Below are 60,948 nucleotides of genomic sequence, written 5' to 3' on the forward strand. Positions count from 1 at the left end.
TGCTCCACCCTTGCTTCTGTCCTTTTTTTATTTTTATTTTTCTTGAACATCTGCTAAAGAAAAACTCATTCGTGTGGTGGCGCCCGACTCCTTTTAATTTTCTTTAAGATTTAGTATTATTTATGCATATGTGGGTGAATTTGTATATGGATTCTTGCAGGGGCCTGCAGAGAGCATCAGGCCCCCTGGAGCTGGAGTCACAGGTGTTTGTGAGCCGCCTGACATGGGTGCTCTGGGAGAGCAGCAGGAGATGCGAACTTCTGAGTCATCTCTCCAGCTCCCACCTTTCTTTCTTTTCTTTTCTTTCTTTTCTTTTTCTTTTTCTTTCTTTCTTTCTTTCTTTTTCTTTTTTTTTTTTTTGAGACAAGATTTCTCTGTAGTTTCGGAACTGGTCCTCGAACTCACAGGCATTCTACTGTCTCTGCCCTCCAAGTGCTGGGATTAAAGGCCTGCGCCACAACTGCCCAGCTCCAGCCCCCACCTTTTACTTTTTTAAAAAAGTATTTTGCAGCCAGGCATGATTATGCATGCTTTTAATCCCAGTACTCAGGAGGCAGAGGCAGGTGGATCTCTGAGTCTGAGGCCAGCCTGGTCTACAAGAGTGCCAGGACAGCCAGGGCTACACAGATAAACCCTGTCTCAAAAACAAAAACAAAAACAAACAAAACAAAAGCCCTAAAGCATTTTGTTATATAGTTCAGGCTGGACTCAAGCTCCTGAGTACCAGGACCACAAGTGTCTCACCTTTGTTTGAGTCAGGGCTTCTCTGTGTAACAGTCCTGGCTGTCCTGGAACTTGTTCTGGAGGCCAGGCTACCCTCGAATTCACAGAGATCCACTTGCCTCTAGCTAGGATCAGAGTCGTGCACTACCGCTGCCCAACTGTGTCTCACCTTTTGAATGAAGGTCTCTCTACCGCTTGGGGTGCCTGCACTGCCTTATAGGAGGTTAGTTTATGCTTGCCCTTTACCTTAGTCTTCCTCTGCACACTTCAGGCTTTTCTCTTGGATACCCCAAGCAAAAGGATTCAGTCCTGCAATGTTTTCAGGATGTAGAAGTGAGGTGGAGGAAGAAGGGAAAGGAGAAGGAAGAGGAGAAGGAAGAGGAGGTGACAGAGGCAGCAGTCTGCTTTGCGGCCACTTAGGCTGAAACCTGTAATTCTCACAACTCCAGCCCCTCCCAGCCAACCCTGGAGTGACTACACCAGTCCTCTGAGCAGCGCAGCTGGGTTTGCTCAATTCCCGCACAGCTTGCGGAAGTCCATAGAGCAAAACTGAAATCCAGCCCCAGAGAGGGTCCAGCACTCAATTACTAGTCAGGGCTCCTTAGGTCCCTTCAAAGGGCTGGGAATGACACTGTAATCCTTGTGTGTGTGTGTGTGTGTGTGTGTGTGTGTGTGTACATATACACAAAACCATACTGGTTTTGTTTGTTTTGCCTGTTTGGTTTTTTAGTAATTTATTTTTGTTTCATGTGCATTAGTGTTTGTTTTTATTTATTAATTTGTTTGTTTGTTTTTTGAGACAGAGTTTTTCAGTGGCTATGGAGCCAGTCCTGGTACTCACTCTCTTGCCTTGAACTCACAGAGATCCGCCTGCCTCTGCCTGCCCCCCCCCCCCCAGTGCTGGGATTAAAGGAGTGCACCACCATTCACCATTGCACAGCAGAGCTTTTTTTTTTTTTTTTAAGATTTATTTATTTATCATGCATACAGTGTTCTGCCTGCTGGCCAAAAGAGGGCACCAGATTTCCTTACAGATGTTTGTGAGCCACCACGTGGTTGCTGGGAATTGAACTCAGGATCTCTGGAACAGCCATCTCTCCAGTCCCTGTGCATTGGTGTTTTGCTTGCATGTATGTCTGTGTGAGGGGGGTCAGATCTTAGAGTTACAGACAGTTGTGAGCTGCCATGTGGGTGGTAGAAATTGAACCTGGGTCCTCTGGAAGAGCAGTCAATGCTCTTGATGCCTAGGCTGCTATTAAAATAGCACTTTCTCACTTTCCGGCCTGAAAGAGGCTCTGGCCAGTCTTCTTGCCTCAGTCTCCAACCAATCATTTCTCCAAAGAACCCAGTTACCCCCCACTCCACCTCACCCAAACACCAACAGTTAAATTTAGGGCCTTGTAAAGGTTAGGCAAATACTCTACCACTGACCTGTGGCTCTAGCCCATAGTTTTCTTATGGAGAATGGGTTCTAATATCTGGGTTCTTGGCGTAGCTGTCATTATTTTTATGCTCTTTTAGCATAGAAGACAGCACAGAAAAGTCATGTATGTTAACCTATTAATTGGTAACACACACACGTATTCGGTGTCTGTAGTAACTGATCACGGTTCTAGCTTTAATCATTGCAAACCCTTTAGTTCTAAGTTCTCACGTCAGCAATGGGGAGCCTAGGCTGGGTGGAGGTGGCACACACCTTTAATCCCAGCACTCGGGAGGCAGAGACAGGCGGATCTCTGTGAGTTCAAGACCAGCCTGGTCTACAAGAGCTAGTTCCAGGACAGGCTCCAAAAGCTACAGAGAAACCCTGTCTCAAAACACCAGCAAAACAAAACAAAACCAAACCAAAGGGGAGCCACGTGTCCACTGTGTGGCAGTGCACCAGAACTGGTGACAAGGCCTGTGACCTCACATTTAGGAGACAGAGGCAGACAACACAGTAAGCCTCTGCTTCTGTCTCAAACAAGCACAACAATCCAGGCTGGAGCTGCAGGCCTTTAACCCTTGGAAAGTGGAAGCTGGTGGATCTCTGTAAGTCTGATGTCAGCCAGAGTTACACAGTAAGATACTGTCTCAACACAAAAATGGAAGAAAGGAGGCTGGTGAGTTGGCTCGGTAGTTAAGAGCATTTGCTGCACCTGCAGAGAACTCAGGGTAGATTCTCAGAATCCACACGTTGGGTCAAAACCATCTATATCTACGGTTCTGGGGCAAATCTGACACCTTCTTCTGGCCTCCAGTGTCTACATGATGAACAGACACAGGCAAAATACTCACACACATACAATAATAAAAAAATTAAAAATTATTATTAAGAAAAACAAAACAACAAATGCCAGGTACAGGGTCTGGAGAGACAGCTTAGCGGTAAAGAACATTGGCTGCTCTTCCAGAGAAGAGGGCTCGGCTCTCATCACTCACACAATGGTTTATAACCACATTAGCTTCAGACCTAGGAGATCCAACACCCTTTTCTGGCGTCAGTGGATACTGAACACCTGAACACAGGTAGCATCCACACATAAATGAGATGGGCAAAAAAAAAAAAAAAAAAGGCCAAAAAAGGCCATCCAGGGGCCATCCAGGTGTGGTCCAGTGGTGCAGATCTGTGCTCTCAGCTCTCAGTAGATGCAGAGGAGTGGCCTGCCTGGAGGATCAAGAGTTCAAGATCATTCTCAGCTGCTATCTACACAATGACTTTAAGGCCACCCTGGACTACACGAGACCTTGTTTTATGAAACAAAACAAAACCAAAAACAAAATCTACAGTACATCCACAGGAACCAATTATTTTTAAAAATTTATTATCACTCTCGTGTGTGTCAGTGCAGATGCACATGCGACCTCACCACATGTGTGTGTGGAGGTCAGTGGACAGTCTGGGATTCAATTCTCTCCTTCCACTGTGGGATGGGGCTGTCTCCGGTAGTCAGGCTTAAGGCAGGCAGCTCTGAACGCTGAGGCTTCTGCCCACACAGAGCAACCTTTCTTTTAACCACAGCACAGCGTGTATAGGGAGTATAGCGGACTCCCTATCCTTTAAACGCACGCCCTGGTCATTCTTTACAACAGTGTCCTGTGCCTGTAGCCTAAGAAGCTGTTCCTTGTCACTGCTTTGTCAGTTTTTCAGCTTTTGGTAACTGTATAGCTATGGGCCCATTGTCAACTTGCTGTTTTGTGACAAGGTTTCTCTGTGTATGCCTGGCTGATCTGGAACTTACGTGTGGGTCAGGGTGGCTATGAGCTTTGGATCTGCCAGCCTCTGCCTCCTGAGTGCTGGGATTGACGGTGTGTGCTATTGTGTTGGCATTTCCTTTATTTTAATATGCAAAACAGTTTGCCTCGCCTAAAACAAAGATCCACCTGACTCTGCCTTCTGAGTGTTGGCATTAAAGGTGTACGCCACCACCACCCAGCTTTTATTTATTTCAAGATGTTTGTTTTACCTGCATGTGTGTCTGTGTACCATGTACACACCCACTGCCTGCATAGGCCTGAATAAGCTGGAGTCAGATGCCCTGGAACTGGAGCTACAGAAGGTTGTGGGCACTGTATGGATGCTGGAAATCAAATCTGGATTCTCTGGAAGAGCAGCCAGTGCTAACTGCCGAGTCACCTCTCCAGCCCCTTTGCTTTATTTTCTACCTCTCAATCACTGTAAGTCTTACTCTCACAGTTCTGACCTGGGTCTGTGCACGTTGGTAAAACAGGGCCTCACCCCTAGCCTTGTCCCAGCTTCCCTACGCTTGGGTCACAGGCACATACCACCATGTTCAGCCAGCCTGCTAACACTTCCAAGGTCTAGGAGGCAGGTGGCTTTGTTTACTTTTACCAAGCAGATGCCAACAATCTGATCTCTCAATCGAAGCTTAGGCTAAGGGTCCAGAGACCCCTGGGTTGACCAGTTGCAGAACGTGGCCGGGGAGCTCCCAGTTCACCTAGTGTAAGTGCTGCGTGTATCAAGGTTCCTATTCCCTAAGTGCCAACTTTTTCTCCTTTTCGCTTCCAGTTCCAGAGTCCACAGGCACACAGCTTAGCCTCTCAGCAAGATGGCTCAGTGGGTAAAGATGTTTTCCCACCAAGCCTGATGACTAAAGTTGCAATCTCCAGGATACACATGATGAAAGGAGAGTCAGCTCCCAGGCTCAGTGGGCTCTATGGCACACTTGTGTACACACACACACACACAGACACATACACAGAGAGACAGACACACACACAGACACACACACAGACACACACACACACACAGACAGACACACAGACAGACACACACAAACACAGACACACAAAATAAAAACCATTGTTTAAAAAAAAAAGGCAGGGCTGGAGAGATGGCTCTGGGGTTAAGAGCACTGGCTACTTTTCCAGAGCAGTCCTGAGTTCAATTCCCAGCACCCACATGGTGGTTCACAACCATCTGTAATGAAAAAGAAAAAAATGTGGAGCCCCCTTCTGGTGTGCAGGTATGTGTTCCGGCAGAACACTGTATATGTAATAAATAATTTTTTTTTTAAAAAAAGGCAGCCTTTAGGTGCTGAGTTTCAAGTCAGTCTCCCTGCTCCTCGATGCTTTAAGCCTTTTCCACCTTCACCCAGCATTGGAACTTGCACTGAGACCTGGCCTGAAGCACAGTCTCCCATGCGTGGTTCATTCTTACACCACCAGACTCTACTCACAGCTTCACTGCACAAAGATAAGAAGTGTGGTGGCTCAGCCCACAGTCCCATCACCTGAACACTAGGCAGAGGGCTGTTGCACGTCCCAGGCCACCTTGGGCTACAATGGTACCTTCTCAGAACACCAAAACTCAAGACAGTGACCTTGTTTTTAGCCCGATCCCTCCCTCAAAAAACAAACACCAAGAGCACCAATATACGCTCACAACAAAAATCATTTATTTACAAAGGTCAGGGTAGGTGTTGGGAGTAAGAGAGCAAAAGGGCAGGCATGTCTGAACTGCTTGGGACCCTTCCCCAACTGGAGCAGGATTCCTTTCCTTCTTTACCTCTCAGCCAGACCACAAGGCGGAGAGAATGTGCCGAGAGCCTTCTCAGCACTCGAGCTGAGCTAACCCCAATTCCATACTAAAGGCATCACCATGCCCATCCCTTTCTCAGACAGAACTTTCTGACCTGGAGGAAAACAGCAAGGAATTGGAAAGCACGAGCTCTGGAAGAGAAACCTCACCATTTTTTTTTTTTTTTCCGCAAAAGAGTCATAGTGGCAAGGGTCTCAGTCAGAGCCATCATCTTTAGGAGAAACACCCAGAAACTCAGGAGACTCAGCTCTCCCAATGCTGTATCTCTCCAGTAGGCTGGCTCTTGTACCCACTCATCTCTGTTGACAAAGTTGTGAACCAGAAACCAACAAAGAACACACACCTTCCCCAACTTGGGTGAATGCACATGTATGCACAGATACAAATTCTTCATACTGCTAAGAAAGATAAGATCCAATCCCCACATCTTCTAGGAGTGCGGCTAAACGCACTGGAGCCTGAAGATGTAGGTAGGTCCTGGGCACACGGAAACACGTGTGTGCAGAAACACATATGTCGGAGACAACAGAACCAACCTGGCTCCTTGTGGGCCACACTGCTCAGCTTTGAGCTCTTCAATTCAAATTCCTTCAGTCTCTCTCTTTCTCCTGTCAGGTCTGGGTCTGGGTTCTCCAACCTGAAATCTATAGGTGTTTCTAGACCCCAACTCTCAATTCAAACTTCCCAGCCTTCAGCGCAGGCTGTCTCCCCAAGTCCCTGTCTCCAGGAACTCTCAGCTGGTCTTGTCTGTTACTGGCAGTCCTGCCCAGAGTGGTGGCTCATGGCTCCCTTTGGGCAAGAGGACAGGAATCTTTCTCCCTGCCTGAGAGTCCCAAAGGAGCCCATGAGAAAATGCTGGGTGAATATGCAAGAGGGGTAGAGAAAGAAAACTACAGCGTTTCGTCAGCTCCTCTCCAGAGAGTAAAATCCACACACTGGCTGGGCTGAGGTGCGGAGGAAAGGAGGAGAGCAAGAGCAAATGTAAGGCAAGCTAAAGCCTAGTGGTGCCGACGGAAGACTCTGGGGAGCCAGAGGGGGTCCTCCTCTCAGACCCTGGGAGAAGACTGCACATTGCCAAAGTACTGTGGGCAAGGAGATAGGGCCAAATGTCCAACTGTGCAAACTAAATAGTTCTGCTCGGAGGCCCGGGAGAAAGGATTTCATAAGAAAGCAACAAAATCAAAACCCTTGAACAGAGCTATGGGGCTGGGCCCAGGCCTCCAGAATCACCCTGTTGTTTGTAGAGGTCAAAGAAGGCTACAGAAGGTAGGGTTTGACAGAGGAGCCAGAAGGCTGGCACTGAGACCTGGGGAAGGCAGGAGGCACGGGCCAAGGGATCAGGAGAGCTGGGACCCCAGGAGTCTCTCAATAGCCGCATTGATGTCCCCGCCTGTGGCGATCAGGGCCTGTAGGTTAGCTTCACGGTTGACAAAGCCCATGGAATTGAGCTGCTCCAGCTGCTGCTGAAATCTCACTTCTGGCATCGGCACCTGGAGAAGGCAGGCCTTGGCAAGTGGGCATGAACCCATTCTAGGGCTAGCCCCTTTCTTCCTTCCTTTCTTTTTGAGAATGTCTTGCTATGTAGCCCAGGCTGGCCTAGAACTTGCAATTCTCCTGCCTCAGCCTCCCGAGTGCTGGGATTGCAGCACTGTCTCCTAGAGGGACAGTTTGAATTTGAGTGTTTGCACAACACCGGTAGGTCCCTAGTACCCCATGGGTCAAGGGTGCCCTTGTGTCCACTTGTCTGGTCCCACCCTCAGCAAAACCGTGTGCCTAGCGTGAGGAAAGTGAACTACAAATGAAGGCCAGGGAACCCAGTTCCCAGTTAGTAAACAATTGTAGGCCTGGGTCAGCTTGCTCCTAAATGCTTTTCAGAAGATGTCACTACATGCCTCAAAAGACTAATGCTGCAGCAGAGAAGTGGCTCAGTGTTAAGAGCACTGGCTGCTCTTTCCGAGGACCTGGGTTTGACTTGTAGCACCTCCATGGTGGCTCACAATGGTCTGCAACTCCAGCTTCCGGGATCTGACAGCCCACCTGGGCTCTGTGGGTACTAGGCACGCACTTGGTGCCCAGACAAACATGCAGACAAACATTTATACATATCATATAAAATAAAAACACATAATCTGGGACTGAAGAGACGGCTCAGCGGTTAAGAGCACTGCCTGCTCTTCCAGAGGTCCTGAGTTCAGTTCCCAGCAACCACATGGTGGCTCACAACCATCTGTAATGAGATCTGGTGCCCTCTTCTGGCCTGCAAGCACACATGGAGGCAGAATGTTGTACACATAATAAATACATCTGAAAAAAAAAAAAAGAGCTAGCTGGAACAAGCCTAAGCTAAAGGTCAACCTTTCATAATTAATAAGTCTCCATGTCATTATTTTTGAGCTGGCAGCCCCAAAAATGTCTGACTACAATGTTTTCCCATGGGATGTTTGGGAAGCATGAGTTTTGATCATGACCAAGATGACCAAGACTCAGCAAGAGGAAGGCTGCTGCGGGATGCTTGTTTACAGTGTAAAGCGTGGCTCTGATTGGTTTAATAAAGAACTAAATGGCCAATAGCCAGGTAGGAGAGAACAGGCGAAAAAGCCTAGGCTAAGGTCAGGCTTTGAGTCATCATTTGTGGGAGGTGATCCAGAGACAGCCTGACAAGAAAGCCAGCTACAGAAGGCTGGCGTCACTGCCGACCACTAGAGACACTTGTCTAGGACCACACAACCAGCCCGACAGTCAGAGGCCCTCCCAGGGCCATGCTGATGCTTCTCAGTCACAGAGTTACACTGGATACGCCTTGCAGATCAGCCTGGCCCAGCCCTGTTAGAGTTTACACAAATGTTTGTAGACTGTTTTTTTCCAGCAGAGTCACAGAGGTCATACCCCCAGGTCATCTCTGCGCCTGTGCCTACCTAAGACCCTGCCCTTCACCTTCATAATCAACCAGCTATGTTAGTGAGCAGCCAGCTGATCTCTTTGCCCTCAGTTTCCCCATCTGTATAAACACCGACACTGAACCTCCTGAGGTCGTTGGGAAATGGTGTAGATGACTCCCCAGACAGAGCATTCGGCATGTTCCCAAGCATGGGTTGAGTGTTCAATCACTGCTCTTACCCTATTTTAAAGCTGTAGACACTGAACTTGGGGACATATGGTAACACGCCCAAAGCCGCTGAGTGGCAGATCAGAGAGCCTGGAGCCAAGTCTAGCCTCCTGCAAACCCTGTGCAGCCGCCTCTGCTCCACTGGCACCCTCGAGGCTCCTGCCTTGTATACCTGTGAATTTCCACTTCCGGCCAGAAGCTGGATCATCTGCTGCATGAGCTGCTGCTGGGAACCCGCCGTGGGAGGAGGCGTGGCTGCTAGGCCTGGGGAGGGGGTGGGGGCCTCGGCTGCAGACCCAGAGTTGCCTGCCAGGGGCACAGGGGTCCGGGATGTCCCAAAGGAGCCAAGGCTGGAGGCAGGAAAAGAATAAGAGTCAGGAGAAAGCAGTCCTGAACAGGATGGGAAATGAACGTGAAGAAACATGCTTGCAACCTTAGCACTTGGGGGGGGCGGGGCTGCTGAGATAAGAGGACCATAGTTTAAGGCTAGCCTGGGCTACAAAAGGGAGATTTAATCTGGAGAAGAAAAAAAAGAAGAAAAAAAGGAAAAGAAAAATGAGATCCAGAAGGAAACAGGAAAGTGGACCCAGCCCAAGGAAAAATGATGCAGTGGTGTGTGTGTGTGTATAAGACAGACAGACAGACAGAACCTGAATGCCCACCAACCCTCCTTACCTTGGTACCAGCCCAGGGGCTTCAGTTTGCAGGGTCTGCAGTCCCTGCTGGATCTGCAGCAAGGCCTGCATGGCCCGGGGATTGGTGAGGATGGAGAGAGACTCTGGGTTCTGCATCTGTTGGGAAACAAGCAGAGAAGGGCAATGGGAGACAGCAGGAAGAGCAAGTAAACTACAGCCACAGCCTGTCACCTGATTCCCGTCACTGGGCTTCCCCTCTGCAACCCTCACTCACCTGTTGCAGAAACACAGGGAGCTGCAGGCGGAGCTGCTCCTGAAGCTGTGGATTCCCCGCAAACAGTGGGACATTCACCATCATCTGCCAGAGGGGAGGGAGTGGGGGAGGCCTGGGTCCTCCTTCCCTAAGGAGCCCCCACAGCTTCAGACCCTCCTCAGTGCTCCCGCCACTGCAAACAATCTGACCACCATTTCAGGAAATCTCAACGTACTCCAAAAGCGCATGCGGAGCAGTGAGAAGGAACGAGCATGTGGGCGGCAGTCAGGCGGCCCAGGCCTGTCACGTGAGCAGCACAAGTACACAGTGCCTCCCGCGAGCCATGCCGCCCACTTCAGCGCAGAGGAGATCAGGAGGTGGAAAACTACACAGCTGCAGAACAGCAGAACCTGGAGTATGAACCTAGGCAGCCTGGCCCGGAGAGTGGCAACTGTGAGGTTGCGGGGAACCCTTCCCCAACAGCACCTCCTTTGGCCAGACTCGTACCTGAGCAGCAAAGTCAGGGTTCTGGGCGAGTGTCTGCATCATGCTGCGCATGTAAGGGGCTGAGATCACATTCTGCATCAGCTGGGGGTTTTCAGAAATCTGCTGGAGGAGTGCCTGCATTTCTGGGCTGTTGAACATCCCTAAAACAAAGAGGGAGAAACAAAACAGGAAGAAAGGGGTCCAAATGGAAACTAGATACCTCATTTCATCTACCTTAGTTCACTGAGTGGTCAGGAAACAGAGAAGCTACAGTAAATAGGCATCCAAGCACATGACACGGGTCCAAGCACTCCTGCCTCTCTGGGACCTGTACCACCAACTTGGTTAAAGGCTAGCTGGCCAGGACTGAGTTACGTCCCTCTGGACTGTGCCTGTCCCAGGCTCAGAGCAGTGAGAACCGGTAAGAACTGAATGGCAAGGACTTCTAAACCTGCCTTAGCAGCAGAGGCCTGCTTCTCAAGCCAGTCTCACTCAGGTACCGTAATGGTGTGGCTGAAGCCAGTGCAGAGACATGGAGCTGGCTCCTACTTGGTCCTTCCCTCTCCTGGAAATGGTCCAGATCCCTCAACGCTTAGGAATAGCGTTCAAATCACAGATAATAAATCAGGAAACAGAAGCACATTAAGGGGAAGGAACGCAAAGAAATCGGGGAATCTACCAAAAGCTCTCCCAGAGCCACGTGTCCTGTCCCAGTGTAGAGAACTCCCTAGGGCTTGGCAGTGTGTGTCCTGTATCTGTGCACATGGTAACCCTGCATATCTTTCTCTTCCAACATCACATCTGCCTGTCCCTGAATGTGATCTGATTCCTCTGCAACCCTTCCCCTAATTCTCATCTCCCATGCTGACCCATTTACACTGGATGGTATCAGAGGTATTCATGGAGTTGGGAGGTTGGCTTGGTTTACTCATGAGCTGTTACTTAGGTCACTACCAGGGACATGGGACATGGTCAGAACAAACCTTCCTCCTATGTAGGACAGGGCCATTATCCCAGGCTGCTGAGCCCTTCTGTAGCTTTAATTCAGTCTCACCTGTTTTCAATACACTGAAGCAGTGTGAACCCCATTCAGTCCTGGGGCAGAGGGGCTGCCCTGGTGTGACCCCACTAAGCTCCTTCACCCTAAGACATACCTGACCCCAGGCTAGCCGCATTGATCCCAAAGGGGTTCGAGACTGTCGGGTGCACCTGGCTGGTCCCCGATCCTCCGGTGCCCTCCCCACCGGACCCGGGGGCCTGGGAGGTGGGGGGCGAGGGGCTCCAGGGGTTAGGGAGGGGCTCTCGATTCTCAGTCCGAAGAGGCTGGGAAGATGTGCTGTCGGAGTTCCCGGCCAGGGAAGAGAAGGGATTGTTGCCAAACTGGGAGGAGGGAAAGGTTTTGGGTTAAGGACTGAAACAAATGAGGGACGAAGGAGAGGCTCCCTCTCTGCTCACACGTAGCAGCCTCCCCTCCCCAGGCAAAGGAGAGACAAACCAGACAGTTTTCTCTGCTGTCCCATAGGACGAGCTCCACTCTCATCCCAGCCTGCAGAGGGCAACTGGCTGGCGCTAGTGACTGGCAGCCAACGCCTGCAGGAAAAGATGTCGTTTCCCTTGTGTGTGCTCAGTGTGGGCCTCTGCTTTCAGCTCTAGGACCCAGAGCTTCACATATGGCTTTCCTGTGCTCTGATAGGTATTTTTACTCTTGGAGTAGTTAAGGGGCAGAGGTAATGTCAGATTCACCTTTTCACCCTTAGCCTTGACACTAGTATCTCAGTAAGGAATGGTTAGCTTCATGGCTGCAGGCTGTCAGATCTAGCTAATGTGACCCCGAGATATCCCCAGAACTCTCTTCCTCACTTCTTAGTCCCCTGAGAGGCATTTGAGCTATCTAATTAAGTCACGACAAAGCCCTAGGGAAGTGGAGCTCTGGCTAAGGATTCCCTTGGGTGAGTCCCCAGTCTGTCTCCCATGCTGCCGAAGACTACTCAGGATGTACTTCATCAGATGGATCCCTCCAGCAACAGCACAGAGAGGTCTCTCTAGGGACCTGTATGCCCAGAGGGTCACTTGCTCTGCTTCACAGAGGCTCACTTAAGACCTTGAAGCCAGGGCAGCAGTCGAGCAGTTTAGCACCTCTCACCTCCTGTCATTCAGAGTGAGTCACGGGGTCTCGGCTGACAAATCATCTGCTGAGCCGAGGACAGATGCTGGTGGCTTCCATAGACTAGCCAGCCGGCCTCACAAACCAGGTTACTGCCATTTCAGACTTCCACTGCGGCAATCGGCCCGTCTCCACAACTTTTACTCCTTAACTTGTTCTGTGCTTCCTAGCACACCTATAGACTAAATCTCTTTCCCTGAACCACCAGGGTAACTACCCACTATTTATTGAGCACCTACTGTATGCCTGGGCAATTTATTCTATATAATATACCTCTATACGCCAGCTCTCAAAAATGTGGCCCTATAGCCACGTAAGGTTAGGAAGTTTTTGTAACTCTACGAAGTGTTAATTTGCTCTTTTCCCTCACTGTTATGAAAGCTGTACAGCAGGGGTGGGCGATGGAATGAATACAGACCTGACAAGCCAACTGTCTTACAGGACCAGACACTAAAGATATCTGGGGTAAGGCCACACGCTCTTCTAAGTTGTTCTCACTCTCTCGCCACGCCCAGACTTCAGTTCTAGTTTCTGGCAGTGAATACTGATAGGGTCCAACTCACGAAAATAAAGTTCTTCAGGGCCCTCTGTAACTGTCGTATGCTTGTTTTTTATAGTCTCTTGTAGCTCAGGCTAGCCTTGAACTAGCGATTTCCTCCCTCGGCCTTTTGGAAGCTGGGGTTACAGGCGTACGGTCCATGCTCATCTCATTCTCTAGACCAGCGTGTGAGAGCGGCTGCTGTGAGAGGGAGGGAGGGAGACTCAGGGAGAGAGCACAGACAGTCACACTGCTAGAAAATGGAACCCAGGTCTGTGGATGCCAAATGCTTTGTTCTTTTAGCAGAACCAGTGTTTTTCCTGCTTTACTGTGTGTGCTCAGAATTAGCTGGACTGCTTGTTGCCACTCTCGACTATTTGGTTTAGTTTTGTTTTGGAGACAGAATATCATTTTTCTCAAGTTGGCCTTGAACCTGGTCTGTAGTTGAGAATGGCCATGGCCTCTGGGTCCTCCTGAGTGCTGGGATTACAGAGGCATTACTAATATGCCTAGGATTTGTGTTGCTGGGGCTCAAACTCGGGGCCCTATGTATGTTAGCAAACTACCAACTGAGCTACTTTAGTCACTGATTTGAGACAGGATTTCGTGTAGTTAGGTTGGCTCTGAACTCCCGATCTCCTAACTGCCGGGACTATAGATATGGACACCACACCTCATATTCATAGAGCTGTTTTCCCCTTTGGTGGTGCTAGGAACTGACCCTGGGCCTCAGACACTCTAGGCAAGTGCTCTATCAGTGAGCAATATTCTCCACACAGAATTTTTGTTTGTTTTTTTGTATTTTGTTTTTTGAGACAGGGTTTCTCAGTATAGTCTTAGCTGTCCTGGAACTTGTTCAACAGATCAAGCTGGCCTTGAATTCACAGAGATCCACCTACCTCTGCCTCCCAAGTGCTGGGATTAAAGGCATGCACCACCATCACCCAGCCCTAAAACATTTTTAAAAGTGCCCAATCCTGGAGATGCATAGAGCTGGAGAGATGGCTCAGACAGTTAAGAGCAATGGCTGCTCTTTCAGAGGATCTGAGTGTGTCTCTTAGCACCGACATGGTGGTAAGAACCACCTGGCACTCTAGTTTCAGAGGATCTGACCCCTGTCTGACCCCGTCTTCCAGCCTCCACAGGCACTGCACACAAGCGGTGCACAAATATGCAGGTAGGCAAAACATCCAAACATATCAAGTAAATACATTTTTTAAAGTACATAATCCCACTGACCAATATGATAAACCCCAACACTTGGAACACTGACTTGGGAGGATTTCAAGTTCTAGGACGCCCTAGGCTCTATAGTGAAACCTTGTCTTGAAAACATAAAAACAAAAACAAGGTTTCAGTGAACATTTAATTGCAGCAGAGGCAGGTGGATTTCTATGAGTCAGAGGCCAACCTGTTTTACATATAGTTTCAGGACTACCAGGGTTACATAAGGAGATCTGTCTCCAAAACAAAACAGGCAAAACAAAACAAAAGCCTGGAGAGACTGACCCGATAAGCAGTCCTAAGTAGGGTCTGGAACCTCGTTATTGACAAGTTTCCCCAAGTGATTCTGATGGATGAAACATGGGTAATAGCTGAGATACACTGTACTCGTGTTGGTTAACTTCTGAGCCAAGTCAGCCCCCCAAACTTTGAGCCTCTGGCATGAGAATTTATCAGAACGATGTCGTGTCCCTTCAACACCATCTTACCTACTTTCCTAGGGACCTCTAGCACATTCTGCCCTCATCAAGTTGGCCGGCACTGGATCTGCACTTGAAAGGAAATGCCTTCAAGCCCACAGGAGACTGGGCAAGTAACCTCAGAAAGCACTGGGTCGCGCTTAGGTTGGGAGTAGGGAATCCTGATCCCAGCCAGCCCTCCTGTTGCTTGCCTTCTGGCCCCACCTGTTCCCGAGCAGCTGTGAGCATGGGCTCCTGGATGTCTGTGTACATGCGGCGGAGGGCATTATACCCTCCAGGGACGCTTTCCAAGTTGCTGAGGGCCCGGTCCTGGTTCCTCATCATTTCTTGCATCATGGCTGGGTTCCGAGCAAGCTCCATTGTCTGGTGAAGGGAAAAATATGAGATGGACCCTGGAACCAGAGGAACACCAAGCTAGGAAAAGGGACCTGAGGCGCAGGTCTACATGAGGGATGCGGGAACCACACATCAGCGGCAGGGAGTACAGCAAACCCGATCCCCTCCCTCCTGTAATCTCGACTTCACCCATGCTTTTTCAAACTGAGGGATGGTGTTTCTAGAAACGGTTAGGCAGCATTTTCTTCTCTCAGGCTCAAAGGGTCCACAGAGTTGCCAGAGAGTGTAAGAAAATGAGGATGTGAAGGAGCCCCAGGTTTTTTTTCCCTGCCTAGAACTGTACCTATTCCATGTGGTGACTCAAAAAAACGCTTATTGGATGACAGATTCTAGGATAAGAGATTCGATCCCCCAGTCCAGGAAGGTTCTGCAGAGGACTGGAGAGGATTTGGTGAGATCAAATCCCGGCTCACTCCTGCTTGATCCAGAAAGCCCACTTCTCTCTCTCCAAACCCCACCACTCAGACAATCTCCAATAAAGAAAAGGCACCAAAAAGCAGTTCTGTATCCTTGGCAGCGGCTGAAGCAGTTCCTCCCCTGAAGTCGCCAGGAGCCCAAGACCCTGCCTTAAGTATGGTCAGCTTTTGACCATACTGGGCACACACCCAGCCTGTGGAGGCCACATCATCACCCTTCGCCTACAGGGTATACAAGCTCCCTGCTTTAGTTCAGCTGTGTGGCTTCTCAGGCTCTAATCTCTGGAGCTGAAGGCCTCACCCGGGAGCTGCTTTGCTCAAATATACCTGTTCTTTTTGTTGTTGTTAAAATATTTATTTATTTATTTATTTATTTATTTATTTATTTATTTATTTATTTATTGTGCATATAATATTCTATCTGTGTGCCTGCCTGCAGGCCAGAAGAGGGCATCAGATTGTAAGCCCCCATGTGGTTGCTGGGAATTGAACTCAGGACCTTTGGAAGAGCAGGCAATGCTCTTAACCACTGAGTCATCTCTCCAGCCCCTATACCTGTTCTTTTGCTTTTTCAATTTGGCTTGATCTGGTTTACTGTGTGTTGGTAGAGAAACCTATTTGTCTTGGAGCTGAAACCCTGGAGGAGTTGAGCCTTCCTGACAGGAAGACTGGGTCCTATAGCCATGGGGTGGGGGTGGAGCACTCATCTCCCTATATCTTCCTCTCCACTAGACCTGATAGACTTTCAACTTGGGGGTCACCCATTTCCCATCCACCGTCTACAAGATACCAGGTCAAGACCACTTCTGGGTTAAAGACCCCTGGATTTCCTGCCAACCCGTAACTTTGCCAGGGCAATCACAATCTGTTTCTGGAGCAAAGGCACTCTCCCCCACCCCCCCACCCCACCCCACCCCAGGCTATTGTGGGGGATGCCTCACCACAGTCTTTGGTCTCTGGCATAGGCTTGGGAACCTGATCCTCAGTAACCCCTGGGGTGTCAGCTACAAAATTTATCCAAATTTGGGCTATCTCACACTAAATGACAAATGGTCTGAGCTCCCTTATCCAGGGTTTGGAACTCTGCACTCCCACTCCTCCCTTTATAGCCAGTGCTCAGTGGCCCAGGTTTTGTTAGTTGGGGTTGTGGCAGCTCTGGGGGCTGACAGCACCCAGACTCAGAGACTCCCATCACCTTGGCCAAGCCCAGAGTAATACTCCAGGTAGTGGTAAATCCATCGCCTTCCTGTGGGTAACCTTGTCTTTATTGACATCTCACTCAAGTCCCAGTTCCCTTGACAGTGGCAGTTTCTGTCACGGGGTGGGGAGTGGAGGGGACCTCCTCCTTTCTGACTAAGACCTTGCCACTTCCCTGCATTCTTGCAGGGTTCTTCTCACACCCTTTTCTAATCATACCCATTTGTCTGGTGCTATCCACAGTCGCTTTGGGACCAACACTGACTCTAAATATGCTTTTTAATAGCCTATGCCCATTGTGTACTTTGGAAGGAAAGGGCTTCCTCACTACCAAGGGCACTCCCATTGTCAATGGACTCCCTATAGCCAAGCTCTTGGAACCCTCCAGTTCCCTGCAGAGGTAGCCATAATCCACTGCTTGGGGACACCAATCCTCCAAGGACCCAGCAGCCTTAGGCAATGCCAGGGCTGACTTAGTAGCCTGGAGACTGGATCTACAGGACTTGTTTTGACACCTTCCTATCAGTCCCGCTATCAGTCAGAGATGGACAACTCCTGAATAAAGGGGCCACATAGACAGAGGACAATGGTTCTCCCTTCCCCAGGACCAGGCGCTCTCCACCTCAGACACTCAGCAAACCTTACACACAGGATCCCAGGCTTTTTCCACTTCTTAGAGCCCCTCTTTGATCCCACCCATTTTTGAGCTCGCATTTTACAGGTCCACTCCTCCTGTCAAAGTGTGCCGAGGCCAACCCACAGGGACCCCTTCCTCCAGATACACCAGTCCTTGCACCAGTTCCAAGGATACCAACCAGGCAAGGATTGACTTCATCCACAAGGTCACTCATAAAAAGCTCCACTATCTCCTAATTCTTGTTGATACATTTACAGGATGGATAGAGGCATTCTCCACCTCCATTGAAACAGCAAATTTGGTGGCTGAGGTACCCGCGAACACATCCTCCCTCAGTTGGGTGTACCACAGACCATCCAAACAGGGTCAGTCATCAAGCTAGTGCCTGAAACTCTCAACATCTCCTGGAAACTCCACATCCCCTACCACCCACAATCCTCGGGAAAGGCTGAGAGGGCCGAGGGACTCAGCGAACAACTCACCAAGCTCTCGGTTGAACTCAGGTTGTCTTGGCTCACCTCCGGGTCACTCCATGCTCTCTTACAGGCCTAGGCCATTTTGAGCTCCTTTATGGAAGGCGTTCTTCCTCAACCAGCACCTCCCAGCCTACCTCTCCCTCCAAAGGTCCCTCCTCAGCTCACGTGCTGACAGCTATCTCCCTGCCCCCACGCCCATGGAGCCAACTGCCCTGAGCCCACCCGTGCCACTCTCCCTGGGGACCTGGTACTGCTCAGTTACCCCCTAAGTCTCTAGAGCTCGGGTGGGCAGGACCCTATACCGTTGTCCTCACCTCCTTCAGTGCTCCTGGAACATCAGCGCTGGTACCACCTCTCCAGGATCAACAGCCTGTCCAGGAACTGGGACCCTACACCCTCCGTTTTCCAGAATGTCTCAGTGAGGGGCCATGATGGTCAAGCCTATCTGCTCTTGTGTCTTGCTCATTCATCTTTATCTCTTTTGTCTCTGGGTTATATTTTTTACCTCAAAATGTCCATGCCTTTTAACCTAAAGTTATAGCCTTTGCTATGACACCAAGGTGTAAATTGGTTCCAGCTGTTTTGCAGATACCTGCATTTTCCTGGGGAAAGAATGCTGCTACTGGATCCACAAATCTGGCCTGGCGGAAACTGGTATTAAGTCACTCCACCAACACAACCAGGGCACATCTCTATTCCACCCTTTCTGACGATCTCCATCTTCCCATGGCTAGTCCCATTCAGAGGGCTGGTGGTAATAATCTGTCTATTTCTTTTTTTTTTAAATATTTATTCATTTATTATGCATACAATATCTGCCTACACGTGTGCCTGCAGGCCAGAGAGGGCACCAGATCTCACTACAGATGGTTGTGAGCCACCATGTGGGTGCTGGGAATTGAACTCAGGACGAGCAGGCAATGCTCTTAACCACTGAGCCATCTCTCCAGCCCCCAATCTGTCTATTTCTTTTCTCCTAGCAACCTGCCTTCTCTGCTTCCTCCGGTAATGGATTCACGGGGCATCCAGAGTGGAGGTTAACTGAACGCGTCTTCACCCATAACTCCCACTGAGCATAAGCCCACTGACTCTGCCTCCCCACATCACTCTATATTAGCAGAAAACAGGCAGACAGAACTGGTGCCCCACTCCTCTCTCTCCAAATCCCACCACTCAGGCAATCTCTAATAAAGAAAAGGCACCAAAAAGCAGTTCTGTATCCTTAGCGGCTGCAGCAGCTTCTCCCCTGAAGTCGCCAGGAGCCCAAGACCCTGCCTTAAGTATGGTCAGCTTTTGACCATACTGGGCACACATCCAGCTTGTGGAGGCCACATCATCACCCTTCGCCTACAGGGTATACAAGCTCCCTGCTTTAGTTCAGCTGTGTGGCTTCTCAGGCTCTAATCTCTGGAGCTGAAGGCCTCACCCGGGAGCTCCTTTGCTTCAATAAACCTGTTCTTTTGCTTTTTCAATTCAGCTTGATCTGGTTTATTGCATTGGCGGAGAAACCTATTATGCTATAGAGTAAACCTATTAATATGGTGCTACCCGCATATCTGTCCCACTTCATTTGGAGTCAAGGAGTTCCTGGTCTGTATCTGTTTATCACTGTGTCAAGTATTCAAAAATATAGAGTGAATTGAATAAAGAAAAGAATGAAGAAACAGTGACCCAGGAACAGACAACCCCAGATTTCTCCCTCCTGCCTTGTCTCACACCCACCTGTCTCATGAGCTCAGGGTTGTTGAGCATGTGGCTGATCTCAGGATTCCTCTCCATCAGCTGTTGCATCTGGGGGTTAGCCATGATCATGTGACGCATCAGGTCAGGGTTTGACATCATATCCTGGACCAAGGGGTTCTCCATGATCTGTGACAGCATCTCAGGGTTGGACATGAGCTGTCTCTGCATCTGCTGCTGTAGCTCCATGAAGTTGGCAGAACCCAGGCCCAGACTGCCTAGGCCAAGGATGCCCCCAAAGCCAGCTGTGGGAAGAAGTAGGGTCAGTGTCCACTTCTCAGGCCCTTCTCAGATCTAGCATTGCCTGGGAATCTGGGATAGGCCCTAATTGCTTCTCACGGGTCCCTCTTGCAGCCATACCCACAGCTCCAGCAAAGAAACCTCTCTAAAGGCAGAGGCCAAGCCAAGCATAACAATCCACAGAGAGAAATGAACCAGTCACCTGCCTTATTATTCTTATTATTCCTGCTCTTCACCAGGACTCTCACCCCATCTCTCCTTTTGCTGCTGAAATCCTGGAAACCATCGTACACTGGTCCCCCACCCCAAGCTTGGCGTAACCACCCCGTGGGACTAGGAGCAGGGCTGTTGCTCTTTATCTTTGTGCAACCCCACTTCCCTCCCAGTAAACACAAGCTTGTGCTCTCCTCCCTAAAGGCTTACAGAGAATCGATGCAGTAGCGCTTGGGGGCCCCTCTGCAGCCACTGTTGAGGGTCCTCCTCCATTGCCAGAATCTGAAGTGGCATTGCCAGAACCGCAGGGCTGGGCAGGGGCAGCAGGGGAGGCAGGTGTCGTAGAGGGTGCAGAGGCAGAGTCAGGAGGGGATGGTGGAGAAGCAGGCGTGGCCACTGGATCTTGAGCCCTGAGGACAAACAACGGAAAACCACGGTTGGAGAGAGGACAAGTGGGAAGCTGGCTGTGTAGCTGCTGCCAGTTCAAGCCACCACCTGAGCAGCCCTCCCCTCCCCTTACCCCAGGCTGGTAAGATGCAGGGGGGCAATCAGTAGAGAGGAACAGTGTCAGTATCACTAGTCTGTAAGGCAATCTGGGGGTGTTCAGTCAGGCTCCCCTAGAGGAAAGACCTTTCCCCCTGCACCAGGCCTGGCCAACAGCTGTCCACACAGCTGAGCAGGTAAGAAGGATCAGAAGAGAAGTCCCAGTTTAGGAGCAAGGTCAGTTCCCTTACTGAACTTACTTCTGAGGGGTCTTGATGACTAAATGGACTGTGAGCCCATCCTTGATCCCATGCTGGTTCAGTGTGTCTCCATCCTTGAGGATCTTGCCTGCGAAGATCAGGACCAGCTGATCCTGCTGAGCCTTAAACCTCCGAGAGATTTCCTCCTTGAACTGTGGTCAAGAGGCAGAGGTCACTGGGCACGCCACGGCCGGCACACCAAGACCGGGCCTCTACTCTCAGCTCTGCCCCTCTAGCTGCAATAAGCAACAATTTTTTTTTTTGATTTTCGAGATAAGTTTCTCTGTAGCGTTGGAGCCAGTCCTGGAACTCCCTCTGTAGACCAGGCAGGACTCGAACTCACAGAGCTCCGCCTGCCTCTGCCTCCGGAGTGCTGGGATGAAAGGCCTGCTCCACCACCGCCCAGTGGATCTGCTTTTCGATTAGTCCCATGACAGTCTCCCCACCCTGGCAAGTCCCTGCCGCTATCTACCACGACAGCTTCTGTCAATCCTAACTCCCTCAGCTAGCCTTGGGCTTGGGCTGTCTCTCCAGCTTTCCCTTGACTTGCAGTTTCTCTCCACACTTTAGCCCCAGCTTTCTCAGAACTATAATAGATCCGGCTGTTGAGTAATTCAGTGTGTTACTATCTCCATCCCACTTATTTATTTAGAGGTTGGGTCTCTTTATGCAACTATTACTATCCTGGAACTCTCTATATAGACCAGGTTGACCTCAAACTTACAGAGATCCCCTCTGCTGGGATTTTCTTAAGAAAAGGATCAGAGAGGGGTTAGGAACTCAGGTCTGTACATCAATGTCTCCATCAGACATACTCTCAATAAGAATTGTGTTCCAATTCAGTCTTTGCGGGAGAACTGTAAATTCTTTTTTTTTTTTTTTTTGGTTTTCTTCCCCCCCCCTTTTTTTTATTTTTCTCTCTTTTTGTCTTTTCTCCCTTTTTTTTTTTTGGTTTTTCGAGACAGAGTTTCTCTGAAACTTTAGAGCCTGTCCTGGAATTAGCTCTTGTAGACCAAACTGGCCTCGAACTCACAGAGATCCGCCTGTCTCTGCCTCCCAAGTGCAGGGATTAAAGGCGTGCGCCTCCACAGCCTAGCTTACAGTAAATTCTTGCATGGGAGAGCAGTAGTGATACCAAAGGCTACTCTGGGTGAGTTAGACTCTCTAGAGTCTACCAGTTCCTCCAAATCACAACACAACATGTACTCTAATTATAAACAGTGCACTTGCTAAGCAAAAGATTCCTCTCTTCCAACCAGATGGCCTATCCTAAGCCCCGCCCAATATGCAATTCTGGAGCAGCTTCAAGCAGTAGGGAAACACGAGCATTAGTCCCTCACTCATTCAACATCATTTTGCTGATCCCCTACCGCGCTCAATAGATCCTATAGAGCAGAAAACTGAACAACACATCCATTTCGATTTGCAAGCAGGAGGGATCTGTGCGGAGAGAGCACCCCCTCCACGCGACTCTCCCGGGGAAGCTTAGCCGCAAACTCTCTCGGGCCGCACTGTGCCTCGGCGCCTGGAACCTCCACCAGTAACCATGGCGCACTCTCCCCTCAAGCCTAGATCTTTTCGGGTGCCCGCCTGCAAGGTGTCCCTTCCCTACACTCCCCCACCACGCCCCCAGCCCTGGCAGCACGGCCAAGACCGGTCCCAAGCCGCTCCACGCTCGCCGGACTAGCCCAGGCAGGGCGCCCCCTACCCGCCTCGTCTGCCCTCGCGCTGCCGGGATCCCCGTGGGCTCCGCCCCGGCCAGGGGCCCGTACCGTAGCCAGGCCGGCCCCGAGGTCTCCATCTCAGCGCTGACCCCTCCGCGCACTGCTCCCGCTCTCCTCCCTCCAGCGCCAGCCGTCCTACCTCCTTGACCGAGGCTCGATCGCAGATCACGATCTCCTCCTTGTCCTTGGGGGTCTTGACGGTGACCCGAATCTGGGGCCTCGTCTCGGCCCCGCTCGGCTCCGCCATGCCGCCGCCCGGCCGCCCGCCAGCCCGCCCGGCTCCTCCTCCCGGCCCGCCCGGCCCGGCTCGACTCCGACGCCTCCGCCTCCCCCTCCCGCCCCTCCTCGAGGCTCCACCGCCCCCTCCGGACAGCCGCAGCCACAGCGCCCCGGGCGGCCTGGGGGGGCACTGCAGCTGGGGCGGCCCCGGGCCGAGCGGTGCGGCGGCGGGTCCCGCCAATCTTCGCCCGCCGCTCCCTCCCGCCGCCGCCTCGTCTCCGTTCCCTGGAGTAACTTGGTTCTCTTTGGAGGCGCAATCTCTGCCTGGCCTGGGCTCGATCCTGAATCTGGATGGTAACACCTCTGCAGGAATAACCATTAAGGACAGTTTCAGAGACCGGGAGTTTGCCTGCGTGACTTCTCTGAGCCTTGGGTGTCAAGACAGCCGTACCTCACAGAATTGTAACTGCTTTGAAACACGGCTAAGGATGTGCTTAACAAATACAGATCTTTATTATTGAATCGCTGATTGACCAGTAGGCACGAAAGTGCCCTTTTCATGGAACGGGTTAAAAGTTCTTCCAATGTTGCTATTAGCCTTGCACTCCCGCTCTTTTTACCCCCAACAGTCTCAAGGTCTGAAATGGAAGCTGAACTATAGTTCCCAGAATTCCTTGATAGGTCACACGAAACTACCATTCCCAGCGACCCTCGCGCGGGGCGGGGACTGGGCCAGACCCTCAGTGGATAGGCTCGGAGACTACAACTCCCGGGACGCCGCGTAGCTGGGCTGCTGGGCCAGCGGAAGCGGCTGGCGGAGAGCGGCAGGCTGTGACTGGGGTTGTCTGGGGTGCTGGTCAGGGTTAGGAGACGCAGGCATGCTGCGTCCCAAGGCTTTGACGCAGGTGCTAAGCCAAGCCAACACCGGAGGAGTCCAGAGCACCCTGTGAGTGCACAGCAAGGACCCGAGTGGCGAGCGCTGGAATGGGGCGGCGCGCGACTCCCTGCAGTAGGGGTAGGGAAGGAGCCCTCCGCTTGGCGGCTAGTGCTGCGAGCGGTCGTTTCGGGATCCCTACGTGAGGGCCTCTCTCGGAAAGGGAAGTCGATGAGTGCTTAGAGCATGCTCCAGGATATATTCAGCGCAGATCCTTGCTTCTAAAAACGCCAGTAGAGGGAATTGAGATAGGAACCCAGGTTTTTTATTCTTCCTTCCTTCCTTTTTTTTTTTTTTTTTTTTTTTTTTTTTTTTTTTTTAAAATCGATATCCTGCCCCATCTTCGCCAGGCTACTGAATAACGAGGGATCGTTGCTGGCCTACTCCGGTTATGGGGACACAGATGCCCGGGTCACCGCGGCCATCGCCAGTAACATCTGGGCCGCGTATGACCGGAACGGGAACCAAGCGTTTAATGAAGACAATCTCAAATTTATCCTCATGGACTGCATGGTATGAAGTAAAGTAGGCTGACCTCGAACTTGCCTCTGCAAGGTGTGCACCGCCCGCCGCACCTTGCCAAATAAGTAAAACACATAGATATTTAAAAAGAAAAAAAGTGAAGGTAGGGCACAGACAAATGTGATGGTCAGTCTCACTGAAAAGGTGACATTTGCTAAAAGATCTGCAGGAAGATTGGAGAGGGGAAGCAGATATGCCATGTATCTATCTGCTGGGAAAAGATTTCTAACAGTTCAGGACATGGTGGTTTATGCCTCTAGTTCCAGTACTTGAGAGACAGATGAAGGCAGGTAGATCTCTGCAAGTATTTCTGACAGAACAGCAATTGCAAAGGGCCTAGAACCAAGTAATGCTTGGTCAAAGGTCAGTAAGGATGGAGTGTCACAGAATGGGGAAAGTCGCAGGATTTAGGAATAAAGAGACCTGCCTGGTTCCCAGCACCCTGGACTGTAATGGTGTGCAGGACAAATCAGTTGGTCCTTGGGGTGCCTGAGAAAGCTCTTCATTGGGATTCAGGCACCCCTCCCAAACATTGCTGACTCCTACTGGATGCTGAATCTACCACTGGTGCCACAGGGCAGAAGCCCAGAGACAATCACAACAGCCCAGCCATAATAAATTAATTTTAAGGAACAGAGGGTGAAGTCAGTGGTAAAGCACTTTGGGGTCCGAGGATCCGTTCCCAGAAACACAAGTTTTGTTTTTGAGTCAGAGCCTAGTATCCACACTAAAATAAGTTTCATGAAACATCACTTCTCGAAACATCACTTCTCTTACTTCAGTGTGACGTCTGTTGTTTTTATTTTATTTTAAATGTTGATCAACCTTCTTAGTTGATCTTTGTTTAAAGCTATACCATGGGAAAAGAGGAAACATGTAAGTTGGGTTGTGGTTGTTTTGGTTGTTTTTTGCTGTTAGGTTTTTTTAGATTTATTTATTTTATTTTGTATGTATGAGAGTTTTGCCCAAATGTTATATATGTGCACCATATGTACATGCATGGTGCCCTCAAGGAGGCTCAAAGAAGGCATTGGGTCCCCTGAACTGGATGGTTATGAGCACAGTGTGGGTGTTGGGAATTGAATCCAAGTCTTCTGCAAGAGTGACAAACAAATTGGGTTATTGTTCCTGGTCCCTTACCTGTTGAGACAAGTCTTAGCATTAGAGAAGAAAACCCCAGTTTCTGGGAGACTTGGTTTCTCAGAATAACTTGAATTACCTGTCCGAGGCCAGAATCCAGTGTCAGACCCCCATGTCTGAAGAGCGGGGCAAAGCTTCCTAGATGAACTTCCTGCTCTGCCATGCTTGAGAAACAATATCTCTAGGATCAGAGGCGCCTGGGGAAGGCAGGAACTAAGGGTGCCAAGCAGAATGTCTCAATCTATCATCCCCACTAGGAGGGCCGTGTAGCCATTACTCGGGTGGCCAATCTTCTGCTATGTATGTATGCCAAGGAGACTGTGGGCTTCGGAATGCTCAAGGCCAAAGTGAGTACACACTCCTCCGTCACACCTTCCTGGGCCCCAACACAGCATCTGTTCACAATGTCCACGCCCTTCTATGCCCCTTCCTGGAGTTCTCAGATCTCCCCAGTCCCTGAGATGGTCTGAAGGGCAGTGGGAGTAGGCTTGGGTTGGTTGGTTACTCAGAATGGGGTAGGGAGCCAATCTGAGATCCCTCTAAGCATGAGCCATGTATGACCTGACTTGTGCTCTCTCCGTGCAGGCCCAGGCCCTGGTGCAGTACCTGGAGGATCCCCTCACCCAAGTAGCAGCATCATAGTAGTGTGATGGACGCTGGGGTCAAAGAAGGGGGGGGTGGTGGTTGGGGGAGCAGGACCACTTACAGGAAGGTGGTACTTTGGCTTTTTCCAAATAAATTTCAATTCTTGTCTTGTGTCTCAGCTGCTTTCTTGGCTGGAAGAACTTGGGCCGTGGGAATGAGTGGGGTGGTTTACTTAAGAGGATTCCCTCCCCCATCACCAAATCTCCCAGCAGTTGTTGGCAAGACTTCTCCAGTGCAGGGCCTCATCTAACTCCTGCCAACAGAGGTTCCCTGTGTAGCCTTGGCTGTCCTAGAACTCGCTTTGTAGACCAGGCTGCCTTGAACTCAGAGATCTGCCTTCTAAGTGCTGGGACTAAAGTTGTGTGCCACCATTCCCAGTATCAGAAAAGCAATGACTTTTCCTTAAACAATTTTAGCTCTGTAGACCAGGCTAGCCTCATCCTCAAAGATCTGCCTGCCTTTGCCTCTCAAGTTCTTGGTTAAAGGTATGGAAGCTGTGTGAGTAAGGAAGGGGGGAACCGTGGGTAAGTAGGAAGGGGCGAAGCTGTGCAGGTAAGTAGGAAGGGGGAACTATGGGTAAATAGGAAGGGGCGAGGCTGTGCAGGTAAGTAGGAAGGGGGGGAAACCATGGGTAAGTAGGAAGGGAACTGTCGGTAAATAGGAAGGGGCGAGGCTGTGCGGGTAAGTAGGAAGGGGCGAGGCTGTGCGGGTAAGTAGGAAGGGGGGAACTGTGGGTAAATAGGAAGGGGCGAGGCTGTGCGGGTAAGTAGGAAGGGACCCATCTGGGCAGGTAGCATCCCAGCTCCACCTGAGTGAGAAACGCTGCCCATCCCTGGCCTGAGGCTGTTAAGGAAGGGCTGGAAGCTGCACGCTGGGGCAGCTCCTACAGCTCTGCACTGCAGAGATGCTGTGCCCAGCTTGCCTTTCTTGCCCTAATAGCCCTTTGCCTGGTGCCTCCAGTATGTGTCTTTACCAGAACCTGCGGTGGGAAAGCTGAGGCCCGGCAGCTTGTGCCCTACCACAAGTCTGTCTCTCTCAGCCTAGAGGCAGCTCCCCTTCTGCAAACCAACCTCACCCCCTGTTAACTCTAGAAGGTTCTCCTATTTGAGGGAGTGTGGGCTGAAAGCAGACACCTAACCTGTTTAACCTGTCTGACGTCATCTCGCTCCACCCACCTGTGCCCCAGGTCCCCAGTCGAGCTGGCTAGCTCTTCCTGTTCTCAACTTCCGTCCTCCCAGCTCCCACAGAGTAGCCCAACCTGCCAAAGCTGAGCTTCTGGGGCTCTTCCTGGCCTCAACTCAGCCCTCTGTCCCTCACCCCAGTGAGAGGGGAGCTAGGTGCAAGTTTCTTAAGAGCTGAGAGTTGAGGCCATTTAACCAATAAACAAACAGTGACCTCTGCACCTGCAAACACCTTCACTCCATGCTGAATCGAGATGACTGGAAAAGACGATGATTATAATTTTGTCTTCAAGGGTAAGTTGGGGATCTTGCAAAGGGAAGGCTCCAGAGAGGGTGGGAGAGAGGCTGTTTCCAGAGGAGACGGTGTCTTCTTGTGTTTTATCTCTTACTTGGACCCCCCCTCCCAGCTCAGCATTCCTTCCAGGAGAGAAAGCAGGGCTCAGGAGTACAGGCAGGAGTGGTTACAGGTGCAGATGTTCGGAAGCTATATAGTCTCTAATAAATGCTCAAGTTCCTGGGAATATCAGCCGGTGAAGCCCAAGAGATGGAAATCTGACTTCAGAAAGGACTCGCATTCGGGGCAGAGGGAGAAGAAAGCCAATTTAAGAGGAAGAAAGTCTGTTCGGGCCATGTGGTGATACATGTCTTTAATCCTAGCCTGGGGAGGCAGAGGCAGGCAGATCTCTGAGTTTGAGGCCAGCCTGGTCTACAGAGTGAGTTCCAGGACAGCCAGGGCTACACGGAGAAACCCCATCTTGAACAAAACTGAAAAAGAAAAAAAAAAAAGGAAGACAGTCACCATCTTTCTGAGCAGGTGCATAGAAGGGGAAAGGGAGACCATTGTTGAGCTAGGTAGTTGATAGAGGGGAAGGTGCTGGGACAATGCAATGAATGAGATGTCTGGTAGCTTCCATGGGACTCCTGGGCTGAGCCTGTGTGATGGTCTTTTGCACTTTCTTTGGACTCAGACACTAGGCACTGTATCCACCAGGCAATCTCTGAAAGTGACAAAGCATGCATCCTTCCTGCTCCCCGACCCAAAACAGGGTTTCTCTGTAGCTTTGGAGCCTGTCCTGGAACTCACTCTGTCGCCCAGGCTGCCCTCAAACTCACAGAGATCCTCCTGCTTCTCCCTCTGAGTGCTGGGAGTAAAGGGTGCGCTACTACTGCCTGGCTCCTTCCTACTTCTTTATTCTCAGCTTCAAGTGTTTGGTCCCTCTGTGGATCTAAGCCCACTTCCTGAAGGCCTGGTGGCCTGACGGCTCTCTCCTTCCCTTTGCGCCACACCCTGCAGCCTCTCCCAACCTCAGCCCCACCCTGGCCGTGCTGGGGAGCCTGTACTCCTGGCATTTTCCCAAGGAAACTGGTAGGACTGTGGCTTGGATGTGGTATAGTGACTCCTAACTATTGAACTCCCAGTGCCAAACTATCTTCACATGCCTGGTGCGGTCCATCATTTTGAGTGATCCCATGGCCTCTCTGGTACTTACCAGTTGGCACAGACGGGGTTCCAGTGCCACCATGGAGAAGTGTGGGGGAAACTATGCTCACTATGGCCACCATGTGAAGATGAACGGGAGGACTCAGGATTGGGCAGAGGTTCCATAGAGAACAGGGAGCTGTCCAGGAGAGGCATGACATCCCATGTCCATGAGGGCTTACCGCACTCATGCATGCACACTGAACTGTACAGTGTGATAGGCCTACTGGGGGGGGGGCTTCCTTGTCTATAAAAATGGGAATAGTGGGGACATTCACCTCTGGGTGAGGCTACATAAAGTCCTGGATGGTGGCTGACATGAAGAAAGCACTCTAGAAGTGTCAGCCACTGGTAAGCCTGGAGGCAGAGGCAGGTAGATCTCTGTGAGTTCAAAGCCAGTCCAGTCTACAAAAGCTAGTTCCAGAAGAGGCTCCAAAGCTACAGAGAAACCCTGTCTCGAAAAGAAAAAAACAAAACAAAACAAAAAACTGTCAGCATCTGGCACTTCCATCTTACAGAGGAGGAAAGTAAGCAGCTTGCCGAGAAGTCACACAGGGGCTGGAGAGGTGGTTCAACGGGGCAGAGCCCTGATGTTCTTGCAGAGGACCCAGGTTCAATGCCCAGCACTCACATGGTAGTTTATAGGAGATCTGACATCTGACCAAGCACCCATATGTACAAGCAAAACATACGTACAAGTAAAATGCTCATACATATAAAATGAATACATCTTAAAATGAAACAATTTAAAAAGGCCACAAAGTCTGACTCTAAAACCCTTGCCCTGGGTCTGAAGACAGGGCTGGGGATGGATGAATGGAGACCCTTCTCCTAGCAAAGGAGAGGCAGTAACACACACGCACACACAGGTGCACTTCTACACCTTCACAGGAGAGGCAGTAACATGCACACAAACACAGGTGCACTTCTACACCTTCACAAAAGAGGCAGTAACACACACGTGTACACACACACAGGTGCACTCCTACACCTTCACAGGAGAGGCAGTGACACACAGGCACACACAGGTGCACTCCTACACCTTCACAGGAGAGGCAGTGACACACAGGCACACACAGGTGCACTCCTATACCTTTACAGGAGAGGCAGTGACACACAGGCACACACAGGTGTACTCCTACACCTTTACAGGAGAGGCAGTGACACATGCACACACACACATACACACACAGGTGCACTCCCACACCTTCACAGGCGAGGCAGTGACACATGCACACACAGGTGCACTTCTACACCTTCCCTGTCACCCACAGAAGTGTCACTTGTCAACCTTTTGCTTCTTCCACATAAGCACATAACACACCCAAGCCCCTCTTCCTCGTCCTTCCACCTCACATACAGACATCAGCAACTTTCCCGTGCCCCTATCAATCACATGTCCCCTGTGAGCAGCCCAGAGCTGTTACTGTCATTCTGTTACCAACATCACAGGCAGACTCTGTTGCCTTAGCAGCCGCTGCCTTGAATACTTCTGGCCCGTCTGTGTCCATCTGTCCATCCCCATCCCCCCAACCCCAAAGATGCCCTATGCAGTGTGGCCAACCACAGCCTCTGCCATCTTGCTTTTCTGTACTCCTTTCTTTCCTGTTGAACAGATTCTCCAGCTCAGGTAGGCTCAGAGCTGCTCTGCCCTGGCTCAGCTCTCCTCTCTCCACTTCCTCAGTGGTGCTGATCGGCGAGTCAGGCGTGGGCAAGACCAATCTGCTGTCCCGGTTCACCCGCAATGAGTTCAGCCACGACAGCCGCACCACCATCGGGGTTGAGTTCTCCACCCGGACTGTAATGCTGGGCACCGCAGCTGTCAAGGCACAGATCTGGGACACAGCTGGCCTGGAGCGATACCGAGCCATCACCTCTGCGTGAGCCCAGGCCTGGGGGGTTTGTGAGGATCCTGGGAAACCAGGACTCTTCTATGGACTAGAGATGTGGGAGGATGGGAGGCAGGAGAGGCTGTTGTGTGCTCCCTGTGATGGGAATCATGAAGACACAAGTTCTGTGTTTGACAACAGGCACAGATAGGATGTAATGACTTCTAATGCAAGTCATGGCCCTACTTCCTAAGCCTCTCCTGTGCCCAGGAAGACACAAAGCCCTTTGTACCCAGCATTTTAAAGTATTACTGGAAGAAGTGAGGTACCTTGTTTAAATAGGTGCATGAACTAAGAGCGCACCCTGACTTCGGCTCAGTGCTCTGCTTGGCGGCAATGTGTCCACTCACAAATGACAGGGCTAGCTGGACTTCGGCATAAGTTTTAGAGATCAGGCTAGCCTGAGCTCACATGTAGACCGGGAACTCACTATGTAATCCTTGCTGGTCTGGAACTCATTCTGTAGACTAGGCTGGTCTGGAACTCACAGAAATCTGCCTGCCTCTGTCTCCTAAATGCTGGAATTAAAGGTGTGCCCCACCATTCCTGGTCACTATTTTTTAAAATTAGATTAGTTGATTGATTGATTGATTGATTGATGGGTGGGTGGATGAATGGCCGGATAGATGGATTGTACTCAGAATCGAATGGCTTCCCATACAGTAGGCATATCCCCAGCTTGGAATATGCAGTTTATAAAGCCTCAGAAAATTAGGCCTTCTGGCATCATATCCAGCAACTCATGGTCAGTGTCAGGTCCTGCTGTCTGAGATGTGGTTGATCTATCATATATGATGGAAGATAGAACCGCAAGAGACTTGAAGCAGGAAGCAGGGGTTGTTGTTATATAGACTAAAGGACTACGCTCACCCACCACTTCTAATTATTTGACCTCTTATAAGACTTGGTTGAGGGGTTGGAGAGATGGCTCAGTGGTTAAGAGCATTATCTGCTCTTCCAAAGGTTCTGAGTTCAATTCCTGGCAACCACATGGTGGCTCACAATCATCTGTAATGGGGTCTGGTGCCCTCTTCTGGCCTGCAGACATACACACAGACAGAATATTGTATACATAATAAATATTAAAAAAAACCCAAAAACTTGGTTGAGGCTGGGCCGTGGTGGTGCACGCCTTTAATCCCAGCACTCGGGAGGCAGAGGCAGTCAAATTTCTGTGAGTTCGAGGCCAGTCTGGTCTACAAGAGCTAGTTCCAGGACAGGCTCCAAAGCTACAGAGAAACCCTGTCTTGAAAAACCAAAAAAAAAAAAAAAAAGTCAAAAAACCCCCCCAAACAAACAAACAAACAAACAAACAAAACAAGACTTGGTTGATTTGTTTATAAACTAGGAATAAGGGGCTGGAGAGATGGCTCAGAGGTTAAGAGCACTCACTGGCTGCTCTTCCAGAGGACCTGAGTTCAATTTCCAGCACCCACATGGTGGCTCACAACCATCTGTAATGAGATCTAGTGTCCTTTTCTGGCCTGTAGGCATACAAAGGCAGAACACTGTATACATAATAAATAAATCTTTAAAAGAAATAAATAAACTATGAATAAACCACACATGGTGTTTCACACCTGTAATAACAGCTTAAGCCGGAGGATTGCCTTGAGTTTGAAGCCAATCTGTACTACATATTGAGTTCTTGTCCCAAAACAAAACAAGGAATATTTAGATGCCACCAATCTGAAGATGGCCTTTTGAACTCGGAGGCTCCAGAAAGAGGCTAAATATCTGTAGGAATTCAGGCCAGGTACTGACTGGTTCAAGGGGCAGGCATGTGGTTCACTCTGAAAAGATGCCAGAGGAAGAGGCCGCTGTGTAAGGAAGACATTAAAAGTGGAAGATCCAGGGGCATACCTGCTCAGAGTCCACGTGGGCATTGGTGGGTGGGCAAGGCTGAAGTCAGGCATTTAGCTTGATGACTGTGCTCTGTCCATCCCTTCCTCTCAACCCCACACAGGTACTACCGCGGAGCGGTAGGGGCACTCCTGGTATTTGACCTAACAAAGCACCAGACCTACGCTGTTGTGGAGCGCTGGCTAAAGGAGCTATATGACCACGCTGAAGCTACTATTGTTGTCATGCTTGTGGGGAACAAAAGTGACCTGAGCCAGGCCAGGGAGGTGCCCACCGAGGAGGCCTGCATGTTTGCTGGTGAGGGTCTGCTTCCACTCAATCCAGCTTCTCCATTACCCATACATTCGGGCTCGGAGTGGTCTATCCCCCAGGTGCTTCACTGTGTCCAGTCCCCTTGGGAACCCATGAGCCTCCCCTGCTTCCCTGCTGTGAGACTTTAGGAGACAGCATCTGGCCTCCTCTTGGTCAGTTACTAGATATAGGCCACGAGGCAAGTTCCTTCTTCACTCTCTCTGCATTCCTAGGCTTTATGTTCCTAAATGAACCTACCTATAGATTGTATAAAGGATTAGATGAGCTACTATCTACCAAGGGTTTTGCATATAGAAAAAAAAGACATAGAAAGCACTAAATAAAAGTCACTGCTGTTGCCATGATCCACAACTAATGTGTGCTTCCTTTCCTGGCAGAAAACAACGGTCTACTGTTCCTGGAGACCTCGGCACTGGACTCCACCAACGTGGAGCTGGCTTTTCAGACTGTCCTCAAAGGTGAGCCTGCCCACATTGGGTGCTCCATTTCAGGTGGGATACCCTGTCCTAGCTCCAGTCCACTGCAGGCCTCCAGCCTCCTCAGAGCCACTGGTCCCACCTCTATCCCTCCACTCATCCTAGAGTTTAAGGAAGGAACCAGAAGACCTCGTTTTCTTAGGGGGCTGAATCTGGGTTCTTTGTTTACCCAGACAAGACCAAGGTGTCAAAACTACTTCCTTCCAGCAAAAACTCTGGGGTGGCCACCTATGCTCAGAAATGGCATGGTTAGGGGGTGGAACATTAAACTTCTGGCCTGATTACTGCCCTTTGTTCTTAGAGATCTTTGCAAAGGTATCCAAGCAGAGACAGAACAGCACCCGGGCCAATGCCATCACCCTGGGCAATGCCCAAGCTGAACAGGATTCTGGCCCTGGGGAGAAGAAAGCTTGCTGCATCAGCCTCTGAATTCAGTCATGGTCAACCCTGAGTCACTGCCTTCAGCCTTCGGCCCCTCCCACCCAATAGAAGGACTTCTCTCTTCCATTGAGTCCCCCCACACACACTTCACAAGCACCAGGGCCCTCATGCCCTGCCACTTCTCTATCATCTGCCCACACCCTCACAGGCTAGGGCCCTCATGCCCTACCTCACCTCTAGCATCCGCCCACACCCTCACAGACTAGGGCCCTCATGCCCTACCTCATCTCTAGCATCCGCCCACACCCCTCACAGGTTAGGGCCCTCATGCCCTACCTCACCTCTAGCATCCGCCCACACCCTCACAGGCTAGGGCCCTCATGCCCTACCTCATCTCTAGCATCTGCCCACACCCTCACAGGCTAGGGCCCTCATGCCCTACCTCACCTCTAGCATCCGCCCACACCCCTCACAGGCTAGGGCCCTCATGCCCTACCTCATCTCTAGCATCCGCCCACACCCTCACAGGCTAGGGCCCTCATGCCCTACCTCATCTCTAGCATCCGCCCACACCCTCACAGGCTAGGGCCCTCATGCCCTACCTCATCTCTAGCATCCGCCCACACCCTCACAGGCTAGGGCCCTCATGCCCTACCTCATCTCTAGCATCCGCCCACACCCCTCACAGGCTAGGGCCCTCATGCCCTACCTCATCTCTAGCATCCGCCCACACCCCTCACAGGCTAGGGCCCTCATGCCCTACCTCATCTCTAGCATCTGCCCACACCCCTCACAGGCTAGGGCCCTCATGCCCTACCTCATCTTTAGCATCCGCCCACACCCCTCACAGGCTAGGGCCCTCCAATAAAGCTGTTTTGTGACACGCCCGGCCTTCCCGCTGCCTTCCATCTGTCCCTTGTTTGTCAGGGCTGCCCTTCCAACTTTGACTTCTCCTGAGTCCCTGATTCCTTTCTCCATCCCATTCTGTCATCTCTACCATATCCACTGCCCCTCAGGGCCTGCTTCTAGAGTTCTGTGGTCTGGGGACAGTGCCAAGGGGGCAGGAATTGCCTACCCTTTCCTCTGCCAACCCCTAGGGCAGGTGGGGGATGGAAGATTGTGTGGAGGGGAGGGGTTTTTGAAAGACAAAACAAAAGGAACCATCCTCCAGCACCATCTGGTACCCAAAGCTCTGGTGCCAAGAACTGAGGTCACTTTAATGCCATGGGCAAGAGGTGGGAGGAAGATTCTAGGAAGCAGGGCCAGCCTAGTATATGTACTCAGGAGAGGTTCCTAATACTGGAGGGGATTACCCCATCCAGTCCTTCCCCTATCCTGAAACAGGGAAGAACTGAAGTTGGTAGAGTAGGGGGAGGATTTTGTCTCTCAACATCTTTTCCAGGGAACGCTGGAAATACCCATTTACCACACCAGAGCACCAGCCCCAGTGCAATTCCAGTTGCCATACAGTGAAAGACAGAGCCTTAAGTAATAATACTTTTAATAAAATTAACTTCTCAATCGCACATTTAATACATTAACCCTCCCCCTCCTTGGTTTCTCTGCATCGTGTGCAGCATCACTTTGACTTGATTATTCACGGGTCTGTTTTATTTCCCACCTTTGTTTTGCATTTGAACATCTTCCTTGGTGATTTGCAAGAGTCACTAGGTGCCTCAAGTCAGGTCTGACCGCGATCCTACTCTACTGCCCCAGGGCCGCCTCCACCCACCCACCTGACCTCTCAAGCACTCGCCCTCAGTAGGCAAGGGGAAATTCTTCCCTTGCCCAGATGCTACCATCTCAAACTATTGAGGGTCCTAGGGCAAAGAGGGCAGGGGGACCTCTAGTCTCTAGATGGGGTGAAAAGAGTAACTGGGGAGAGGGAGGTGTGTCTGGGCTCTAGGGTCCATAGCTGGTGTACTGCTTGCTCAGACTAAAGCCAAGAGGCCTCTCCCCACCCTGATCTGATTGCCAGTGGGGGCTGATGCAAGGCAAGTGCTTAAAAATGCTTATTTCTCACACGCAAAAGCCAGGCTTCCAGTTTTCTGTGGGGAAGGTGATGTGATGTGGCCATGTGGGTGATCCCTATCTAAACATAGGGAGGGAGGCCAGGACACTAGGGCTACACTGGGGTCACCAAAGCTCCCTTCTTACTTTTACTGCTGTACTTTGGGGGGACAGGTTCTCCCAGGCCAGATTCGCACTCTACTTCCTGAGTAGAAAGTATTTCTCGGGATGTGACTCTCTGAGACTCCACAAAGCTAAGCGTGGTGGGGCATGCCTTGTAGTCCCAGTAATTGGAGGCAGCAAGAAGATGGCTGCTTGTTTAAGGCCAGGCTGGGCTAGAGACCCTGTGTCAAAAAATAAAAAAGAACACTGCACCTGTGAGGAAAACAGCACTAGATTGCACCGCCGCTCCCACCGCGGCACGGGCCGGGCAAAGCTGGGCCGACAAGCATTGCACGCTCATTGGTGAGCAGCTATACCTTGCTCTTGAACCAACCTGTAGCAAGATGGACTGAGGTGACTTCAAGGACCTCCTCAGTGTGGCCTGGGAGCTGCTGCCTTGGGTGAGGGTTGGGCATTAGGAGTAGGGACTTCCCGACAGATGCCCAGTCTCACCTTGCTTCAGATGACCAGTGTGTACCCTGGCAAAGACCTTGGGACAGCCGCCCAAGTGTACCTGTCCCACACTTAAAACCCTAAGGATTCTCAGAATCAACCCCAGCAGACTGGAAGCTCCCAATCTGAGCTAGCAGCCTGCTCCAGCCCCGTTCCCGGGTAGGGCAGCTCAGCCGGCCTCTATCTTTTTCCCTTACCTTTATACTTCCTACGGGGCGCAGGGGCCCACAACGCTACTAAACTTTAAACTATCTGAGTATCGTCTACTAAGTAACTAGTAAATCTTCTTTCTTTCTCTAGGATTATATGAAATAAATTTGAATTATTTTGTAGTATTCTCTTCTTTTAAACCCCTCGGTTTTTCTTTCTCATTTTTTTCCTTTTTTGGTTAAAAAAAATCTATTTCTCTTAAATCTCACACCTCTGAGGGTTTCCATAGGCCTGCTAGGCCTCAGTTCTGCCTTCCCCCTCACTTGCCCCTGGCACAGGGTAGGGGAAGGAGGGGACACCCCAGGACCCTCAGTCCTTAGTCCCAAAGCTTCTTCCTTTCTGGTTAATCCCTTCCTTTGTTTGGCTCTGCCGGCTCCCCTGAGGGGGAGGGGGAGGGGAGCCCTCGGAATGAAATCCAATCTACTGGTGGGGGCCCCAAAAGGGACCGTCTCCCCATCCCCTCTCTCCACCAGCCATCCCAGGATGCTCCCCCAAGAAAAGCAAATGATATTTCTCCCCAAAAAAAAGTGGGGGAAAAAAAGAACATAAACCCGAACATATATTAAAAACTTTTTTAAGATTTAACTCTGAATACAAATGTATTTTTTCTTCTCTCCCTACATATATTCTAAACCTTCTAAAGTTTTTTTTAAGGATCACTTTATCATAAAATAAAATATCCTTTTCATATAATAAATTACCTAATAAAAAGTCTTTTTTTTCATATTAGCCCAGGTTCTTTGCTACATTTATACGGTAATAAATGCCTTTATTAAAATAGAATATTAAATTATAAAGAACTGCTTTTTTTTCTTTTTTGCTATTTTTGTTTCCTCTCCTGTTGGTCACCATCTCACTCCCTCATTGCTTTCTCTCTTGTCGCTCACTTTTGCGTTTTGCGCTTGTTTCTAGGAAAGGCTCACTCCGCAAGGGTGTGGGACTGGATCTGTGGAGCCCCAGTGTAACAGTCTTTGCCTTTGTGGGGGGAGAGGGGGAGGGGGTCGACAGACAGACATCCCTTCTTCCCGCCCCCTCCCATCCCCTGCCCCTGGGCAACCCAGGGTGCCCATTTGGTTTGGTTTCTATTGTACAGACATCTCAAGATGGCTCACATTGGGGGAAAGGAGGGAAGCTGCCACAGGCCAGTTTTCTGGGCTGTGGCCTCCTTCCTCTCCCCTCCCAGGCTGGTGGTCTGGAGGGGAAGGCTGAGGAGAGGCAAGGTAATTCACAATAGGCAAAGGGGAGAGAGGACCTCCCTCTGTGCCCTCATCCCACATCCTTTCCCTATCCAGGAAGAATGGGACTTCTGAGCAGGAAGAGCTCAGTCCCACCTGACTATATACAAGCATCTCCTGGGCCTCCCGGGCCTCCCCATCACCCATCCTCTCCCGGCCCGGCCAGCGGAACCAGGAGGGTAGGAGGCTGCGGGACAGACAAAGGGTGCCAGGCCCTATCACAACACCTGATTCTTGTAACAGGCCCTACTGCGCCTCAATGCTTTGCCCAGACTTGACCCTCACCAAAGATCTGGCCTCTCTCCTCAGCCAGTGGGTAAGACAGAGACTTCATGATTTGTGGCTAATACGGATTCAATAATGGTCCAGCTGGTGCAGCGAGGTCAGGGGGTAGGCCACTGCAGGTGAGGGGGAGGGGGAGCCGTCCATCCACATCTTTCCTGCCCCAAGACTTTTCCTACTTCTCATTTTCCCTTCCCTTGGCCAGAAGACCCAGGAGAAGTGCTCCCTAAGTATAATGCCCATAGATGATGAAGGTGGGTTTCAACCCTTACGTACCCCCATTATCAGTTTCTCTCTCGAACTGTCACTGAGTCTACGGCTACATTCCATCAAGAACTGGAACTGGTTCTTTGGAGGAGTGGGGGACAGAGCTATCCAGTACATGAAGAGGAACTGGGGGCACTTCTCCCCAGGAGGATGGTATCCCCAAAGCTGGGCTAGAAGGGGCAGGAAGGGGGAAAGGAAGAAAGACAAAGAGGACAGCCAGGGGAGGGGGGATTGAAGAAATAGAAAAAAAGCAAAGGGCAAACCCAGAGGAAAAGTTGGGGAAAAGCCAAGCAAAAAGAGAAGCCCCTCTTTCCAGATCTCTCTAGCCCAGCTTTGTAAGACAGATGAGTTGTGAGCCCTTTATTGATTGGCCTCCTCCTCCAGTCCAGATCTTTGATAGGCCCCCATCTCCCTCATACTGTTGGGAACTCCGGATATGCGTGGGGAGGGGGATAAAGGGTTATGTTAGGAGGTGGAGGTCAGGACCAGAGGGGCGGGGATCACTAAGAGCACCTCTGGTTACAGATGGCAATTCTCCCCCTCCTGTGTTCTCTTACCCCTCCACAGAGGAAGGGGTAAAATGACACACAGATGGGGAGAAGGGAAAGGTCAGGATGTCCTGGTGGACACTTCAGGCTAAACAAAAGCTTCTCATAGCTGCTTCCAGATTTAAGGGTGTGTTGAGGTATCAGAGTTGTAACTCTAGTAAAACTTACGGTCTGGCCCCCTCCCAAAGGGTAACCAGAGGTTCTGAAAGTGGCTGCCCCCTCAGCCACTCATGCCTCCCTTCCCCACCCCAGGGAGCGAATATTTCTAAGCACCTTGCCCTGTAGTCACTGATTTTCCAAAAGGCCCTACAGGTCCAGGGTGTCACCCTGGGCAGCGGGCCCAGACCAGGGACAGGGAGCTTAGGAAAATATTCGGATGGCTTGCGTGGCGGTGATGTGGCAGACAGGACACTCTGGGTCCGTCCTCTCGCAGATGCGTACTGCACACTCCATGCAGAAAAGGTTGTGTCCACAGGGCACCAGGGCTGCTGTCACTTCGCTCTCAAAGCACACCATACAGTCCCGCCCGCCGCCTGGACTCCGCAGCCCTCCCGCCCCCAGTTTAGAGAAGCCCTGCAGTGGCTCTCCAGGCGGTCGCCGAGGGAGCCCGGCCAGCTGCTCTTGCCCCGCAGAGGTGGCTGGAGAGCGGTGTGCACCCGGTGGGCCTGCGCGTGCCTTGGCCGAAGAAGAAGAGGCAGAAAAGAGCACCGAGGTGGGCGTGGCGTTCTCCTGGCCCGCCCACAACGGGGGACTCGTCTCCGCCACGCCGTAGTACACGTCCTGCTTGCCCACGCCGTAGCCCGGAAACAAATACCCGCCGTAGCCAAAGTCCCCGCCCTGCTCGCCTAGGCGCGGGGCCTCGAAGGCCGAGTCCACGCTGCACTCGCCGATGCAGCCCAGGCTGTTCTGCCGGAAGGTGGAAAGCGGCTTGCAGCCCGGAGCATGCACCCGCCAGGCGTCCGAGTAGCGGCTGTCCAGCGCAGTGTCGGGGCTGCCAGCCAGGAAGTCGCCGTCGCTGTTGTACTCGAGGATCTTGCCGGTGCGCACAGCGATGTGCGTCTCGATCTCCTCCCGCGCACGTTCCACGTTGCCTGGGGCGCCGGTGATCTCGAACACCGGGTCGCGGTCCCGACTGGGGGTGATGATGTATGTGTTGGTCTGCTGCTGGATGCGTTTGATAGTCGCTCCCTTGGGGCCCACCACCAGTCCCACCACACGGTAGGGCACTCGAACACGAATGGTCACCTGGCCCGGCAGAGCAGGGGCCACACCAAAGGCGGCGCCAGATTTGTTGCGTGAGGCTCTTATCATGGAGAAGTGCTCAGCTGCTGAGATGATTTCCCGCCGGGCTGTGGCCACGTCTTCCCGCCTCCCAGTCACCATGAACACGGGCTCCTCACCTCGCACAGGTGTCTTGATGTAGGTGTTGGTCTTGGCTCTCAAAGCCTTAATCTTGCAGCCTGAGCAGAGTAGGAAAGAAATTCACAGGACAAGGGTTGTACTGGGATGTCTCCAGAATCCCAGCCTCCCAGGAACCTGCCACACGCACAGCCCACCCCATGTTTCTCTTCTGTACCAACCACTCTGGGTCTTCCAGATACACTCCTCCAAAACCGCCTCCTTCAGGGCCTTTCAGAAAAGCGGCTAACCAAAAACCTGCTCACAAACTCTCCCCTAAGAACCTGCGCTTCCATTTCCCTCCACCTCACCAACCTCTCAGTCACCTCTCCTGATCTTTGCTCAAAACTCCAATGCATTCATTAAGGCACAGTCTACTGTGACCTCCATTCACTAAAAGAGTGTCCTCTAGCTCACCCAGGGTTATTGACCACCGTGTGCTGTGACCTCCCATGCCTTCTGCCCCACATCTTCTCTGTGAATCTCCACATCATAAAGTTTGCAGCACCTGACACTCAGTGTGGGACTTGTGGGAGAGGACAGGATGGGGTGGGGGTCGAGGAGTGAGAATTTCAAGAGAGAAAAGTAGAAGTTCTTATCATCTGGAGGAGGAGGAGCTGTGCTCTTGTTCCCAGCCCCAGGCAGGGCTGAGATGCGCTGGAGGCTGAGAAGGGAGGAAGTGGGCATTTCTGGACCCATGCTCCTGCTCTGAAGGAGTAGCAGGTTAGGGCTGGGAAGCTGCGGAGAGAGGGTCGGGAGAAGGCTGTGCCTGTGGGCTGTAGACCTCAATGGCTGTCCTCCAGACAGGAGTGTGAGGACATGTCCCTAAGGGTACTGAAGCAATGGGCAGAGTACATCCTTCCAAGCAAGCAGTCCCGTGGGGTGAACAGAACACCCTTCACGTGTACACAGACCCTCTCCTATCTCAGTCTTCCCCAGCACACAGACTCACGCAAACTCCCTGGGCTCCCCAGGCACATCTCCCCGCTGACACACTAGCAATCCAAAGACAAGTGCCCACTCTGCCCAACCCTCAACTGCAGGCCTCTGTGTGAACTTGTTTTTTCTTTCTCCTCCCTCTCCACTCCAAATAGTGTCTTTTTTAACCTTAATGTACTGGAGGGACACGATGGGTTAAGAACATATCTTTAAGATATATTAGGAAGGAAAATTTGACTCCTGACCTTCTTTTCAGACCTGTTGGCAGTTAAGAAGTCCTACTTGTTGTCAAGCCTACATCCTTGCTGCTTTATTGGCAATGGTTCACTCTATGAGTCTTGGAGGACCAAAGCACAGTACATTCTGCCACCTCAACTTATATGCCATCTCATGGGCACCTAGGCTCCGGTTCTTAAGTTTTGGAACCATAAACTTCAGTGGGAGCTAGGTGTCTTTGAGAGTTGGGAAGTTTGGGAGGTCAAGCCCTGGTATAAGACTAAGGAGAAAAGCCAGAGGCCAGGCATTAGAGAACCCAGAGCATCATCCTCCTGGCTTCTGCAACACAGAAGCATCTCTAGAAGGGAGGCAGGAGGCAGAGAAACTCTCAAACTGCGGCAGCAGACCAGAGAGGACTTCCACCTACTCGGGAATGGGGATGGGAGGACATATGTTTTCTGAAGAAGAGAAATTCTACTTTGATGATGGATAGACACATTTGCTAAGGAGGCAGAAGAGAAAAGGACTCCATTAAATTCTGGTGCCTTCCAAGACTTCACCTAAGCAGAGATATTAATATCCCCACCCAGTTCCAGGCTCTGGATCCCCCGTGTCTCTGACGGAGGGGAAATCCAACTTTCTAAACCAGACACCCCAAGAGATTGAGGGAGGGGGCACTGTGCAGGGGAGTGGCAAGCTCCCCTCCTCCACTCAGCTCCCCATTCCAAATCCCCCAGCTCCAATACTAGGGTGGATGAGGTGGGATATGGAGTAGGGGCCACAGCCTGCCTCCCCATCCAACTGCCAGGAACTGCCCTCCTTCTCTACTCCCGCGGAATGCAGCCCCTCCATTGTTCCCCACAGTGGGGCAGCTCCTCCCCCACTCCACCTCTCAGCCCAGCCCCTTTGCAATATCCAAATCCCGCTCCTCCTCCCCCCACCCCGAAGCTGGGAGGGGAAGGGTCCCCAAGATCCAGGTTGCTCAATTTGGGTACTTACCAAAACTCCCACCCACCTAGGGATGCCGGGCTGAGGAGGGTGTGGTAACATACTCCATTGGCTTAATCCAACACCCCTCCCAGCCCACCCAGACATGTACCCACCACCAAATTTCCAAGTGGAGGTTTCTCTGCCCCCTTCAACGACATGCCCCTCCTGCCCTGTCCCACGCATTCACTCAGAGACTCTTCTTTAGACCCTTGGCTCCAGGCCGTGGCCAGCCCAGAACAAAAGCAAGACGGAGAAGGAGAGGCCCACGCCAGGGCTGGTACCACTTCAGAGACACCCTCCCCAAACACAAGGGCCCACACATGCAAGGGCTAGCAGACGACCACAGGACCCCACTCTGCTAAGGGCTTCCTCATCACCTCTCCCCAGACTGGGACCCTCCCCTGGGCCACACCCCCTTTCATTCCTACACTCAGCCCAACAAAGAGACAGATCCTCAGTCGGGCTTCATGGACCGGGTCTTGCTCAGAGTCCCTAACTCCAACGGCGGAAGGTCCCAGGAGTGCCCCCTCCCCAGTCTACAAGCAGATACCAGAGTAAGGACTTCCAAGTAATTGCACATTCCGTCAGTTCTTCCAGCCCGGAGCCGACACCCCCTCCGCACAGACCCCGGGATTGGGAGGCAGCTCCCCCTCCCCTTTCCTCTCCCAGTTCCAGGATATTTCTTTGTCTACGGGCGGAGCCCCAGGGGAGGAAGGGTCCCGAGAGTCGTCCCTACTAGGGGTACCAGGGAACTTTGTGGCACTTGGAATCTGGGCAGGGGGCGGGGCCCCCTTTGTCGGGAAAGGGACAGAGCCAGAGGCGGGCAAAGAGGGAAGCGATGAACTTTCAGAGCCGGGGACAGCAAGCCCCCATTCCAACCCTCGCAGTGTCCGGACACCCGCTTACCTTGCCTGCCCACGATCTCGGCCACGTGCTCGGAGGTGGGCACGGGAACGCACTCCGTGGTGTTGCTGCTGCCCTTCAGGCGCAGCTCGGCCTCTTTGTAGAGTGCGCAGAGCTTGGCGTCGTTCGCCCCTTTGGGGGCGGCGGAGGGCTGGGGCGTCTGCGCCGCGGGGGCCGCGCTCGGGGCGGCCGGGGCCGCGGCGGGCGGCGGCGGCGGGGCCGGCTGCGGGGGGGCGGCCGGCTGCGCGGGGGCGCCGCCCCCCCCACCTCCCCCGTCCTCGCCCGCCGTGGGGGCGGGGGGCTCCCCCAAACCCAGGAGGCAGAGTTGATCAAGCGCCAGCTGAAGGGCGCGCTCGTCTTCCAGCAGCCCTCGGTCCTTAGCGCTTCCCCCAAAACATCCTAATTCTCCAAAGCCCCCATTTCTTTCCATTATTCCAGATACCACTAGACTAGGCATGGCGAAACAAAAGCTGGGGGAGAGAGAGAGGGAGAGAGAGAGGTGGTGGAAGGGAGAAGAGGAGAGAGGAGGGGAGGGGAGAGAGGAGGGGGTGTGTGGGGAGGGGGAACAAAGAGCTGGGGAGGGGGGAAGAAAGCGAGATAGAAAGATAGACCCACCCCTAAGCCCCCCTCCCCAAGCACCCTGTAACCTGACTCCCCTCGCCCCAGCCCCCGGGTGGGGGTGGGGGAAAAGAAGCAAAACCAAGAAAGCAGATCTCCTCTCGCTCCCGGGTGACGGGTGGGGTGGGGGGCTGCGGGCCCTGGCCCCCACCCCTCCGCCTCGGACGCGGAGTGTCTACCCTCCGCCGAGCAGACGCCCCCTTAGGCTCCCGCACCGAGCCCCAGTCCCGGAGCGTTGCTCAGTGGCCCCCAATAGAGCCCAGCCCCTTCCAGCGCTCAAACTCTTTTGTTTTAAATGAACTGGATGGAGCAGCATGGAACTGACGGGAGGGGGGCGCGCCGGGGGCGCCCGGGGCATGCCGGGAGTTGTAGTTTCCTGCCCTCGGGCGCGGGGACGAATTCGGACAAGGGGATGCGCCCCTTGGGTTCTGCCTACCGCTCGCGGGCAAAGCTCGAGTGGGCGGGGAGTCGTGGTCCGGGAATTTTCAGGAGCCGGCGGTATGCGGGAAGGGAGCGGGCGTGGGAAGACGTCGGTCCCCAGCCCCGCGGGTCCCGGGCCTTTTTCTTATGGTAATGAGGACCGGGGCGGAGCGGCCGCGTGGCTGCGGTGTCCTCCCTCCTCCGCGCGCGATCGCGGAGTCCACAGGCTCAGGCCTCAGGGATAGCGCTCGCGGAGCAGACAAAGCCCGCGGGCCGCTGTGGTGGGAGGAACGAGTCCCTGAGCTGCGTGGGGTCCGGGAAAGGGCGTTGGGGTGGAGGAGGTATCCCTGTATCCCTGGTAGAGGATGGGGTCCCCTCATCTCTTAAGTAAATCATCCCCCTCTTCCAGCCCCCCAGTTCCGGGATTTCAGAGGCCGCGGCTTGGGAGGTGAGTTAGTTCGCGCCCCCGTGGACCGTGCAGTTACCGGGTGAAGAGGAGGCGGGGAGAGAGAGGATGGGGGTGAAGGGCTGAGCAGGGAGCCTGGAAGGGCCGTAAAGGCTTCATGTGACTTAGTTTGGGGCCTAGAACTTTGGGTGTAACGGTGTGAGATTGGGAACCCAGAGTTTGTTCATTCCTGAGCCACGAATACAGTGGAGGTCATTTGCTCTTTAGGACCCTCATGCCCGCCTCTTTCTTTCATTAACCAGCAATTCAGCCCCTTTGACCATAGAAATATGTAGAGAGAGATCAGAATTAAGTTTTTCAGACTTGACAGATAGTTTAGAGGGAGTTGGGTTATACTGCAGCCTTTTCTTCGTCTCTAGCCTGTATCTTCAGCTTTTCCTTTGTCCAAGAGAAGGGATAGGACCGCATATAGAGGCCTTGAGGTCAAACTCTTAAGAGCCACCTTCTCCAAACTGGATATCAGTAAGTAGGTATGCCCCCGGTGTGTAGGATGTCTTTTTTTTTTTTTTTTTTCCTGGAGTGCCTTTGGAAACAGAAATCTGAACTAGTCATGAGGTAAAGTTTTTTGTAAAGATAGGGCAGTGAATTGAGGTAACCTCACAGATGGCACAGCAAGGCCAGGAGGCTAAGTTTAGGCCCAGTTCCTAAACTAGTTCTTGGAAAGAATGAGTTTGCCCATCAGTGGGAGGGCTAAGTGGTGGGAGGGTCTGAGGGTTCATGCCTAGCAGGCAGGCTTTTCCCCTTCTATGAAGGAGACTCCTGAACAGAGGATCTGGGAAGCTGAGTTAGGGAGGAGCTGCCCTGCATGGAAGATTGAACAGATTACCAACACATTTTATGGGTTGGATGTCCATGCTCACCAGCAGGAGTGGAAAGTGAACTGCAGAGTGGGCCTCGTCTGACTCCTGTCACCTCCCTACCCCAGGAACCTGTACTAGTGCTGGGAACATGGGGCCAGGTCATAGTGGAGCCTCCAGCTGTTTTGAGCTTTCCTGTCTCACTGAAACAAGATCCCCCTCTAGAGTTTGTCCAGTCTCTGCCTTCTTCCCCACTTAACCAATTAAGGCAGGAGGTTAATGACCAAAAAAGCCTTGGGGGTTTGGTCAGGAAGGAAAACAAAGGGCAGAATCTTGAGTGGGAAGTGGGTGGCTGTGAATCTTGAGTGGGAAGTGGGTGGCTGTGAATCTTGAGTGGGAAGTGGGTGGCTGCGAATATTGAGTGGGAAGTGGATGGCTGCTAAAAGAGAAAGGGACAGACTAAAGCTGGAGTGGGCAAGGTGGCACCCCCACGGAACCCCCCATGCAGCCAGGATGCATCAGTCCTCAGGGTGTCTTAGTACCCCCCCCCACGGTCACACGCGGTGATTCCAGACATCCTCCAAGGCAGAAGAGAGCACATGCTAGACTGGCACTTGGAGGGTAAGGTATGTGTGGACTCAGGTGTACCCCCAGGAACAGGTGTCTGCAGAGCCACAGGTGAAGAGGAGCTGTGGGGGCAAGAAAACTGCTCTTGCTCCTGAAGCTGAGGTCTCCTTTGTTCAGGCTAATGCCACCCAGCCTGGGCTGCTGTGCATGGGTCCTGCTTAGCTTTCCATCCCTGCCTCTGTGCGTCTCTATTCGTGTGTCTCTCTCTCCCCTCTTCTATTCTCCTCTACTGTCCTGACTCCTATTTTCATGCTCTGGAACCAAAGGACCTTGTTGAGTTGTTGAATTGACTGTGAGCATCGACTACTTTGGTGTATTTGTGTGCATGTATGCATGCATGGGTGCAAGGCAGGACAGGTGGCCCAGTGGGACAAGGTCCCAGTAGAGGCCCGAGGACAGGAGTGTGGTAGAAAGTGTATATTGTGAGACCCGTTTTTCTGTCTACATAGTAAGTACTAAAGTAGAAGCACACACCTAACACCGGAGCCCTGGAGAGAGAGGGAGACCAGGAAGTTGGTAGGGAAGCCGCACCAAGCAGGCTAGCCTCAGTCTGTCCTGGTCAGTTCAGCCTTCCTCCCATGCTTTGTGAGGTTTCTACTTTCCTTTTTATTTTTATTAAATTGTATTTCATATGTATATCATGGCTGTGCATGTGCCACAACACACACATGAAGGTCAGAGAACAACTTGTGGGAACGGGTTCTGTCTCTCTTCTCCATGTGAGTACTCAGGGTTAGCAGCAAGTCCCTTTATCCACTGAGCCATCTTGATGGCCTTTTTTGTGTGGTTTGGTTTTTCAAGACAAGGTTTCTCTGTACTGTAGTCCTGACTGTCCTGGAATTCACTCTGTTAGAACAGGCTGACTTGGAACTCACAGAGATCTATCTGTCTGCCTCTGCCTCTCTGCTGGAATTAAAGGCATGAGGCAGGCTTGATGACTTTTTGTTTGTTTGTTGTTGTTTTGTTTTTTGAGACAGGGTTTCTCTGTGTAGCTTTGGAGCCTGTCCTTGTACTTGCTCTGTAGCCCCAACTGGCCTCAAACTCACAGAGATCTCCCTGCCTCTGCCTCCTGAGTGCTGGGATCAAAGACGTGCCCCACCACCACCCGGCATCATATTTTCCTTCCTTAATACCTCATGTTGGAAATATCCCTAGATATCTAGCCTCTGCCTCTCCTGCTGAATGTGCTGCTAGTGGTCTCCTTTATGCTGGAGTGCACTCAGTGTGCTAATTTCTTTAGAACAGTTTTTCAGTATTTTTTTGGAAAGAGAGAGAAAGGTGTGTATGTGTGTGTGTGTGTTATGACACACATGCAGGAGACCAAGAGACAGACTTCAAGAAGTTCCAGGGGTTGAACTCAGGTCCCCAGACTTGGCTGCAGGCTCCTTTACCTGTGAACCTTCTTGCCGGCCCTCAACTTATTTCAGCTGATGAGAATATATTGGGTAAAATTCTGCATTCTGTGTAAAAGTGATTTCAGACTTGATCCCTGCTCTCATGAAATCAGAAACTCACCTACATGGCCAAAGAGGATACGTGTGAGGCCAAACCACCATTAGGGCTTGAAGAGCCACCAAAATTGGAAGGCAGGGTAGGTCATTGGTCCCTTTGTCTCTCTGCCTGATCTCCCCAGAGCAACTCCGAGGGGCTGGGGTGGAGCCTGGGCCCCCCAGGACAGCTGGCTAACAAGGCTCCTCTGGGCCCTGGCATGTAGGAGGCAGTGACACAGGAGCTGTGACAGTTGGTCCTTGGATCCCCACCCAGTGGCGCCAGCTCTGGTTTCCGCTGCATGAGGGAGGGGATTAGTTGCCCTCCTGGGACGCAGAGGCAGTAAACATGGCTCCCTGTGAGGACTTTTCCTCCCCGGGTGGAAGGCTAGTTTAGATGCGAGGAGGGTTTTGACCAGGATGACTTGCTGGACGTGGTGTGTAGTGCAGACAGTCACCTACAGGAGGTCAGAGCAGAAGGCGACTGAAGAGGCCGACCCTTTCCCCTTTGCAGAGCACATGCAGCCCAGAGAAGGGGTTCTATGACTCCCTTCTGCCTCCTAGACCATTCTGTTTCCTTTTCAGACAAGGGAAGAGGAAGAACCATCCATTTCCTGAAGGTCTTCTTCTTAGACTCTTCAAACTTTAATCTATCATTTTATTACATGTATTTAATGTGTACATGTACTGTATTTATCCTGAATGTGGAGGTCAGAGTTCCTCTCCTCTTGTGAATGCAAGGCCGTATGTAGGCTTGGCAACAAGCTCCTTTATCTCTTGGGCCACCTCATCTGACCTTTGATATTATTTAATCTTCATAATTCCATGGAACTGTAATTTCTATCTGTGCTTGACATAAAGATATCCACGGCTCACAACAGCTGGGAAGGGGAAACTCCACTGTTCAAAATTAGAGTTGTGTGACCCCTGCCCAGAATCCCCAGAGGTAGACAGTGCCATTCAGTGCTCGGAGACCTGGGAGGGAGTGACATTTAAAGCTGGGGCAGTTTGGGGAGGTTTCCTGACTGAGGTGGGTCTGTTGGAATCACTGAAGGAGTGAAGTCCCCAGAAAGGAGAGAAGTGGGGAGTGTTTCTAGAGGCTGTGTGGGAGGTGGCTGGGGAGGCTTGCTTTTACTCATTCTGGGAAGCACTGAGTATATGTGGACACCAGGTGGCGCTGCAGGACAGTCTCCTCGGCCGCCCACTGCTCAGGCTGCCAGGGGCCCAGCTCTGCCTCCGTGTGGAACCATTGCTCTGTGCTCTGCCCTGCACAGATCAGATTTTGTCTCAAGCCGCAATCCCACCCCCACCCCAACCTCCACTCCCGTTTTTAACAGGACATTCAACACGTGGAATCAGGAGACTTTGATAGCAGTCTATTCCAGATTCTGAATGGAAACCCTAGGTAGCAGAGACCCTCCAGCAATTTACCCTGCCTTCTGTCCAGTGACTTCCTGAGCCCCTTGGAGACTCTGTTCAGGGGAATTGTGAAGTTCAGCTGGCTGGGTCTGCAGGGAAATAATAACTACCTATAAAGATCTCAAATTTTTCATCAGTGAGCACTGATTGAACTTTTATTGTGCTGCACATTGTTCTAGGCGCTGGGCAGACCCCAGAGGACAAGGAGAGTGAAGCCTGCCTGGGGTGAAGCCAGGGTTCTATAGGGTGTTGGGTAGGTGGCAGAGTATGAAGAAGTAGATGGTGTCCTTCTGGTAGTGACAGTCATGATGAAGAAAATAAAGCAGAGGGTGGAGGCGAAAGGATTTGAAGTAGTTTATTTTGGGGGGTTCTGTTGTTTGTTTTTGGGACAAAGTCTCATTGCATAACCCTGGTTGGCCTGGAACTCACTATATAGACCACGCTGGCCTCCAACTCAGATCTGCCTGCCTCTGTATCTTGCGAAGTGCTGGGATTAAAGGTGTGTTTTTGTTTTGTTTTATTCTGAGGGACCCTCCTGTAGCCCCGTCTGGCCTAGAACCTGAAACTCCAGACCTTCCTGTGCCCAGCTCCCAAATGCTGAGATTACTGGCATGTTTCAGCACACCTGCCTGAGGAAGGTTGGCACTGGGGTATTGTCTGGGTGCCTGTAAGCAGCAGCGTGGCTGCCTCTGTGACACCAGTGTTCTTAGTTTGTTTCTTTCTTGCACTTACCTTCCCCACACTACCACTTCTTTGTCTGGGATCATTTGCACTTCTCCCAGCAGCCCTATAGGGTGAACAGACCCTGGCTTAGGAACTAAAAGCCCCAACTTTTTAGTCCTGGCTCTGTCCCCACCCCCAGCTATCCTAACATCCAGTAGATGATGTCACCACCCACCTGGTTGCTCAAGCCTGAAAACTAAGCCATCTGGGATTTCTGCCTTTCTATAACTTGTACCCAGTGCTTCAACAAGGCCTCTCAGTTAAACCTCAGAATATTTCCTGCCAGACTGAAGAGATGATTCATTGGCTAAGAACACTGGAAGACCTGAGTTCAAGTCCCAGCACCTATACGTGATGGCTCACAAGCTTCAATTTCAGAGGACCCAATGCCCTCTTGTCTCTGGGCACCAGACACCAGAGTGTTGCATGGACATACATTTAAAATAGAAAAGAAAAATTCCTGTCAGGTATGGTAGTGTAATCTGTAATCCCAACAGGAGGATCAGGAGCTCAAGGGTAGTTGTATCTGTGTACCAACCTTGAGGGCCATCTGGGCTACATGAGACCCTGTCAAAAACATTTAAAAACAAATGAGCAAGCACCCTGAAACGCTGCCTGAGTGGTCTCTGTTGCTGTGTATCTGTCCAGCTCCTTGGTGGTTAGAATGTCCTTTGAGACCTGGGCCCCGTCCCCCTGAGCCCCCCACTCTACCCTTTGCATACCCTTTTGACTCTTGCAGGATGGACCGTGACGTGGATGGCATCTCCCCTGTCACTTCTGGGTGTCCTTCACTTACCACACCGTGCAGTGACTCGCATCTGTTACCTCAGTGCACCCCTGTGACCCCAGCATCTGGTACATAGACACCCGCTGTATAGAAGATTAACATGTTCACCTCTCCTTGAACATGCCCTGTCACAGGCCCACTGCCAATGTCCAGCTGATGCTTTCCCCCATACCTCCCAGTCCTCAGGCCAGCAAGGGGGTACTATCGGCATGTAGTGTCCTAGGGTCCTGCCGCTCTGCACCTCCTAAACTACAAATGCCATCTGTGGTACGCATTGTTTTTGGCTGATCACTCAGAAGTTATCTTAGAGCATACCCCTTCCCTCAGCCCTGGCAGGCAGAGGAGCTCAAAGTAGGCAAGGCTTGCTTTCCTTTTGGACCTCAGCTTGGGAATCCCATGCTCTGGGATGACCTGACCATGTATCCTCCTGGGGTTGCCGTGGCCCCTGTGCTTGCCCTTCATTTTCTCTCAGCCCATGTGTTAAAAAGCAGTTGGCATGTTCTTTTAACCTCTGAGCCATCTCTCCAGCCCTGCAGTTCGCATGCAGGGACCTCACACAGTGTCTCTGAAGCCTGCACACGGCAGCCGCTGATGGCAAATGTGTTTGTTGAGTCAATGAATAAAGAAAAGAAGAAAGAAAAATTGTGTGATTCTGAACAAGGCTCTTGTCATCCTCTGGCTACAGGGATGTGTGTTTGTGGGTGAGTATGGGAGCATGGGAGGCAGAGGGGACCATCAGTGTCCTGCTCTGTGCCTCTGCCTTGCTCCCTGGAAACGATTTCTCCCTCACCCTGTGCTAGAGCCAGCACACACTAGTGATGGAGTCGTGACCATGTGCGGTGGATCTGAACTCAGGCCCTCAAGCCTGAGCAGCAAGCACTCCTTGTGTTTGAGACGGGGTCTCACTGTGGGCTGCCTGGTCAGGAACACACAGCTCCGACCTTAGTTTTCTCTACTGTGAAATGACAAGAGAAGGAGTCTGGCACTCCGACAAGTGTTTAGCAACCAGGAAGGCACGAAGCCTGATTCGTAGCAATTGTCAGTTACCAAGATAAATTTTCTCGCTCTGACTGAGCGCAGTGTGAGTGATGGGCCGTCATTAGCGCACACGAGCCAGCCATCAGAGACGGCCTGGGTAGCTTCTAGTTCTGCTCTCTTCTCTACTTGCCCCAGGAGCCTGAGGGTTAGATGTCCGGTTGCTTCCTGCACACAGCTCCAGGAGTTAGAGAGGCTGCTGGTGCCACTTGGCTCGTACCTTCAGACCACTTGTATTCTCTTTCAGGTAGTTGACTGTACATATCTCTGGCAGCATTCACTGTTGATTGGCCCAAGTCCTGATGTTCAAAGCTAGGCACACAGATATTGACAAACAACTTGGGATTCTGTGTAATGTGACCTGTCTACCCTGGTAAGGCCGGAGTTCAGGCTCAGTTTCTAACTCCTTTTACTTTTGACCTCTGACCCTGCTGATTTCAGTCTCCTCAGAATGCCTCATTCCCTCCCTCACCCTCACCTAGCCTCCCTCTGTCCATGTAGCTCACCCTCCCATTTCTTCACGGCTGCTCAAACAGGAGCTTGCAGGCTGGAGGTACCTGTTCCCCACCAGGGAGCACTCGCTCTGCATCTCTGAGCCCAAGTTCCTTGTCTATAGAGTGTCTATTTTAGCTGGGCGGTGGTGGCGCACACCTTTAATCCCAGCACACAGGAGGCAGAGGCAGGCCAATCTCTGAGTTTGAGGCCAGCCTGGTCGACATAGTGAGTTCCAGGACAGCCAGGGCTACACAGAAAAGGAAAAAAAAAAAAAGGTTTAATAAGTTTTGGTGTTTGGGGGCTGGAGAGATGGCTCAGTGGTTAAGAGCATTGCCTGCTCTTCCAAAGGTCTTGAGTTCAATTCCCAGCAACCATATGGTGGCTCACAACCATCTGTAATGAGATCTGGTGCCCTCTCTGGCTTGCAGGCACACGTGTAGGCAGATATTGAATGCATAATAAATGAATAAATATTAAAAAAAATAAAAAAAATAAGTTTTGGTGTTTGTTTTGTGTTTTGTTGAGACAAAGTCTTCCTCCCTAGCCCAGACTGGCCTCAAACTCAGTGATTCCCCTGGTTCAGCTTCCCAAATGCTGGGATTACAGGTGAGCAGCCTGACCTGGCTATATTGATTATTTAAAAGTTTTTTTTTCTTTTTGTGTGTATGTGGGTGCCTACATGTCACATGTGGTAAGAGGACAACTTGTGGGAGTCCCAGGGTCTTCAGCTTAGAGCCTTTACCCCACCAGGCATCTTGCTAGCCCTGTATTGGTTAATATTCAGACTTCAGTTTAATCCCTCAACGGGCAAGGGGCTTGGTCTCTGCCCTCCTTTCCCTTTAGCAAGAGAGCCACAGATATTTCACAAGGATAGGATATTCATTGTTTTGTGGATAGATGAATGACCCAACACTGGGGGGTGACTCCCTGGAAACTGGGAGACCAGCAGAGAAGGTAGAGCTTCTCCTACCTCTGTCAGCAGGTGGCGCAAGCCCCTGTCAGTTTGTTTCCCTGGCCAACTCCCTTGTGTTCGCTCTGGAAAGATGGGGTCCTGAGAATAGCTGTGCGATGCCTAGAAAGAAAAAGGATACTACTGAAGAAAATTGCCATTCCGGCCAGGCGGTGGTGGCGCAGGCCTTTAATCCCAGCACTCGGGAGGCGGAGGCAGCCTGATCAACCTGGTCTAGACAGGACAGCCAGGGCTACACAGAAAAACCACAAAAAAAAAAAAAAAAAAGACAGAAAGAAAGAAAGAAATGAAGTATCATTTCGGAGAATAAGGGGCACAGACAGCCCTTGAGAGTCCCGAAGAGACTAGCTTTCTTGGGGACATGAAATGAGAGGCACCTAAGTCAATCTGTGAGTCAAAAACTGAGATCTAGGAAACAGACACTTTGTGGGAGATGATGCGGTGAAATCAATCATCGAAAGAGGAAAGGGGAGGCCCCGTTTCCATGGCAGCAGTATTGTTTGTGGCAAGCTGGGGACTCCTAGGTCTCTGGTGCCCATGCACAGTGACTCATCACAGGAAAGGAAGGCTGTAGCGGGACCTGGTGCTGGGGACCGGATGCCCTGTGGCTCCTGCATTCTTCCGCACCTGGTACTGGGAAAGGAACTTAAGGTTGGAAGAACTGAAGCGGGCAGTAGCCCAGCGCTCTGCCCACCATACACACCGCAGCCCGCGATACAGCACTTTTTAGAATTAACTGTTTTGCATCAGGAGCACTCGGGAGACAGAGACAGCCAGCTATGAGTTTGAGGCCAGCCTGGCCTACAGAGCAAGTTCAGGGACAGTGAGGGCTACACAAAGAAACCCTGGCTTGGAAAGACCAAATAAATTGATTAATTAAATAAAAATGGAATGACTGTACCACTGGACACGGGAGAAAACTGTCACCCTGGTCCATACTTGCATAGTGAGAACATGAACGGTAAAGCTGGGATTAGAGCCCAGGACACTGTGGCTCATACCACGTTTAGGGAGACCCAGAAAGCAGACAAAGGCAGGTGAGCTTGGCTATTAAAAGGCTGGCCAAGAGCTGGACACGGGGAAGGACTCCATGGGTCTCCATCCCATTTGTCTATTGCCCTGTCTGAACACAGCTTCTACCGGGGAACCCCATTTGGCACACCTACAAAATAAGAGAACTAGACGGGAAATTGCTGTCGTTAAAACAAAAGGCCGGGAGGTGGTGGTGCATGCCTTTAATCCCAGCACGCGGAGACAGAGGTGAGCAGATCTCTGTGAGTTCGAGGCCAGCCTGGTCTACAGCGCTAGTTCCAGGACAACTGGCACAATACAGAGAAACCTTGTCTCGAGAAACAAAAACAAAAACAAAAAAAGCAATTAGGGAGGCAGAAGCAGGAATATGACTGCAAGTTTGAGGCCATCTTGGTCTATATAATGAGTTATAGGCCAGTTAGAGCTACACAGGGGCTTAGGGATAGGCTGGAGAGGCGGCTCAGTGGTCAAGAGCACTTGCTGCTCCTCCAAAGGACCTCGGTTCAATTCCTAGAACCCACATGGCGGCTCGCTCACAGCATGGTCTGTAACTCTAATTCCGGGGGATACAACATGACTGACAGACGTGGAGACAAAAGACACATAAAATAAACTTAGAACAATTAAGCCTGGATTGTGATGCACACCTTTAATCCCAGCACGTGGGAGACAAGGCTGAGTTCAAGGCCAGCCTGGTCTAAAGAGTGAGACAGCCAGGTCCACACAGAGAAACCCTGTCTCGAAAAACCAAAAAATAAAAACAAAACAAGGGCTTGTAGAAATAGCCAGGCACACACATGCAGGCATACATACGTGCAGGCGAAACACTCATCAAATAAATGAAGTTTTTTATTAAAAAGAAATGTACTGAACAAACTATCTCTAACTTCACATTAAAAAAATAATAATAATAAAGGGGCTAGAGAGATGGTTTAGTGGTTAAGATTTCTTCCGAAGAACTCAGGTTCAATTCCCAGCACCCAAGGGCTTGGTGGCTCCCCACAGCCATCTGTAACCCATGCATGTGGTGCACAGGCAAGACACCGATACACACTGAAACAGAGGGGCTGGCACGACGTGTGGGTGGAGACCTGAGTCCCAGTCCTAGAAGCCAGCTCCAGAGAGCTGTCCTGGCTCTGTGCCTGAGCACCGTCGTGAGGGAAACAGGCTAACTTCACAGCCAGGGGTAGGCTAGAAACTGCAGTAAGCCCACCTCTCTCCCTCCCAAGAGAGCAGATCCCAATTCTGCTCCAACCCAAATCTCTTGTCCCACATTCTCTGTCTTGGTGGGGCAGGACTGATGGTAAGCGGGAGGGTCACCCATTGGTATGCCTACCAAGCGCCCAGCCCTAGACAGCACGGGGAGTTCCCAGCCTCCCCGAGCTGTTGTCAAGATAGTTTCATTCTTTTTCAGCAGTGGAGCCCCTGTTGTTTCAGGACAAAATGAGTATCCACATCCCACCCCGGGTCAGGGTCAGTTCCCCTTCCCGGCAGGATTACTGATGAAGGTAGAAGAGCCTTCAGAATATTCTAGCTGGGAGGCAGTGGTACACCAGTGGCTGGTTTTGTTTTACTTTTTAAAGAAAAATGCCAGGTGGTAGTGGAGAACACCTTTAATCATAGCACTCGGGAGGCAGAGGCAGCCGGATCTCTGTGAGTTCTAGGCCAGCCTGGTCTACATAGTAAGTTCCAGGGCAGCTAGGGCTACACAAAGAAACCTTGTCTCAAGAAACAAAAACAAACATACATACATAATACATAAATTTACTTGTCACTTGGACATTTGTTATGGTGCATGTGTGGAGATCAGAGCAGTTTGTGAGAGTCAGTTCTCTCCTTCCGCTCTGTGGGTCCCAGGGATCTAGCTGGGGGTCATCGGATTTGGCACCAAGTACCTTAATCTGCTGAGCCATCTCTGCCTCCCTTGTTCTGTTTTTGTTTGTTTGCTTTTATTTTTGTTTGGGACAGAGTATCACTATGTAGACCAGGCTGGCCTCAAGCTCCCAGTGGTCCTCTTGATTGCTGGGATTGTGGGCATGGCTGGTTTAAAGCCTTGTTTTATCATTATTGTGTACATGACGTGGGGTGGGTATGACGGGTTGGGTACACACTACAGTGCACGCATGAATGTCAGAGGACAGCTCTGTGGAGTTGCTTTTCTCCTTCCACTTTCACGGGGGCTCTGGCTGGAACTCGGGTCACCAGTCCTAAGCATGACAAGTGCCTTTATCCACCAAGCGAGCCCTTTCTCTGGCCCCTTGTTTAAGGAGTTCACTGTGTAGCCCTGCTTGGTCTATTATGTGGACTAGGCTGGCCCCAAAGTCACAGCCATCCTCCTCCTTCTGCCTCTGAAATGTTTTGATATTGGTGGTTGTTCTTTGTTCCATGGCAGCTGGGGCCCAAAGAAAGGAAGCAGACATGCAAGGCCGCAGGGAGTGCGTGGAAAATGAACTAGATTCCTACCTGCAGATTCCAGGAAGGGCTCAGGAACCGAGGGAGAGGGAGCACGTTAGGTGATGTTGTAGCACAAGATCTGGGGTTAAATCAAAGCAGTCAGATTGCCTCTGAGCCTAGTGAAAACGACCCATTTTCAGGCTCTCGGGGAGGCCTGTGGGATGGAAGAAGGACTTGGGAACTGGAAGTACTGCTTGTGGTGGGAGACAAGTCTCACCCAGTTGGACCAGTAGACTCTTCTCATGGATTATGAAGATGGAACCAAGAGTCTCCAACCCCTGTCCCTCTAAAGCTCCAAAGGTGTGTGAACTTCAAGGCAGTCCTCCCTGGGGATGGAGGGAGGTGGGTAGCAGATTACTGCAGACCCCAGGGGTACCCAGAGGCTGTGGAAGCCAAGCACTAATTAGCACTGGTTTCCCTAATTGGGTTTAATGGACTCCTTGTGATGGGCAATTAAGAGACTACACCAATTAGCACTGGGAGGTGATAACTCAGCCTCTACTGGACAGAGCCCATTAAGAAGACAGGTAGAAGAGGGGCCCCAAGGGACATGGTCCCACTGCCAGCCCCTTCCATGGAGCCATGGAACTGGAGCCATAGGCCTTGCCTGGCCTGCCCTTCTCTGACCCCCTTTTACTCACATGTATGCTGGCCTGACTGTTCAGAGGAGCTCCCCACTGGTCTCCTGGGTTTGATCGCTATGGGGTGAAGGTTGAGAATGTGAGATTTGAAGCCCAGTCCCATGGATTGGGCCTGTTGTGCTTTGCTCCCCTGAACTGCGGAGCTAATGACAGCCCTTCTGAGCAGGGATCCGAGTGAACATCATTTACCACAGTGCCTGGCATTGGGAACAAGCTGGAACTTGAAAGTTACAATTCCTACTCCATCTCTTCACTTTTAGAGTGACAGGTAAAAGTGCTGTGTACCAAAAAGTCCTCCAACCTCACCCTAATTACCGAACCAAATAGGCGGGATCTCGGCCACTGGTGTGTGCGTGTGCTTACCTTGAGCAGGTAGACATGTCCTTCCCATCAGCAGCTTCGACCGTGAACTCCCGATCTTCCCACACCTCTTGAGGACTGGGGTTGCAGACATGAACCACCACAAAAAGTTTCTTTAGTGCCGGGAGTCAAAGCCAGGCTTCACGCATGCTGGGCTCTGTTAACTAAGTTACACCCCAACCCCAACTCTCCTCAAGCAGTTTTGATCGTGAAGGCTGAAGACACTGGATGGTCTGGAAGGATCCCCAGGCCTGGCATAGCTCCTCTCTGCCCTGTACTGTGAAGGACCCCTCTGCCTGCAGTTTGGACAGGAACTCATAGGCACCTGCTTGGCTGAAAGCAGGTCCCTCTCCATTTGCTCAGAGTCTTCTATAAAATGAGAACACTCCCTGGGCTATGCTCACTTCAAGGCTGCCCCGAGAGTATGTTTTACTGGCTACAGGACTTACTATAAAAGTAGGCAATTATATTGCTCATTCTCTTGATAAGCATTTACTAAAGGTCTAGCATTACACCCCATTTCCTTTACCACAGCGACTATGGAGTTATATATGGTGTGTGCCTACAGAACACAGTTCTGAATCATCAGATAAGTTAGGTTCTTGAGCCAACCTCTGGTTTGATTTGGATTTTAAGCAAATTTGGATTTGCTGGGGATTGAAAGCACCTAGAACAAGCCTCGACACAGAAGTGGCTCTCGGAACTGTTGCTATTGAGCACACCTGGGCTGGGTGTGGAGAGAGGCTCAGTTGGGGTGTACGTGCAGAGCTCCAGGGGAGAACAGCAGTGAAGGCAGGCAGACAAAACGGGGGTGACACGGAGAGGTGAGGAGAGGAGGCCGTGAGCACATTGTGCACACTGGCTGGGGTGCTGAGCTCAGCTGTGTAGCTCCCTTCCATGTCCCACACATGCCAGGCTCTGGGGACACCCAGCCTCAACCCTCAGGGAGGTGCTCTACTAGGCGAAGGGGCACAAACAGGTAGGTAGCTTTACTGTCCTGTGAAAAAGGATGTTTCGAGGCTTAGTGGAGACTCTGAACCTAGACTTTGCCATCCATGGATAACGTAGGAGTTGTTCTAAGGGCAAAGTATATCCCAATCCTGAATGTTATCTTAGATTGAAACAAGAGAGGCTGGGACTGTTGGCATTCAGAGGGCTTGGACTCCAGGGGGCCAGGTCAAGGAATTGGACTTCATCCCAGACACAGGGAGAATACGCTGTTGGTTTGAAGTCTTGTAGAAACACGAATGAGTTATTCTGTAGCAGATGTTCAAGAAAAAAAATAAAACATTAAAAAAGGACAGAAGCAAGGGTGGAACAAGGAGAAGGAAATATCACCCAGGTGAGGCCAACGGGATCAAAACCAGGGACTCCTGGACCCAGAGAGATGGTGGGAATGAGACTGAGGGAGCGGAGTTGCATGGGGACAGAGAGCAGACTCCATCGGACCAGGCAGAGTGGCTTATGCCTGGAATGCTAGCTCTGGGAGGACTGCCACCAGTCTGAGGCTCCCTGGGCTCTAAGACACTCCCTCTGAATGCTGTGGTGCTCTAAACCTGTGCTCACACTTCAGAGCTCTGTGCGTTCAAGGCCAGTGTGGGCTACATAGTCCAAGAGTCAGGGCTACATAAAGAGAACCTGTCTCAAAACAAAACAAAAACTAAAAGCATAAATGAGGCACTGAGCCAAGAACATAAAAAGAAAATTTATGTAAGACACTAAGAGGGGCAAGGGCCAAGAGTTCAAAGGAGAGGAAGGGCACTGAGTTAGTTCCGGGCAGTGCCAATCCTCCCATCTCCTTCGTCTCTAGGATCCCCTGTTGGGGCAAGCCTGTTTGGCACACTGGTAGCTGCTCCATGGCACGGTTTTGGAGCAGAAGTAAGCAGGTCTGGGGATACACTCTGCTCCCAACTTATTGGGAGTGGGTGCTGAGGGGCAAGAGTGAGCCTTCGGGGGCAGTGGCTCATATGGAAGGACCCCCCACTTCTGCTCAGGCCTTCCCTATGCTTGTCCCGCTGCTGGGCTGGCCAAGCCGTTTGCTCTAGCTGGCTGCTATATGGCTGAAGTCTCCAATCTCCATCATAGCTCCACTGCTTGGCAGTCCCAAGGCAGCCAGTTGCCACACCCTAGTCTGCCGGCCTAGGATACACCCCCACTTCCAGCCCCTCTTCAGGCTTTGGTTCCAGTGGAAATGAAGCACGGATTAACTCTTGGGAGAGAAATCAGAGAAAGCAGGAAAGAGGCCCGTGGGGAAGGGATGGTGAGTCACATTTTTATGGGTATTTTTCAAATTTTCCAATGGGAGTTTGGAGAACAACAGCCTTTTGGTTGCCAGCTTGGATTTGCCTTTCGGCAGTGCCCCCCTCCTTTTTCTCTTTCTTTTGAGACAGGGTCTCGCTCTAGCTTTGGCTGACCAGGACCTCAAGGCCTAGAGCAGCATAGCTTTGAAGTACAGAGATCAGCCTGCCTGTATTGAGTACTGGATTTAGAGGTCTGTGCCACTATGCCCTGCCCATGTTCTGCTTCTATAGGCTTAATCCTAACTACTGCCTGCACCCTCTGCTTGTCTATCTGGGATCCTCTCCTTTCCCTTCCTTCAGATCTGGGCTGTGGTGAGGGTTCTGGAAAGTCCCTCCTGTGGTCTAGCTTTAGTCTCTCTTCTGCCGATTACCTATTTTATCTATGCTTCTGGGTTCCAAACCTTAGAGACCACCAAGTCTTAGCCTCAGTTTCTTTCCCATTCCCTTCCTGCCATCTCTGCAGAGGGCCAGGTACAAGCATGAGAACACACTGCTGTCTGCCCAGGAGACGCCTGGCAGAACAGTGGTCTCGCCCTGAGGAAGTAGGCACAAAAGAGAATCTGCTGTGGGTCCCTCTGGGTCCTGGGACCCATAGCCCTCAACACATCCTGTGCCAATGCCTCATCCCACAGCCCCCATTTTGCATACAGTGCAGCGAGGGAAATGGGGGCGGGGTGACCTGAACAAGTGGAAAGATGGCCGACCTCTCAAGAAGGTTCCGGAAGGCAATCCATGTCCTTATCCAGTCTGGTTTGCAGACCCAAACTCCTCAGGGGTTCTAGACCAGCCCCCTCCCAGTGACTGACTAATCCTTCCCAGCTGCATGGCACATCCTGCCTTTGCTGCACCCATGCCAGCGACAGACCACATCACATGGGCTACATCTGGCGCCATTGGACACACCCTGTCCTTCCCTGCCTTCTTTCTCCCCTCTTCCTCCGGGGGGCCAGACCTCAGGACTCCCACCCCCACCCTGTTGAAGCCTCTGATGGAGCATGCTTCTCCCTCCTGTTGCCCCAGCATCCCGTCCCTCACCAGATCCTGGCTTCCTGGCAGCTTTCTCCCCAGTCCTGACTTGGCAGTAGACTGAGAAGGGGTACTCATACAGTTTCTGCTTCCCAAAAGTTGTTTGAGTCTCAGGAAAGGCCTGCTACACAAAGGTAAAAGTTCCCCTTGCCTGGCTCGCCTGCCTGTTGTCAGGTATGGTGCCTAGCTAGCTGAGCCTCCAGTA

The 60,948-nt window shown here is 51.4% G+C and overlaps 5 protein-coding genes and 1 long non-coding RNA gene across 10 annotated transcripts; 3 read left to right on the top strand and 3 right to left on the bottom strand.

Moving 5' to 3' along the window:
* Positions 1 to 5,599: 5,599 nt before the first annotated feature.
* Ubqln4 (ubiquilin 4) lies at positions 5,600 to 22,725 on the bottom strand. 4 transcript variants are annotated; one of them, XM_087897365.1, is made up of 11 exons: positions 22,571 to 22,725; positions 20,708 to 20,859; positions 20,175 to 20,374; positions 19,494 to 19,756; positions 14,854 to 15,012; positions 11,399 to 11,624; positions 10,266 to 10,405; positions 9,780 to 9,863; positions 9,546 to 9,661; positions 9,043 to 9,220; positions 5,600 to 7,254 (listed from the first exon to the last, which is right to left on the bottom strand). In XM_087897365.1, exons 1-11 carry the CDS (start codon positions 22,676 to 22,678, stop codon positions 7,102 to 7,104), a joined length of 1,779 nt encoding a protein of 592 aa, XP_087753491.1. In that variant the 5' UTR covers positions 22,679 to 22,725; the 3' UTR covers positions 5,600 to 7,101. The 4 variants fall into 4 exon arrangements, with proteins under 4 accessions (XP_087753491.1, XP_087753494.1, XP_087753493.1 ...); XM_087897368.1 differs by having other exon boundaries at positions 20,708 to 20,795; positions 22,571 to 22,717; XM_087897366.1 differs by lacking the exon at positions 5,600 to 7,254 and adding an exon at positions 7,262 to 7,419.
* A 706-nt stretch (positions 22,726 to 23,431) lies between these two features.
* On the top strand, positions 23,432 to 26,004 carry Lamtor2 (late endosomal/lysosomal adaptor, MAPK and MTOR activator 2). Its single transcript, XM_048454742.3, has 4 exons — positions 23,432 to 23,596; positions 23,935 to 24,097; positions 25,504 to 25,593; positions 25,832 to 26,004. The coding sequence occupies exons 1-4, from the start codon at positions 23,529 to 23,531 to the stop codon at positions 25,886 to 25,888; spliced, it is 378 nt and encodes a 125-aa protein (XP_048310699.1). The 5' UTR covers positions 23,432 to 23,528; the 3' UTR covers positions 25,889 to 26,004.
* Positions 26,005 to 27,091: 1,087 nt separating this feature from the next.
* Positions 27,092 to 34,356, top strand: Rab25 (RAB25, member RAS oncogene family). Its single transcript, XM_048454730.3, has 5 exons — positions 27,092 to 27,366; positions 30,237 to 30,432; positions 32,408 to 32,601; positions 32,994 to 33,074; positions 33,394 to 34,356. Exons 1-5 carry the CDS (start codon positions 27,327 to 27,329, stop codon positions 33,519 to 33,521), a joined length of 639 nt encoding a protein of 212 aa, XP_048310687.1. The 5' UTR covers positions 27,092 to 27,326; the 3' UTR covers positions 33,522 to 34,356.
* A 601-nt stretch (positions 34,357 to 34,957) lies between these two features.
* On the bottom strand, positions 34,958 to 43,988 carry Mex3a (mex-3 RNA binding family member A). Its single transcript, XM_085678127.2, has 2 exons — positions 43,090 to 43,988; positions 34,958 to 40,100 (listed from the first exon to the last, which is right to left on the bottom strand). Exons 1-2 carry the CDS (start codon positions 43,541 to 43,543, stop codon positions 39,001 to 39,003), a joined length of 1,554 nt encoding a protein of 517 aa, XP_085534253.1. The 5' UTR covers positions 43,544 to 43,988; the 3' UTR covers positions 34,958 to 39,000.
* Positions 43,989 to 44,070: 82 nt separating this feature from the next.
* LOC146891342 (uncharacterized) lies at positions 44,071 to 50,637 on the top strand. 2 transcript variants are annotated; one of them, XM_087897370.1, is made up of 3 exons: positions 44,071 to 44,202; positions 44,534 to 44,572; positions 50,383 to 50,637. In XM_087897370.1, the coding sequence occupies exons 1-3, from the start codon at positions 44,117 to 44,119 to the stop codon at positions 50,504 to 50,506; spliced, it is 249 nt and encodes an 82-aa protein (XP_087753496.1). In that variant the 5' UTR covers positions 44,071 to 44,116; the 3' UTR covers positions 50,507 to 50,637. The 2 variants fall into 2 exon arrangements, with proteins under 2 accessions (XP_087753496.1, XP_087753495.1); XM_087897369.1 differs by having other exon boundaries at positions 44,097 to 44,274.
* A 3-nt stretch (positions 50,638 to 50,640) lies between these two features.
* LOC146891341 (uncharacterized) lies at positions 50,641 to 57,833 on the bottom strand. Its single transcript, XR_014997748.2, has 3 exons — positions 57,421 to 57,833; positions 52,931 to 53,032; positions 50,641 to 51,777 (listed from the first exon to the last, which is right to left on the bottom strand). It is a non-coding gene; the product is annotated as an uncharacterized LOC146891341 (long non-coding RNA).
* Positions 57,834 to 60,948: the final 3,115 nt, after the last annotated feature.

Source organism: Myodes glareolus, chromosome 17, assembly GCF_982192425.1.
Source record: "Myodes glareolus chromosome 17, mMyoGla1.1, whole genome shotgun sequence".
NCBI classification, from domain to species: domain Eukaryota; kingdom Metazoa; phylum Chordata; class Mammalia; order Rodentia; family Cricetidae; genus Myodes; species Myodes glareolus.

Excerpts from the sequence above, each read along its gene's own strand:
- Mex3a (XM_085678127.2), bottom strand. The coding sequence starts at position 43,543 with ATGCCTAGTCTAGTGGTATCTGGAATAATGGAAAGAAATGGGGGCTTT. Across the intron at positions 40,101-43,089 it reads CGAGATCGTGGGCAGGCAAG|GCTGCAAGATTAAGGCTTTG; the intron begins GTAAGCGGGTGT and ends TACTCTGCTCAG.
- Rab25 (XM_048454730.3), top strand. The coding sequence starts at position 27,327 with ATGACTGGAAAAGACGATGATTATAATTTTGTCTTCAAGG. Across the intron at positions 27,367-30,236 it reads TTATAATTTTGTCTTCAAGG|TGGTGCTGATCGGCGAGTCA; the intron begins GTAAGTTGGGGA and ends CCACTTCCTCAG. Across the intron at positions 33,075-33,393 it reads TTTTCAGACTGTCCTCAAAG|AGATCTTTGCAAAGGTATCC; the intron begins GTGAGCCTGCCC and ends CTTTGTTCTTAG.
- LOC146891342 (XM_087897369.1), top strand. The coding sequence starts at position 44,117 with ATGCGCCCCTTGGGTTCTGCCTACCGCTCGCGGGCAAAGCTCGAGTGG. Across the intron at positions 44,275-44,533 it reads TCCCGGGCCTTTTTCTTATG|CCCCCCAGTTCCGGGATTTC; the intron begins GTAATGAGGACC and ends CCCCTCTTCCAG. Across the intron at positions 44,573-50,382 it reads CAGAGGCCGCGGCTTGGGAG|GATGGACCGTGACGTGGATG; the intron begins GTGAGTTAGTTC and ends TGACTCTTGCAG.
- Lamtor2 (XM_048454742.3), top strand. The coding sequence starts at position 23,529 with ATGCTGCGTCCCAAGGCTTTGACGCAGGTGCTAAGCCAAGCCAACACC. Across the intron at positions 23,597-23,934 it reads GGAGGAGTCCAGAGCACCCT|GCTACTGAATAACGAGGGAT; the intron begins GTGAGTGCACAG and ends CATCTTCGCCAG. Across the intron at positions 24,098-25,503 it reads TTATCCTCATGGACTGCATG|GAGGGCCGTGTAGCCATTAC; the intron begins GTATGAAGTAAA and ends CATCCCCACTAG.
- Ubqln4 (XM_087897365.1), bottom strand. The coding sequence starts at position 22,678 with ATGGCGGAGCCGAGCGGGGCCGAGACGAGGCCCCAGATTCGGGTCACC. Across the intron at positions 20,860-22,570 it reads ATCGAGCCTCGGTCAAGGAG|TTCAAGGAGGAAATCTCTCG; the intron begins GTAGGACGGCTG and ends TCTTGACCACAG. Across the intron at positions 7,255-9,042 it reads CCGGAAGTGGAAATTCACAG|GTGCCGATGCCAGAAGTGAG; the intron begins GTATACAAGGCA and ends TGCCTTCTCCAG.